The 72,089-nt window shown below is 38.3% G+C and overlaps 2 protein-coding genes and 1 pseudogene across 10 annotated transcripts in view; all 3 read left to right on the forward strand.

Annotated features, from left to right (window-relative positions):
- Nucleotides 1-773, forward strand: part of LOC122135326 — a 6,900-nt pseudogene extending 6,127 nt beyond the window's left edge.
- A 1,041-nt stretch (nucleotides 774-1,814) lies between these two features.
- On the forward strand, nucleotides 1,815-40,911 carry LOC109110986 (histone-lysine N-methyltransferase 2C-like). Its single transcript, XM_042769836.1, has 37 exons — nucleotides 1,815-1,935; nucleotides 2,783-2,896; nucleotides 3,250-3,392; nucleotides 7,024-7,201; nucleotides 7,564-7,662; nucleotides 8,575-8,622; nucleotides 9,998-10,135; nucleotides 10,224-10,256; nucleotides 10,337-10,486; nucleotides 11,558-11,702; nucleotides 11,887-12,119; nucleotides 12,368-12,441; nucleotides 12,957-13,160; nucleotides 13,629-15,494; nucleotides 15,617-15,933; nucleotides 16,033-17,711; nucleotides 18,295-18,406; nucleotides 18,518-18,584; nucleotides 18,897-18,960; nucleotides 19,169-19,401; nucleotides 22,029-23,573; nucleotides 23,664-23,855; nucleotides 25,928-26,095; nucleotides 26,252-26,393; nucleotides 26,482-26,623; nucleotides 29,853-30,031; nucleotides 30,135-30,271; nucleotides 30,698-30,890; nucleotides 32,185-32,324; nucleotides 33,200-33,301; nucleotides 33,430-34,585; nucleotides 36,201-36,337; nucleotides 36,445-36,575; nucleotides 38,458-38,629; nucleotides 39,502-39,618; nucleotides 39,716-39,789; nucleotides 40,431-40,911. The coding sequence occupies exons 2-37, from the start codon at nucleotides 2,797-2,799 to the stop codon at nucleotides 40,603-40,605; spliced, it is 10,785 nt and encodes a 3,594-aa protein (XP_042625770.1). The 5' UTR covers nucleotides 1,815-1,935; nucleotides 2,783-2,796; the 3' UTR covers nucleotides 40,606-40,911.
- A 7,647-nt stretch (nucleotides 40,912-48,558) lies between these two features.
- LOC109110981 (5'-AMP-activated protein kinase subunit gamma-2-like) overlaps nucleotides 48,559-72,089 on the forward strand; it is a 34,514-nt gene continuing 10,983 nt past the window's right edge. For 3 of the 9 annotated variants that reach the window (XR_006161611.1, XM_042769848.1, XM_042769854.1), the window contains exons 1-4: nucleotides 48,559-48,874; nucleotides 54,332-54,403; nucleotides 57,118-57,364; nucleotides 70,438-70,649. Coding sequence is in view for 8 of the 9 variants with exons in the window: in XM_042769848.1 (XP_042625782.1) it covers nucleotides 48,788-48,874; nucleotides 54,332-54,403; nucleotides 57,118-57,364; nucleotides 70,438-70,649 (618 nt within the window). In the remaining variant the exon portion in view is untranslated. The other 6 variants (XM_042769866.1, XM_042769876.1, XM_042769883.1 and 3 more) reach the window with 6 other exon arrangements.

Consider the following 72,089-nt stretch of genomic DNA (forward strand, 5'->3'; position numbering starts at 1 on the left):
AATAATTAAAACAAATAAATGTGGTCGCACAGTTAATCAAAATAAAACTGAAATCACCATATGGCTTAATGTGATTTTCAAATCAAAGGCTGCACTTTAATTAAACACATAGGGTAACACTTTAGATTGGGGAACACATATTCACTAGTAATTTAGCGTTTTCCCATAATAAACTCCTAATTACTGCTCTTTGATAGTAAATGAGAATGCAGTGTTCACTTTATTTACACATTTTTGCACCATTTCCAAATTTATAGCATTGTACCAATATATTACCAGAATAAAAGTTTGATGACTTGAACATTTGAAAGTGAAGAATTTGAGATATAAATATTAGAATTGTTACTTGCGATGTAAAAAAAAACCTAGTGCTGTCAAACGATTAAACGTTTTTTTTACGTTTACATAATATATGTGTGTGTGTGCTGTGTATATTTATTATGTCTATATAAGTACACACACGTATATGTATATATTTAAGAAAAATATGTTGTTTTTTTTTTATTTATTTTTTTTTTTTGTATTAAATAATATAAATATATACATTTAAATACATGTAAATATTTTCAATATATTTACATATAGGTGTGTTTATTTATATATACATAATAAATATACACAGTACACACACATATATTAAGTAAACAAAAACTTTTATTTTGGATGCGATTAATTGCGATTAATCGTTTGACAGCACTAAAAATAATATAATTATTAGGCTAACAATGATCAAATATTCCTTTTTTTTTTTTTAAGTTTACAGGGCAACTTGAATCGATATGCTCAGCTGCCAAATTTTCTTTATAAAATCATTATGATCACACTTGTAATAATCGCTTTAATGAGCTTCTGTCTGAAATTAATTTCATGTTAGCTAACTGTATAATTCTATTATCTTGAACTGTTTGTTTGTGAAATGGACATTACTTGGACACATTCACTTCTGATAACAGATCACTCTAAATTGTAATGTAGACATGTAGACATGCACATGCATTTTCTGTAAAGCTGCTATGAAACAATGTGCATTGCGAAAAGCGCTATACAAATACATTTCAATTGAACTGAATTAACCAGAGTAATATATTTATCTTAATTTTTATAATTACAATTAATAATAATAATTCTTAAATAATAATAAGCCTTATTTATGAATAATTATTAAAAAAATGAAACACAAAAAAATAGATTTTATAATATTTTATTGTTCACTTGCATGTCATGTGACTATTAACCAACATCAGAATACCACAAACATGAGAATGTGTTGTTAAATCATTGAAATATTAGCTTAAAATCTCAGACGGTACTTCAAGTAAATATTTTAAGATCTAATTGTTTCGGCTAACAGGAGCGTTTGGGAACCCCTAAAAAAAGGGTCCATGGACACATATGATTTCTAGTCAGTATGTCTTTCATGTCTGTCAACCATCTTGGCTGGGAAATTTTTGGTGAGCTCATGGCAAAGCATTATGGTAATTGTACCGCCGATTCTTTTGAGAATTAGGTATTGTAGAAGGCAGCATAATCTATACCTACAATTTAAAACAGCCGTCACTTTATGTGTGCCATAAAACTAGGTAGGCAGCTCATTATAGTGATTTGAAATGTTATTTTTAGCACAAATGGACTGACTCTATTGTGGACATAGACATCGAGTTTTAAAGTGTCTCATTTTGCAGTTCTCTTCCTGTAGTCTGTTTTTTTTAACCCGTTTGATCCCTGACAGCTGTGTGTGTGTGTGTGTGTGTGTGTGTGTGTGTGTGTGTGTGTGTGTGTGTGTGTGTGCGTGTGCATGTGTTTTGCAGAAGAAGTGGAGATGGTGGACGGTGAGGGAAAGTCAGACTCCAGCCCGGAGAGAGAGGCCGCAGCAGAAGACGACTCTAAAGACACAGATCCCTGCAAGAAGAGGAAGAGGAAGCCCTACCGGCCCGGGTGAGAGACATGATGCTTGGGTTGAGTCTAAGATGATTAAGTTTAGTTTTCATTTGTTACAGTATTTGTCTTTTTCAGGTCTGCTGGAAGTTCATGCATGATTTTACATTATTTTTCTGTGCCACTGTATCAGATGTTATGAATTGTAAATTGTCTATTCCAAAACATCCAAACATCTTGTAGATATTGTATGTTGTATGTTCATGAATGTTTTTACATTATATTATACAAAAAAATAGGCATCTTTTTGATATATTGGTATATTTATAGTTTTATGAATGTAAATTGTTATTTGATATTTGGTTTGTATTTATGTTTTTGCATGAAGAGCTTTCTTGTTTACATACACCCTCTGGGCCTCTTTGGTCACTTTTGACTGAATATTTTTAGATTTTGAAATTTTAAAAATCATAGCTTCATTGGAATGGTACAAAACCTGGTGACTTTTATGGCATTTGGTATGTGATGCTACAAAATTTTTTTTTTTTTAAAAATAATAATAAATGAGGGCATGATTAAGAAAAGGCTAAAAAAAAAAATCAGTCAAAATGACCACCATAGGAAATAAATGGGAAAATATGAAAAACATTTGCATATATAATCTACAAATCAGCCATAATGCAGAAAAAAGTGCACAGCTAGTCTCTTTTTTTTAATCTGAAATGCTGCATAAATTGAAAAAATAAATGTAAAAATTATTTTTGAAAAAATATATATATTAATTTTCTGTATTTTCAGTGGGGGGGAATGGATCATAATTATTGCATAAATATGAATTGGTGCCATAAAATTCTCTCAAAATGAAAAAGAAAAAATATTATTGGACAAAAATATTGCTTTTATTCAGGTATTGGAGGATTCATGGTCAGACAGAGGAACCGGATGGGTCCGGGCAGAACCAAACAGGCCTTGTTCAGGAAGGACTCCACTGGCTCTGAGACCCTGCAAGGCAAAGATGAGAGTGAGTATCATTCAACACTTTCACTACGATGACTTGCTGGTGGCTTACGTTAGATCCTAAATCAATATCTTCTGACGTTATCATTTTTTCATATCTGCTTGAGTGGATCAACTGCTGCCAAATGTCCACAACCACTTCAGAAGTGATCTCATCCTGATCACATGTGTTTGACACCCCAGTGTACACTGATCTATTGATTAATATCTACACTAGTGCATTTTGAAAAATACATTCAAAATGTATTAATAAAATGCATTTATTAATGTATGCATTTACTGATGTTATTTTTGGATTACATAAGATCTGAATGTAATGTAAAGAATGAAACGGGTTACTCTTTTCTGTCCTGACAGGCTGGGGTGACCAAGCGCCTGACACTCCAGTTGATGAAAAACCTCCTTTATCTGACTTTCCCGACAATCCTGAGGTTAAAATAAGGAAACGCTACAGGAAAAAGAAGACCAAACTGGAGGAGGCTTTCCCTACTTACCTACAGGTCAACTTTTAAAATATAATAGATTAACTCGATTTTAAAGACAATATGAGTGGTGTTTGTTTGTGCAAAATGTACCATCTCTTGGGGTGGTTGTCAGGCCATTGCTTAGTTTTTGCACGGTTTTTGGTGGTTGCTGGCTCAAATCATAAGATTCTCTGTGATATTTGGTGTCTAGATATGGCTTGGGGTCCTTCAGTGCAAGTTTGTGGAGTTTTTCATCTACCAGGCAAAAATCATGAGTCACGTTCTCTTGGAAAAGCTGTAGCAGATCTCTGCAAAACAAGCCACACAATATGAGATCATTTCTAAGCTGCAGTTCTCTGGAATCAGTATCAGCTTTTCAGCAGATGCTCCCTTTATCTCAAGGAAATTCTTGAGATTTCACTCGGCGACTGCTACAGATGCGCCAGGAGAGGCCACAGCTCTTAGCAGGGTTTGGATGAACTGGGAGCTCGTCTAGTCGAGCATGACGTGTAGACTCTTAGGGAGATGATGTCATTTTTCCAGCTCAACCTGCTGTTATTGTTGATCTCAAAGTCTTCAAAGTGCTTTTGCTTTCACTTGCATACTTACAAATGAATGTTAGATAGCATAACGTATGGCAAAAATGTGATATCATAATATGAGTAATTTTATGTCATGGTAAATTTATATATGAAAATACAGTTGGTGGTTTTTTTTTTTTTTTTTTTTTTTTTGGTTAAAAATAACAGAAAATGTGCGCATAAATTAAGTAATCCAGTGGAAAGCATATTTTGAGATAATCCTGCTGAATTACAATTTACTGTTCAAAAGATATGGATCAGTAAGAGATAGATAGATTATGTAGTTATGTTTCCAGAATAAACTCGTTAAATTTTGAGAAAAAAAAAGTTGTTAAATTGCAAGGAAAAAAAGTTTATAAAATATTGAGAATAAACTCATTAAATTACAAGAAAAAATCGTTAAATTTCGAGGAAAAAAGTCTAAATAAAATGTTGAGAATTGACTTTATTCACGACTTTTTTTCACAATGTAACGGCTTTTTTCTTGTGATTTAATGAGTTTATTCTCAACATTTTATTTAAACTTTTTTTCTTGAAATTTAACGAGTTTTTCTCGAAACATACTTAATTCTCAAAATTTAATGAGGTTAATCTCAACATTTTATCTCAAATTTTTCTTGAACTTTAACAAGTTTTTTCTCGAAATTTAGCAAAAAAATTTTATTATTGCTTGGCCCTAATCCTCTTGCGTAAAATTCAGCTTTGTCATCACAAAATAAATTACAATTTAAATTGTATTACAATAAAAAACAGTTATTTCAAATTGTAATAATATTTAAAAATATTACTGGTTTTACTGTATTTTTTATCAAATAAATGCCATTTTGGTTTATCTGGAAAATGATGAATGCAAACAAAAGGTTTTATGAATTGAATAAAAATTTAAATGGAATTTTCCATTGTTATATACTAAATAATAATAATTATAATAATAATAAAGATTCAAATCAGTAAACTACTATTATAAAACAAATGATTCAGATTCTAAATTCTAGCCGATATTCACACATCAGAATTCTCTATTAATGCAGTACAGCAAAAACAACAAATCTGGCGCTGTACTTATTAACAACCCTTAATCTTGACTTATTTAAGACTTATTCCACTTCCCACTGTATATAACGCTACATGATTCTGTATCACCCTCACGTGTAAATAGCATGTCCTGCACACTGATGTTGTGTTATACCGTCATATCACCCAGCCCTAGAAAGGAAGAGTGAATGGGATGGGAATGACATAATTGGCTTTTTTTGTTTGATGTATTGCTGTTCTGTTTAGGTTATGTGTTGAGTCTGAGATGATAGAATCTAAAGTTGATTTTTTTTTTAGTAGATTCAAATCAATTATTGAAAATGGAGGCTTTTAGTGTCTCAGCCAGGCAGGTTCCCAGAGCTGGACGCTGTCAGGTGAGCTGAGCTGAATTGACAGAGCAGCCGGTGTGCCGGGAAGTCGTATTACGGCTGCTACAGCACGTATGTTGCTTTCATGCTTGTTCCTGTGATTGCCGTGCACACGTGCAGCGGCGTGTGTCTCCGTGGATCGTGCGTCCTGTGGGCCGTCGATGGAGTGGTACAAGACGGGATGAAACATGAGCTCATTTGAGGGGCTCCCACAACGTGACAGTCAGTGCAGAGTAACGCCATCTGAGAGACAGAGCCTCGCTGCCAGACTGTCTGCTCAGACAATCACACAGCCATCTGGAAGGGCTCCACTGTACCCAAAGATACTCTATCAACAATACTTTCATTACGAGTGATAACAGCACAATGTGATTTGAATACGCCTCTTCAGAAGTTTTGCTTTGAATGTCATGATCATCCAGAGTGCACTACTGTTGTCTTTGAGTGCTGTGTGTGTGTTTTGCACAGACAATATTGTTTTTAACCCTGGAATTTGGGGGAAGAAAAAATAAAAATTCATGCAAATATTTATAATATTTATGGCTGGCATATACATGCATGTGTATTTATATATACATAATAAATATACACAGTACACAGTATGAATACTTTTATATATAATTTAAGGTATAATATATAATGTAATGTTATATATAACATAATAATTATATATATATATATATATATACACGCACTAAGTTGGTTATTTAGTTTCATATGTCAGTTTGATTTTTTTTATGTTTTAATGTCTCTTCTGCTCAAAAATACAGTAAAAACAGTCATATTGTGAACTATTATCACAATTGAGAATAGGTGTTATATATTTGAATATATTTTAAAATGTTATTTATTCCTGTGATGCAAAGCTGAATTTTCAGCATCGTTACTCCAGTCTTCAGTGTCACATGATCCTTCAGAAATCATTCTAATATACTGATTTGCTGCTCAAGAAACATTTATTATTATTAGCAATGTTGAAAACAGTTATACTACTTTATATATTTTTGTAGAAACCATGATTCATTAAGTGTTTTTTAATGAATAGAAAGTTTAAATGAACTGCACTCATTTGAAATATAAATCTTGTAACATGTTTTCTGTCACTTCAGTTCAATTCACCTTTGTGAGTAAACAAATTTCTTAAAAAATAATTAAAGAAATACATTTTGCCCCAAAATGTATATATATATATATATATTTGTATTTTTTAATAATCTAAATATTGCTTTTGTGTACAGTTAGATGCAATTTAACCCATAGTGATGTTTGATCTTGTCAAAGATCAAAGTCTTAAATAAATTGAGAAAAAATGTGAAAAATATGGAAACCCTGACCGATACTGTGTCCACTTGGTTGATTAACAGAAGTGGGTCTTGGGTAATGAACGTTTCATTTTCTAATATTCTGTAATATACATGTTTCTTTACATTCTACATGTTTTGCTATCATTAAATTGCATTACATGCAGTATCTGCATTTTATTTACAGTACCATATGCCTCCCTACTCTCTAAATATTTCCATCACCGTCAACCATGGAAAATCTTTTATTGTTTGATTAATGCTTGCTTTATGAAACCAGTCGTTTTCTAAAACCTACATCAGCTTTAACTAGATGGACAAATCAGTCACATATTTTATATTGAATTCCGAAGTACTCTGACTCCACAATCTTCTCTTGCAGGAGGCCTTTTTTGGGAAAGACCTGCTGGATAAGAGCAAACAGAGCAAACAGGAAACCACACGGCTACTAGAGGATGAGCGAGACAGGAAACAGCTCTCGGCCAATCAGATGAAGCCACTGTCGAACGCATCACTCAATGCATCAGCGGCACTGCTGCCCAGTAAAGCAGCAGCAGCACGTACGTTTCTCACAGCTAATGGTGCTCAGACACACACACACACACGGCCTGTCTCAGCCTTTTTGTTTATGTTTTTGTCTTTTTTTTTTTTTCATATGATATTCATACCCAGTCTGATTTATACATTTTGTTCACTTAAAGTCAACATGAAATTTAAATAGACCCTGTTTACTTACTTTACACACATTCCTGGTCTTATTATGGAGAGCGGGTGCCAGCAGAGTCACCCAAAAATGTCCACTTATGGAAAGAAAAATGGGTTGTGAATGCAATTTCAAGTTGTCTTTAAATCTGACCGCAATTTAGACCAGTGCAGTCATTAGGCTCTTATAATCACTTCCCTGCTTTATCCGCATCCACAGAGAATTCTGTGGAGCCTCTAGTGGACCTGTCCGAAGAGCTGAAATCAGACACAGAGCTGCTGGGAGTGTTTTCAGATAACAAGCAAACAGAGGAGTCCGGTAGGCTTTTATGAGTGTCTCTAAACATGAGAAATAACAGCACGTGTTTGCTGTTTCAATGGTCTCCAGCTCTCTAGGTCTACTGTTATCATTGTTGAAGAATCTGCTTTGAAACATGAACTTCATGAGACACAAACATAGTTAAACTGCAATAAAGTTTCCCTTTTTTTTTTTTTTTTTTAAAGTAGCTTTTTCTTAGTGTAGTTTTTAACTACGTTACCAGTCATAAATGTAAATACACTTGGCTGAATTATTTTCTAATAATCTTAAAATCTTTTGATATAAAGGCTTGTGCTTAGATGATGGATATAAAGTATTCCTATCAAAGAATTTTCAAATAAAGCCTAAAATTCAATCATTTCGATAGGGCTTTCAAATGTAACATAACTTGAAAGTAGCATGAAGTAGATTTTTTGCCTGGATCCACATGATTTAAAAATATCATAATCGATCATAATCAGGTATGCCACAGGGCCTCGTGATGTGCACATATTTATTCTGCTTTTGAGTGTCATTCAAGTCAAGTCACCTTTATTTATACAGCGCTTTATACAAAAGCAGCTTTAAAGTGATAAACAAGAAAATAGTGATTCAGTGATGCAAACAGAATTCAGTTCTCTTGTAAATTCATTATTCAGTTGAAATCACGCACAGACATTTCTACACCCAGTAATTACACATTTTCTTGAGCTTTCTTTACATAAGAAAATAGTGTAATTACACATTTTCTTGAAAATAGATACATAAGAAATAGTTACTTTATTGTCTTGTCATTATGTTAATTTTCTTGGCATTTCCATTTTTCATTCTTAAAATAATTTTATTTTACATTGTGTATGGATCATCTGCAGAATTTTTCTTTCTCTCTTCATTGTGCTGATCCCTCATTGTGTTTGGTTTGGGTCTTTGTAGGTCTTGATTTTTGCCCTTTCCAAGTTGAGTACTCTCCTTCACCATTTGGTAAGAGCTCATGGTCATATTTCAAATTATTTACTTTTACTTCTATTCTCTTGCACTCATTTGCTTGGGTTTTATGGGAACATTTGTTTTACTTTTTCAATTGTTGACATATCACCCACAATGTGCACTGCACCTGAATCTAACCATTATGCATCATGCAGTCCATTTAGTTTCACCAAATATACATCCCAGAACGCACAGCTATCAGAAGCATTTACATTACCTAACAGATTCAGAATGATGCAGCAGTCGAGTGCTGGACTAACAGGTGTGATCAAGGACGCTTCTCTTATACCAACACAGAACCTGAGATGCTCTAGAGACAGGCATTTTTTCAGAAAACAGAAGGCATTGATGAATGGCCTTCCTCCTGTGAGCGGCAGTCAGGGCCTCTACCTGAATGGATGAGTGAAGAATAAGGGCACTGTCCCACCGAGATCCACAGAGTCATTGGTTTGATGAAAAGGAACCAACATGCCTGTAGCAATTTGTGAAAAATGTCGAGCTCTCATCCCTGTTGTAAAAACAGCCTTGGAGGACGAGGCGGTCTGACCTCCCTCAGAGCCCAAAGTAGTATTTCTATGTGAATTATTTTTGCAGCACAAGTTGTTTATTCAGTTTTGTCTGTATCAGATATGACTCAGATAACAGGAATCACAACCTGCTCTGGTCTGGTTTTTCTTATTAGTTTTAGTTATGTTAAAGAGATTCTTCATCCTAAAATGAAGATTCAATTACCATTTACCCTTATGTTATTCCAAATCTGTATGACTTTCTTATATGGAACAGAAAATATTTTGTTTAGAGAATGTTTAAACACGTTAGTTTAAGGACCGATTCTCACTGATAACTAGTTGCTTATCAGCATACATATTACTGGCATATTGGATGTTTATGAGAACTTAAGAAAAGGCCTTTCACATGTCGGATCTCGTCTGTGCCAGTTTTCCTGATTCAACATGTTGAATCGGCGTCAGTAAGAGAGCTCTGATTGGATGTTGAGTTTAGCAAAGGAGTCAGTGCACTAGAATTAAAGCGGAAGTGGTGAAAACGAGCAAATTAAGACAGCACAGAGATGTATAAAACAGCACTCCAATACGTGACCCTGTTTTTGTCTGTAAAATTACTGTCTATTCTCAGTTGGGGACCCCATTGACTTTCGATGTATGAACAAAAAAAAAATCTTAGAAAATTATAAATTGCTTTTTTTGTGTGTGTTCCACAAAAGAAACAGTTATACAGATAAGAAACTTCACGAGGGTGAAACCATGACTGACCCAATGTCAGGACATCAGGGTCCAGTGGTTTGTAATTTTAGTTTGTTGAGATACACATGACATTATTTGTGTGCTTTTGTGTATATGTGTTTGTATAGGTCTGGACGTTGCTCCTTTAACAGAGGACGCATCCCTTTCATCTCAAACTCATCTAGGCAGAACTCACATTCGTCAGGTGCCTGAGGAGCCACTGGATGGCATCCTTAGCCCTGAACTGGACAAGATGGTCACAGAAGGTCTGTATAACAAATGTATGCACTGTTGAATAGTAACACTTTTTCCTGAAACATCTAAATGTAAACAGCGAATCTTTCTGCCTTACAGAATCCATACTCAGCAGACTTTACAAAATACCAGGTAGGTTATAAACTCAAAGCAGCAACTGCAAGTGAATGTGTTAATTTGGTATGTTGTAAGTATTGACCCATTTCTTGCAGAGCTTGGTGGGAAGGATGTGGAGGATCTCTTCACAGCTGTCCTGAGCCCCAGCACCAGCCAACCTCCTCAGATGCCTCAACAGATCCAGGGAGCTCAAACCCTGCAAGGTCCCACAGGCCCTGGTTTACATCCCTCCCAACCCAACTCAGGTTTGTTGCAGGAAAATAAGAAATATCAGGGCTCCAGACTGCAACCAAATGGTCCCCTCCCTCACCAAACTTTCTTCTGGCAACACCATCGGTAAATATAGTAGCACTGAAGCCACTGCTCTCTAATGTTAGTCTGGAGCCCTGAATGTTTCAGTAATATGGTTGAGACTCTAATTTAACAGTTGATGGTAACATCTGTCTATGTATGATGTGTTTCATATATTCCATGTTAAAATACTCCCATGCTGGTTTTAATGCACAGACAACTGTAAGTGTGGCATTTGTAGGTTGACTTTCAAAAGAGTGTGAACATTGTGGTGTTGTCAAAACAATTCTGTATTATTTCAGCATCTCCACCAGAGGTGGGTTTCCCAAAAGCATCGTTAGCCAACTGTGGTTGTAAGTGTTGTCATTACCAGCATAGTTCAGTGATTCCTCAATCCATAGTACCAACAAATATTCACATAAAGCATCGGAGAGTTAAAGGGTTAGTTCACCCAAAAATGAAAATTAGCCCATAAACTACTCACCCTCAAGTCATCCTAGGTGTATATGACTTTCTTCTTTCAGATGAATTCAGTCAGTGTTATATAAAAAATTGTCTTTGATCTTTCAAGCTGTTTAATGGCACTCAAAAGGTGTTGCAGTGCATCAGTCCAAAAGAAGTGAAATAAAAAGCACCCATCTATAAAAAAAAAAAAAGTGTCTCACACAGCTCCGGGGGGTGAACAAAGGCCTCCTGTAGGGAATTGATGCATTTTTGGAACATTATTATTATGTATTGACATTATTTTTGTAATTCGGTGTTGATGGCATTTGCACATTCTTCAAAAATCATAAATTTCACCTTTATCGGAATGTTCTGGGTTTTGTAAAAGCTCAATTGATGGTGTCTGTAGCATTTTGACTCATCCCTTAAGTGCATTACTGTAAACACATTTTTGTTTGTTTTTACAAACTGAGGTTGTTCATTCTCAGGTGAATCAAACTGAATTCACTGTGATAAGTCTTGAAGACCAGACATTGTTGTATACACCATTGCTCAGTTTGTATTGTTATGTTTTTGTACAGGAATGTCTTCACGAATGCCAGTGATGAACGGTTTGATGGAACCCAAACAGCAGTTTTCACAGTCCCAAATTGGTCCTGGAGCAGAGCCTGATATGTCTCGAAATATCCCATCAATGCAGCGCATGGCTTTCTCAGACAATCTTAGGTCAGCCATGTGTATATCTGCTTCAGACATACTGTATGCTCACCCACACATATCTAAATTGCAATACTGATAACAAAAATGAATAGACTACATTTGTCTTTTCTTGTTCAGTAGGTGAAAATACTGTGACCTAGTAAGATAAAATCAGTATTTCTAGATGGCATTTATTATATCTACTGCACAGGGACAGGAAGTTTAATCTGATAGCGCAGGAGACTGCTGGTCCGTGGTCCGCTACAGGGTCAACTTCTGCCTCTGCTCCAGCTGCTGCCTCTGAGGTGGAGGGAGACTCCTTGTCCACCGCACAGAAAAGCACTTTGAAGTGGGAGAAAGAGGAAACGCTTGGAGAACTTGCTACTGTTGCACCGGTCCTGTACACTAATGTCAATTTCCCAAACCTCAAGGAGGAATATCCAGGTCAGCCAAGGGACTTCAGAGTGATCTGTCATTAGCACCTTTGAAAATCAATAAAGTTATATATCTTACAATCAAAACAATTTGCTATTAGCAATCCGTTTTACTTTATTTAGTATGTAATCTAACATAATATATATTAATGCAATTAAGAAAGTCAGTATGGTATATTTAGATTTACATCTCTTCTTAATATCCCTCAATGTTATTCTTCTAATAGATACTTTTATTTTAATGTTATAACCTTACAGACTGGTCAACACGAGTGAAACAAATTGCAAAACTGTGGAGAAAAGCAAGTTCACAGGACCGGGCTCCATATGTGGTAAGTTAACACAGTATCTGCCACAGTACATTGAGTTTATCATCATCACCAACAGCATTGGAAGCTGGTTTTCTGGTGAACCAGCATATACAGTGTTTTAAATGCTGATGTGCTGGTGTGTCGAATGGCTTTACCTGCTAAGTTTTGCTGGTGAATAACATGGCTATGTTGTTCTACCCGCAAGACCAGGATCAGGCCGCCACTAAACAGAATAAACCAGCTTTTTTTATTTCAACAGGATAAAGGGACTCTTGAGTGTTGCTCAAAAGTCAAAAGAATAAATTTTACCCAAGGAGCTCAGTACGGTCTAAGAGATAAATACATTTAAAAAGATATGATTAAAGGGAACATTACCTTGACGTGAAGGAGTGCCACTTAAAGTATATATATTAAACAAAAAGCTCTTAGACAATTAGTCTCTAAAAACAATGTAATTTTAGCAAATTTATGCAACCTTTGAATTTCAGTGGTCTTTCTTTGATATCAACACTGCACAACCACTCTGCCATTCACAGCAAAAGGCCAGAGATAACAGGGCCGCCCTGCGCATTAACAAAGTTCAAATGTCCAACGAGACCATTAAGAGGCAGCCGCCCCAGCCACAGCAGCCTTTAGAAGTGTTTGATCCTGCTATTCCACCACTGGACCCAGAATTACTGTTCAAAGATCCACTGAAGCACAAGGAATCAGAGCATGAACAAGAATGGAAGTATAGACAAGTAAGTCTTCTATAGACATATGTTTGGAAAAGAGCTAAATTGTTGACTGCCAGAAATGTTTTTGTTTTGTCAACAGCAAATAAATGATAGGAATGGCATCTCTATGTCTTTGATTGTCTAATTTGTAGAACTGAGACACAAGTTTAATTTTTCATTGAGAGCATTACATTAAAAACAACAATCGTTTAACAAATGTGTCACAATAGCTTTTTTTGTTGGAAATGTGATATTTTGTCATGCATTAACTCAGACTTCTTAGGAACTTCTCAGAACTTCAAATGAGTTACATCTGTGTGTTCCCTTTTGCCAATAAGTAATTAAGCTTGTCAACAGACAATTTGGTTTGATTTATTACTATTGAATGAATTTTATTGTAATTGTAATACATTATGTATTTTAAATAAATCACATATGGTGCATTTTCTTATTATTTAATATTGAATATATATATTTTTTCACTTGTTGCAGCAAATGAGACAGAAAAGTAAGCAACAAGCTAAGATTGAAGCTACACAGAAACTTGAGCAGGTGAAGAATGAACAACTTCAACAGCAGCAGCAGCAACAGCTCCCATCAATCAGCCAATATGAGCATGACTCTTCCAGTAACCTAAAGAGTCCAGTGTCTGTGCATTCCAACGATGGGAACATGTCTCCCAAGCAACCCAGTTCAAAAAATGGGGTTTCAAATTTACAGATGCCTGGCACGCCCACATCGTGTTCCCCAGATGATGTCTTTTTGCGCCCTCATCCACCACCCCCATCTTCAGGATCTCAGCCACAGAGCCCTCAGATGTTCTCGCCAAGCTCCTCTGGCTCTAGACCATCCTCACCCTGGGATCCCTACACCAAAATGGTAGGCACACCCAGACCACCAACTATTGGGCAGGGAACTCCACGCCGTAACTCAGAATCAGGGAAATCTCCCAGAGGTCTTTCAGAGCCAATTGGCTCTCCAACAGCCATATGTAATGACCCCTATGCCAAGCCCCCAGACACCCCAAGACCAGCAGGAGCTACAGACCCTTTTCTCAAACCTATGTGCCCTCCCAGAGCTAGTCAGACTTTGGAAGGGAGGCATCTTATTGGCTCCCCAGGCCATGATCCATTCTCTAGGGTGTCTGTGAGAAAGGAAGCCTACCAGAGGATGCCTCAGGGCAGGATGATACTCTCAGACCCATATGCTCGTCCTTTACTCACACCTATCCCAGGCAGCAATGAATCAGGGTCCGTCCAGGTCTTTAAAACCCCTATGCCGCCCCCTCAGACTCAGGAACAATATGCAGGTATGCATGCCCGGAGAGCAAGTGGGGATCCCTTCGAAAGACCAATGATGCCCCCTCGTTCCTCTGAGGGATTCTCCCAGAATCAACAGAACGATCCTTATGCGCAGCCTCCGCTCACTCCTCGTCCTGCAGTTAGTGATGGCTATGCAAATCAAAGGGTTTCACGACAGCCCCAAACCCTCCCTTTTTCTCAGCCTGGGCCAATGGCACGCCAGCCTTCCTGTAATCCATATGCTCGAGCCCCCTCCACCTCTCGACTAGACTATTCCCAGTGTGATCCCTATGGACAACAACCTGCTACACCAAGACCTTCGAGTGACCCTTTTACTCAGTCTCCATTTTCTAACCCATACACCAGAATGCCAGGCACACCTAGACCACATGACCCTGAACCCTACTCTCAGCAGCCTGTATCTCGCCATCCGGTCATGATGAATCAGCCCTCTCAGCAGCAGACTCAAAACCACATAATGTCCCCTATGTCAATGGACCCTTATGCACAACCCCCTGGTACCCCACGCTCAGGAATGGCAGACCGGTTCCCCAAGTCTCCAAGTCACCAAAGGACTCCTGATCCTTTTAGTCAACCTCCTGGACTACCGCGCTTTGTTGGGCCCGATCCTCAAGCACAGTCAGTGAGAAGGTCCCAGTCATTACCTAATGATTCATGTGCACATCCCCCACGAACACCTCATCCTGGAGGCATCGGACAGGGCTTGGGACCTGGGCCCATGTCTAATCAAGATCCATTCTCTCCTGCTCAAGTCTTGATGCTAGACACATTTGCCAATCCAACAAAACTTGGACCTCAGCCTCTCAAACATCTGGCCATGACAGACGAAACCGGATCTCAGCTGCTATCCAGTCGACCCAATCAAACTCCCATCCATGACCCTTTTGAGCAGGCCCCCATGCTTTCACATCCTCAGTGTGGAGAAAACAAAGAGCAACAAGGTTTGGTACAGAGTATCAGTTCCCACACCATGGGCCAGCCCAGCTCTGAAGCTCAAACGGTACCTCTTGCAGAAGCTGAGGAAAGACTCAGACAGGTGTTGTTTTATTTTGTTACTACTCTATTTAAGATAGTTTATTTGTTTTATTAAGTGCACTGTATTAGTTACAATATATAATTTGTACAATACCATTTAACATAACTTTAATTTGTTCACAGCGTCAGCGTATTCGTGAGTTGATCCTCAAACAGCAACAGCAGAAAAGTGCCATACGTCAAGACAAGGGTGTACAGGATCATCCTCTGACCATGCCTCCAGGAACCCCTCAGCACTGGAGTCAGGAGTCTACAGGCCAACAGAGTGAAATTTTTAATCGCCCGCCACCACCATATCCTGGTCCAGGAGCTGTAAGAGCCCCTCAGAGATTCCATGGGCCATTCCCAGGAGATCAGCAGGGACATTTCCCTGAAGGCCAGTTTCCTAGACTACAGTTTCCTGGGGATGCTGACTCAAATATAAGGCAGCTTGGGCCAAGGTGGGTGATTTTTACATACTTCAAAACATCTGTATGAGATGAAGGGACTAAAGTTTTTCAAACACTGCAAAAATAATAATGTTCTCCTGTTGTTTTTAGGATGCCCATCACTCCTAATATCCAAGGTCCTCTGGGAGCTCCAAGGCCTCATCAGATGCAGGACCCAATAATTGAAGCTCATCCACAGATGAGAAGATCCATGTCTATGGATTTGGGAAAATCAATAGGAGGCAACCCTTTAGTAACCTCACATTTGCCTCCTCGTGGCATGCACGTACAACAGCACAACATCATGGGGCAGCCTTTTATAGAACTGAGACACAGAGCACCAGATAGCAGACTGCGGCTTCCCTTTGGATCTCTTACTATGCAGGGAAATCGAATGGAATTGCCCTCACAGCAACGACCCCCAGGTTTCATGGATGGCCAAGAAATGGGATTCCCCTTCAATCAGATTCCAAAACCAATGGACACAACAATGAATCAGTCTCAGGTAGCTAATACGCAGATGCAGGCATCTCTCAGCTTGGGGAATTTACAGCAGGCCAATATTCCGTTGAGAGCTGGACATCCACAAGTCCCCCTGACAAGGTCTATAAGCCAACCTGCTTCCAACGAGGCTCTCAGTGCTCCCTTACTCACAAGTATTGCTGCTACATCTGCCGTTCAAAATGATGAGGTCCCTTTATCCACAAATGAAGTACCTGAGGAGAAAATCGATACTGATGAATCTGCTGTGAAGGACCTTGAAGATGTTGAGGTAAAGGACTTTGTCGATGCTGACTTAGAGAACCTCAATCTCGATCCAGATGATGGAAAGGACTTGGATCTTGAAACCAATGACCTGCATCTAGATGACTTCTTAACGTCTGGGAAATTTGATATAATTGCTTATGCTGTTGCTGATTTAGATCTTAGCGAGGACCTGGATCTCAGTGACCCAATAGAAGACCACACTGAGACATCTGATTTCCAAAAGACAAAAGCAGAGAAAAAGACTGATAGTTTTGATGGATCATCGTGCTCTACATCGACAGCGAAGGAAGTGGTAGACAAGACCGCTCAGTCTCAAGGTCACATCGGTCTAGACGTTCCCCAGGATCAGGTGCTGGTTTCTTTGAAAACAGAGGAGGATAGCAAAAATGGAATTAAAGATTGCTTGTCCCAAGCCACCTCTTGTAAGAATCAGGTAAATGATGGTGCTGCAATTAATCAAGCTGGCTTTGAAAATGACATTGATGCCAGTTTACAGGATTCAAAGTCTGGAATTCACTCCGATGCTACTCCAGTGCTTTCAAGTATGCTGGTCAATGTACCACTAGAAGGTGAATCACAGAAGCAGGAACACTGTGGACAGTCAGGGGCACAAAGCAACCCTCCAAATCAGGAAGCTACCATGTCACTCAGTAGCACTATGCCAGGGCAAGGAAACTTCTCAGTACAGAGGAGGGATACTAACTTCAGTATTGACCAATCGTTGGTGTCTTCTCATGGTGAAAGTGCATTAGAAGTCCCAGGCTCCATTCAGGAAAACCAACAAAGCCATATTTTTGGTTTGGATCAAAAGGATGCTGTACTCTCAGGGGAACAACACAGTATTCTTACTCAACAGGCAATGCTGTCACAGCAAGACCTTCAGAACAGACCACTGCTTCTGGAAGAGCAGCCACTTCTTCTCCAAGACCTCCTGGATCAGGAGAGACAGGAGCAGCAGCAGCAGAAGCAAATGCAAGCTATGATAAGACACCATTCTAGCGAGTCTTTCTTCCCCAACATAGGTAAGGGGTAGCTAATATAATAAGTAATGTCATTTTGTTCTTCCTTGATTCAAGATTAGGCCTTTGACTATTTTGCATGTGGCAAACAGCTGGTCAAAGACTGAAAAGATAAGAAACTCACTGTGCAACATTTGACTATTTCATTGTGCACATGGAACTACTTTACTGCAACTTTTAAAATGTGGTTTTGCACAAACTGCTAAATTTTAACAGTTTTGAACAGTTTCAACCTGCTGTTCGACTGGCAATCCTGACTGTGAGTAATTTTGTTTGTAATTTTGAGTAAATGGCATATATATGAAATGCACTTCTGATGGAATTGGTGCATAAACTTTGATTTGATTGTAAAACTTCTTTTGTTTTTACAAACTGAGGTTTGAATTATTTTGTTGGTGGTAATAAGTACCATGCTGCAGATGCTGTGGATAGAGCTTTACTTTTATTTAACAGAATAATCCATTAAAACACATTTTTACTCTGTTTAACACAAGTTAAACAATTTAATATTTGTATTTTATATGTTTTAAGAAACTGTGTACTTTAATTTGCTTAAATTTGCATACTTTTCCATTGATTTATTCAGATTTTGATGCTATCACAGACCCTATAATGAAGGCAAAGATGGTTGCATTGAAAGGAATCAATAAAATGATGGTCCAGAACAACATGGGAATGTCTCCTATGGTCATGAACAAGTGAGTTAATGGGCTCGTTTATTTGACTGAAATATTATTAGATTTATTTCAGTGTGAGCTTTTGTACTAACGGCTCTTCCATTATTCTCCTCTTTACAAAATCTCAATTAGTGTCCAGACAGGGCAGGCGTTACCAGGCCCTGATGGAGGTATAACTCCTATGCAGTTGGCTGGACAGGTAAGACTAAAATCAGATTTCTTCTTATCAGCAGGCACACATGGAATCTGAGCCTGTACAGAAAATGTAGCAGATTTCAGACAAATTTGAACACCTACACCTCTTGTGTGTTTATGAAATTTGATTGTCCTTTACCTACCAATAAGTGTGTAGTAATCAGTAGCTGTAGTTCTACTCTATTTTATTTTTTTTTTTCAGAATTTGGCAGATTTTCTTCTTTAGTTAATGCAAAAAAAAAAAAAAAAAAAATTATTATTTTTGCAGTTCAAGTCCGTAATGATTGTCTCTTTGTTCTGTTAATTTCTCATTTAGGATGACAAACTTGCTCCTCACATGGCACGACCCAATCCCCCAAATTTTGGGACAGGATTTCCCCGTAAGTCTTTAATAATTATAGATCAGAAATAATTGTTTCTCACCCAATTACAAGACAATATAAATATCATTCTGAATATAAAGATTTTTTTGATAATGTGTAATGTAATTCAAAACGATATATTAAATAGCATATATAGAGCATATATTAAATTGTAATTTTACATTTATGTATGCTAGTAATTAATTCCAACCTTCTCCCCATCAAGATGACGCACAGAAGGTTCAGTATGAGGACTGGCTCAGGGAAACCCAACAGCTGCTTCAGATGCAGCAGAAGTTTTTGGAGGAGCAGATTGGGGCCCACAGAAAGTCAAAAAAGGCCTTGTCAGCCAAGCAGAGAACTGCCAAGAAAGCAGGACGAGAGTTTCCTGAGGAGGACGCAGAGCAGCTGAAACATGTGACAGAACAGCAGGGGGTGGTGCAGAAACAGCTGGAACAGGTAAAGCACACACATAATATCAGTCATTTGTGGTTTTAAATAGTTTCCAGTTTATTACAATCTCAAAAAGTATTATGATAGTGTTGAAAAGTAAATTACAACACATATCATTTCATCATTGAAAACAATGCACCTTGTTATTTAATTTAAGGCCAATTCACACCAATGGACGATAACCATCTATTTAATATAAGTGTGTGCTGCAGTTGTCGTCTGCAGCTTTAAATGATCAAGCTCTTTAAAGTCAGGTGATTCTGATTGGCTGTGAGTATTTTTATCGTTCATCAGGTGGAAAAAAAACACTCTGAAAGTGATTCAAATGATATTGTTCCTCTGTGTTGATGGCACTTAAGTTGTGGCGTGGACGTCACTATTCTCAGACAGTTGTTGTCCTTAGTGTGAACTTAATCATCTCACTATTTAGTAGTTTTTCAGAATTGTTAACAGTCGATACAGATTCCTTAAATACTTAAATATTTGGATGACTGTTTTTCTTTCTAATAGTCAAAGTTAGAAATGAACTGCAAAGTTTTTTGCAGTAATCAAGAACAGAACACATTCTGATAATGAAAATCTGTTAAATTTGTGGTTCAGCTATGGTTTGTACAAACTGAAATGGTAATATACCTAAGAATAATTGACAATAGGCCGTGGTATTATTAGAAAATAAAACACACTCAAGGTGGTGATGCTGCCATGACGCGAAGCATCAGCTATCTTTCCTCAAGCTCGGGTGTGCATTATTTTCTAATATTCAATTGTTCTGTTTATACTATGGTAACCACACCTCAAATATTGTTCAGATGTTGTATTTCAAGACATTTGTCAGGTTTTTGTCCTTAAAACACTCTTATTTGTAGGACTAATTTCTTACCTATGTCATCTAACGTCTCTGTTGCTAATTCCAAAATGTAATTTTAGACCTAGTAACGGAGGCTTGAGCCATTGATAGCAGACTAATGCAGTTATTAATGCAGTTGTGAGTGAGTGAGTGAGTGAGTGAGTGAGTGAGAGAGAGAGAGAGAGAGAGAGAGAGAGTGAATAAAGGGGTCTACGGATGCTACATGCACTTTTACAAGTTGTTTGAACTGAAATGTGTGTTTGCAGTGTGTGTACACAACCACCCTATAATGATGAAAATCCACTCAGTGTTTTTTTTTTTAATCTCGTTAAATCGTTTCCCTTTTCTCAAGTTGAGCCGATCTCAGTGTGATGTCACACAGACAGGCCCCTCCCACGATAGTTTGATTGACAGTAGCGTTTCAGCACAGACTGGACTGGCGTCTTACCTTAAACCCGCCCTGAGTGACTATTATCGGGCCGTAATTGTTTCACCGCCAGAGCAGATGTAGACAAGAATGTCTCCTAAGCGACTGAGGTGTTCTGTTTTTGGATATAATAATGAACATAGCAGTCGTCATTTACTTCTGACATCTGAGCCGCTAAAGACACAGTGGATTACGTTTGTTTTTGAAGGGAATGTGCCCCGGATCTACCTAAATACATCTGTGTTTGTACAAATCATTCGTGATACAGCTAAGGTTTTTTAATGAATCTTTGCAAATCACCTTTCCTAATAATGTGCTAATTAGCAAGTTTCACGATGGATGTGGCTAATGTAAACATTCCCTCAGAGAGTGGCTCCGAAGAGAGGGGCGGGGTCAGCAGAGCTCATTAACATTTAAAGGAAAATGCTACAAAACGGCTTGCTCTGAAAAGAGCTGTTTTTGACAGGGTAAAAACTGTGTTGTTTTACACTACCATTGAGAAATTTTAACCAAACTATGTTACAGACTTTTCATTAAGACCCTAAAGAATCATATCAACTTGTGGAAAATGGGCATCTGATGACTCCTTTAAGCTTGTGTGAATTACATGAGTCTGTGCGTCTCTCAACAGTGTTCGACAGCAGCGTCTCTACTAATAATAAAAATGTTCATGAAGTTCATCTGCTTCAACAACAGCACCGTTATTACCTCGCTAGTGAGATATGGCATGTAGCTTTTACTTTGCTAAAATCATCAGAGCAGCGCTAACAACACGTTTCTGTGCACACGTATGTTTCCGTGTGCGAGTGTGTCCGTGCTGTATTTGTGTGAGAGATTTTTGTACATAATAAAACGTAGCTTTGTGGCAAAAACAGGGAAATAATTTGTTGATTTTATCTTGGGGTTTACTATATTTGCTTGGCTTGGAAAACATTTGTCGAAGTGATATTGACATGTAATGTGTTCAAGACCTGTCTGGAACTACTTTCGCCATGCGTTTTCCTAAAAAAATTTGCAGACCTTAGAATATTCATCAGCCAATCAGATTCAAGCATTCAACAGCCCTATAGCATATAATGAAATAATATTTTCTGATGTAAGAAATACTGCCATATTTACAATGAATCCATGCTTAATGAAGAGTATTATTTCTAAAATACCATTGTTGGCTTAATTCATACATTGTTTCAAGGATTCACCACTATATATTATAGAGACAAGAACATATTCCCTCAAACACTGTAGCATTTTCTTAAAAAGTCAAAGACCTGTTGAAATGAATGGAAAAAGTACATGTAGTACTAAATGTTTCAGTCCACTTTAAGATTTTTAAATGTAAAATTTGTCTGTTTTTTCCAGATTCGCAAACAGCAGAAGGAGCATGCAGAGCTGATAGAGGAGTACAGGGTTAAACAGCAGCAGCAAGGTGGCATGCAGCCCGCAATGATGCATGGAATGCCGCCAATGCAACCTCATGCTGGCATGATGCCAGTTGGGCCCCCAATGAACCAACCTATGATGGGTCCCATGATGCCCATCCGTCTCCACCCTGGTCAACCAGATGCAGCTAATGTGACCAACACAGCAGGTTGGCACCCTGGCGCACCTGTTCCCAGTGGAGGACCTCAAATGCCAGGAGTAATGCCCGCTCAAGTAGTGCAGGCACAGCCTCCTCAGCCGGCAGTGGCTAGGCCCAGTCAGGGGCAGGCAGGGGGTGAGTCTTCTCATGTGAATTTCGATGATACCAACCCATTTAGTGAAGGTTTCCAGGAACGTGAGCGCAAGGAGCGACTACGGGAGCAGCAGGAGAGGCAAAGGGTGCAGCTCATGAAGGAGGTGGAAAGGCAGCGGGTGAAACACTGCATGGAGCAGCAGCAAGTCCCTAACTGCCAAGATGGCACCATGAGGGCCTTGTCCCAAATGCCTTTTTATAACCAGGAGCTACCGCAGGACTTCATGCAGCCACCCAGAATGCAGCAGCAGATGCAATGTCCACCATTTCCACAGCAGCAAGGCATGCAACCAGGGTTCGTTGGAGGACCATCCAGACCAATGATGGGTAACGGTCCATTCCCTCAGGAAATGGGACCGGGGTTTGTTCCTGAGAACCTAGCACCCCATGGGCCTAACTTTGTCCAAGCACAAACTAGACCCCAGAGATATCCTGGGCCAAACATGATGCCTCAGAATCCAACTCAAGGGCATCAGTTTCCAAACTTTCCAGGTCCCGGTCCATCACTTATCCAGCTGTACTCCAACATCATTCCAGAGGAGAAGGGCAAGAAGAAAAGGAACCGCAAGAAGAAGAAAGATGATGATTGTGAGTCTCTGAGAGCTCCTTCCACACCTCACTCGGACCTGACAGCCCCATTAACCCCCTGCGTGTCAGATACATCATCCACACCGACAAGGAACCCAATGGTCTTTGGCGACCATGAGTTCTGCGAGACGTCCCAGCCTGGATCGTCTACACCAGGCTCCATGAGCAGCCAGCCTCACTCTGAGCTGGAGCGCCAGCTTTCTGAAGGCAGCTGTGGTGGAGGGCCAGAGATGGCCATGGCCCAACAGGAAATGCATGACAGGATCCTGTCCAACATCAAATTGGAGAAGGTGGAGGCGAGTGATTGCCACGGGCATAAGGAAATGGAGATGGAAATGGGACTAGGCATGGTCAAGGTAGAGGGAGGGAGAGAAGGAATGTTGCCTCATCCTGCGAGCCAAAGTCCAGCCAACAGCTCCAAAGGAGAAGCTGGGAATGAACTCCTCAAACACCTCCTGAAGAATAAGAGGACTCCACCTCCTGCACTGCCCCACCAGAGGTCTGAAGACAGTTTGAGGCCAGAGGAAGAGGGATCGACGGACTACAAAGCATTTCTGCGACAGAGCTCCATGGATAGCACTGGGGTGAGTGAGTCAGGATGCATCATCTTCATTTTAATACATGGGTATTTATGAACTCTTTGTCTTAACGGTGTCATTTTTCCGTCCCCACAGACATTTTCAGATTTGAACCACCCTGATTTCCCCGGGCCATTACTTCCAGAGGACAAGAAGAAACAGAGGAACAAGAGGGCACCCAAGAGTGGAGACAGACCCGCTCCCCGCTGTAAAAAGCGAAAGAAAGAAGAGGACGGGAATCGAGCAGTGTATTCCTCTACTGAGCCAGTAATGACCCAGTTAAAACAGGTACGATGAAAAATCGTTTTATTTTCAGTCTGTCACAGCCCTGTCAGTAGGGATCCCTTCATAAACACCAAACAAGAAATGTGTTCTTTTTGACTCACACTGCTTATCATTTAGCATTATGAGCAATATTAATAAAGTGTTAATTTTTTAAGTCTCTCATGAATTTATTTTAAAGTGTTATTGATTCCATGGCAAAGATGAATTTTATTCCAGTCTTCAAAGTCACATGATCTTTTATAAATCATTCTAATATGCTTATTTGCTGCTCAATAAACATTTTTATTATTAATGTTGAAAAGTTATACTGCTTCATATATTTGTGAAAACCATTCTACATTTTTTTTTTTGTCAGGATTTTTTGCTGAATAGAAAGTTCAAAAGTACAGCATTTATTTGCAATAGATTTTTTTTTCCATTTTAAATGTCTTTACTGTCAGTTTTGCCCAATTAAATGCATCTTCGCTGAATAAAAGTATTCAAATAAATAGCTATTTTTTATTGAGTAAACTTTTGAAAAAAGTTAACAATTACAACAAAGTTCCATTTGTTAACTATATTTAATGCATTAACTAACAATAAACAATACATTATAAGAGTATTTATTAATCATTGTTAATGTTAGTTAATAAAAATACTACTATTGATTGTTAGTTCATGCTACTGTAGCTCTGGTCCATTAAATAAGATTAATAGATACAACTTTTGATTTTAATAATGTATTAGAAATTGTGGGAATCAACATTTACTAAAATTAATAAAGTTTGTTGTAGTTTGTTGACTAATGCAGTAAACGTAATGGAACCTTTTTGTAAAGTGTTACGGAAAAACCTTTCTAAATGTATGTTCTTTTGAGGACATTTATGTATTTTTACTGAGAAATAAAGACTAAATGCTAATTAAGAAAATGAATTTTGCAGTAGCAAATCCACTCAATGTTAGATATCATACTCTTGTTGCATTGCTATAACAATTTCTTGAGTTGTGCCCAGTGGTTTGGTCTATATGTGCTTGTCGAAGCCACTTTGTCATGCACTATGAGAATGAGTCTAGCATGTTCTGCTTTTAATCTCAGACATGATTACAGACAGGAGAGGCTGTGCCATTTCAACTCATGTCTTGCGTATAATCACAATAGAAATCACAGTCCAAAGAAGGATGGTGCTGTGAGGCATTATGAACGCTCGTCACATGAAAGAAAGTCACAGGTGTATATAATGAGCTCTGTGATTGAGGAATCTGGAATCGACCCCACAGTTTTAAAATCTCCTGACTGAAGTTTTCTCTATCCAAAAAGATGCTCATTATTTATGTCTGATTTGTTAGCAATTTAACAATTCTTGTTTTTATTTTGTCAGCATATTAGAATGATTTCTGAAGGATCACGTGACACTGAAGACTAATGATGCTGAAAATTCAGCTGCGCATTGCAGGGATAAAATATACTTAAATAGAAAACCTTTAAAAATGTCATTTCATAGTACAGTTTTACTGCAGCCTTGGTGTTCATAAGAGACTTTTAAAAACATTTAAAAATCGTTTTGGCGCCAAACATTTCAACGATAAAGTTATTTTTCTGTATTTTTGAGAGCGCACCCATATTTGGTTCAATCTAAATATATATTAAATCAATTTTAATAACATATTTTAATATGTTTTTTCATTTTCGTCTTTTAATATAATAGTAAATATTGTCACTGTGAAATTAAATTGTTTTTATTACATTTACATTTATGCATTTAGCAGACGCTTTTATCCAAAGCAACTTACAGTGCATTCAGGCTAACATTTTTTACCTAACATGTGTTCCCTGGGAATCTAAACCACAACCTTTTGCGCTGCTAACACAATGCTCTACCACAGAGCCACAGGAACACTTATATCTCACGTTTCCTATGTGTTTTAAATAATTTTAAAGAGTCTTAGCATAAGATGTAATCTCATACCTAACGCTCATCACATGAGAAGTTTTCTTAATTACACTCATATGGACCTCATGAGGGCAGGTCTCTCGATTCTAATGCTTTTCTAACCATGACCTTTATCTCACTTTGTGTCTCCTTGATTCACTGCAGCAGCAGCTTTCTCTCTTGCCCCTAATGGAGCCTCTGGTGGGGGTGAACTTTGCCCATTTCGTGCCCTATGGGGGCGGACAGCTGGACGGTGAGAGCCGTCTCTCGGGCACATTTGGGAGCGCCTCATTGGACGGTGTCTCTGACTATTACTCCCAGCTGATTTACAAGGTAATTAAGAGCAGCTAATAAAACACTCCATGACTGTACATTTGCCGCTGACGCTTTTTAATGACCTACTTCAAGTCGCGTGACATCAGCCATAAACTCCATAGATTTCATGTATGAGATGTGCAGATGGTCACTTGTATTTTTCTCTCTCTACAGCAGAATAATTTGAGTAACCCTCCCACGCCTCCCGCCTCTCTTCCCCCGACTCCTCCTCCAGTGGCGCGCCAGAAATTGCTCAATGGCTTTGCCACAACAGAGGAGCTTGCCAGCAAAGGTGCCGTAATTGTTGGCCATGATGGTGAACAATTTATAGCAACAACGCAAAACATAGATAAAAATCAATGTATTATAATATTCACAATGACACCAATGTTTTGTTTGAACAGTCACCAAAGGGCTGCTTTCTCGACCGCTGCAGTTTAAGGCTGAAGAGGAGCTGCTGGCTCGAGCTCTGGCTCAGGGGCCCAAAACTGTGAATGTGCCGGCCTCTCTTCCCACCCCGCCTCATAACAACCAGGAAGAGCTCAGGTCAGTAGACAGATAACAAGAACTGGGATTACACTTCCCACTGTTTTTAACATATTCTGTTGAAGTCTGACCTTCAAATGTGGATTTTCAGTAACAGAATAGTTATAATTGCAATTTTGCTAAGTTCTAGATGTATTTGCAGGGACCTAGGACACTGGAGTAATGGCTAATGAAAATTCAGCTTTGCCTTCACAGTAATAAACATTTTAGAATATATTAAAATAGAAAACAGTTATTTTAAACTGCATTAATACTTTAGAGTATTACTTAATATTTCACAATATTACTAAATATTTCTGGCTTTTTGATTAATCCAGTCTTTGGTGAGCATTAGAGACTCCATACTTTTTAATTTTGAATGATAGTGTACATCATTTTTTTCCTGTCATTTTGAGAAAGCACTTATATTTGATCCTAACTAAACAATAACACCATATTTTTGAGAGCATATTTTCTTTTAATCTTTTTTAAGAATAAAAGCATATTTTATTATGCTAATAAATATTATCATCACTTTGTTTTGAATATTATAGTTTTAGCATTAGTTGTGAAATGAGAGTGCAGTAGCATCACATGATTCAGTAAAATAAAGGGTTGATTCCTCATTTAGGGTAAGTTTCCTGTCCTCTAGGATGAATTTTATCGTGTTTAATTACTTTTTACTATGTCTTTATTTTTCCTAAGTTTTGAGACTGTTGAAAGTTAAAATTTCTCTGTTTTTGGCTTATCTCCTACATAGATTTTTAACTCTCCTCTATAATAAATGTATAGTGTTAAAACCAGAAGTTGTAATTGTGCTGCCATACTTCAGAGTGAAGATCAAAATTTGTTTACATCATGATCTTAAAAGTTGAATCAATAACACACACACATTCATCCGACCAATAAAAGAAAAGTGTTTTTAATACAAAAAAAGTCAACCTTCAAATAATTATGTTCAGTTATGCACTCAATACTTGGTCGGGAATCCTTTTGCAGAAATGACTGCTTCAATGCGGCGTCTGCCTGTGGCACTGCTAAGGTGTTATGGAGGCCCAGGATGCTTCGATAGTTAAGCTCATCCAGAGTGTTGTCTTGCGTCTCTCAACTTTCTCTTCACAATCCCACAGATTCTCTATGGGGTTCAGGTCAGGAGAGTTGCAGGCCAATTGAGCACAGTAATACCATGGTCAGTAAACCATTTTACCAGTGGTTTTTGGCACTGTGAGCAGGTGCCAGGTCGTGCTGAAAAATGAAATCTTCATCTCCATAAAGCTTTTCAGCAGATGGAAGCATGAAGTGCTCCAAAATCTCCTGATAGCTAGCTGCATTGACCCTGCCCTTGATAAAACACAGTGGACCAACACCAGCATCTGACATGGCACCCCAGACCATCACTGACTGTGGGTACTTGACACTGGACTTCAGGCATTTTGGCATTTCCTTTTCCCCAGTCTTCCTCCAGACTCTGGCACCTTGATTTCCGAATGACATGCAAATTTGCTTTCATCTGAAAAAAGTACTTTGGACCACTGATCAACAGTTCAGTGCTGCTTCTCTGTAGCCCAGGTCAGGCGCTTCTGCCGCTGTTTCTGGTTCAAAAGCACACGCCTGTGCACGGTGGCTCTGGATGTTTCTACTCCAGACTCAGTCCTGCTTCCGCAGGTCCCCCAAGGTCTGGAATCGGTCCTTCTCCACATCTTCCTCAGGGTCCGGTCACCTCTTTGTGCCACACTTTTTTCCTTCCCACAGACTTCCCACTGAGGTGCCTTGATACAGCACTCTGGGAAAGCCTATTCGTTCAGAAATTTCTTTCTGTGTCTTGCCCTCTCGCTTGAGGGTGTCAATGATGGCCTTCTGGACAGCAGTCAGGTCGGCAGTCTTACCCATGATTGCGGTTTTGAGTAATGAACCAGGCTGGGAGTTTTAAAAGCCTCAGGAATCTTTTGCTGGTGTTTAGAGTTAAATAGTTGATTCAGATGATTAGGTTAATAGCTCGTTTAGAGAACCTTTTCATGATATGCTAATTTTTTGAGATAGGAATTTTGGGTTTTCATGAGCTGTATGCCAAAATCATCAGTATTAAAACAATAAAAGACCTGAAATATTTCAGTTGGTGTGCAATGAATCTAAAATATATGAAAGTTTAATTTTTATCATTACATTATGGAAAATAATGAACTTTTTTCACAATATGCTAATTTTTTTAGAAGGACCTGTATATATATTATATATATATATATATATATTCAAACTGAATGGACTGCTAGCTAACCTTCGTCCAAGGCCAAATCCAAGCCCAACTCTTTCTCCAAAAACTGAAAATGTCATTATAATCACACACAGTTCAAAAAAAAAAAATCTACCATTACACCAAAATCCACTTGAAGGTTGATCAAGGCCTTGTTCAGCCTTTTATTCCAGAGCAAATGCTTTAACACAGATGAAACCCTTTTGAACAAGTTTCATTATTTTGAAACTTTCAAAAGCGCCCCAATTAAAGAATCCCCACGGTATATGCATAAAGGTAATGGAAACAAAATAGCAGGTTGACAGAACTTTGAATGTGATTGTGTTTTAAGTCTATTTTTCAGCATCGTTAAAGTGTCCTATTATGGGTTATGAAGGCTTCATATTTTGGTTTTGGGGGTCCCCAACAACAGGTTGACATGCATGCAAGGTCAAAAAACACTTTCATTGTCTTATAATATGCATTTATTTTTACCTTACTTGCTCAATGACTCCCAAACGATTGGCTCAACATAAATTTTTTCAAACCCCTCCTTTGCGTGACGCTAATCTGCGGTGATTGGTCTGATTGGTCTCATTTCCATTTCATCATGCCTGTAATGGCTGATAAAGCAGCTTTTGTGCTACTTTGTTTACAGCGTTACCGGGGAAACCACTAATTTTACGGCTTCAAAAGCAGCACCTAGTGGCAAAGAATGAATTTGCATTTTCATTCAGACCAATTCAAAAAGACCAACAAGGGCGCAGGCAACATGCTAATGTTTCATGTTGACGTCAACATGAAACGGCTTGGGATCTGTTTTCAAAACGATTTGTTTCAATGATTCAGAGTCAACTCTTTCTTTTGAGATACAATAACTTTATACACGGTGCACTTTCAGATTTAAAACTATGCAGGGTGTTTTCATTCACTTAGAGCTGTGTTACACACTGCATGAAAGGTCATTTTCAAAAAAGGAAAACTTTAAAAAGTATCAATGTATTTTTCTTGTACACACAGGGGACAGGAGCACTGTGAAGACAGAGACACCCCAGACAGCTTTGTCCCGTCGTCTTCCCCAGAGAGTGTTGTTGGCATGGAGATCAGTCGCTATCCTGATCTCTCATTGGTCAAGGAGGAGCCTCCTTCTCCAGCCCTGTCTCCAGTAATTCCAATGTTTCCTGTCTTTAGGGGCAAAGGTAATAAACTCCTTACATTTTGTGCGTACACTTACATTATAAATGTTTTGGGCTCTGCTGGGTGACCACAGTGGATTTTTTTTTTTTCCCTCTCATTTTGTAGGCTCAGAGGTCAGGTTGCGAGAGGTCAAGACCGAGCCTTCATCGGTGTTCTTCGGCTCTCCATTTGGATCAGTGCAAAATGGCTCCAACACTGGACTGGTGTCCATCGCCATCACGCTGAAGCCAGCAGCTGCTGAGGTGAGAAACCAGAGAATGTTTACCAGAGAAATCCATTTCTATCCAAATCACTCAATGCACCACTGCAGAATGTGTCTTGAATGACAGTACAAGAACATGAAGTACAGAAAATAAAACACAATCAAATACAACAAACCATGGAAGAACAAGTACAGCCGTTTCCCTGCTACAGAATGGGCAGACACACAAAATTTGACAGATAATTTAAATTCATATTACAAGCAGTCAGTTGAAATGAGCAGAAGTAGTATAAATAACTAGATTATTACATTGTCTGAAGAAAATGTGAGTTGTTTCTGCCAAAATGAAAGAGTGCTGCCTGAAACCCTAAGTATAAGCACTAAGAATAGTGATGCTTGCCTCAACGAACAAATAATGTATGATATAATATCTAAACCCATCTTATTCTTCACTGTGGTCTTTCAGAACATCACTGACGTTGTTGCAGCCATTGCTGACCTGATCCGTGTGAAGATCCCCAGCAGCTATGAGGTCAGCAGCGGCCCGGGGGGAACTATGGGGGCCATCAAGACCTCGGTGGATCCACAGCGTCTGACCTCTGCACATCACGAGCCGAATGGACTGAGGGCCACACAGCTTCTGCACAACCATAACAAAAGTGAGGAACACCTGCTTTGTCACAGTTAACTCTTTCTAACAGTGGTTTCAGGCCAAATATATGTCTCAGTCTCCTTATCCTTGACATTAGATATGTAAAATGCAACATAAAGGTGATTTAAATGTATTTTGGTTTTAGTATTTAAAAAAAAAAAAGGTTGGGTTTGTAAGTTAAATGTTTTTTTGTTTTTGTTTATTAAGTCTCTTATGCTCACCAAGGCTGCATTTAAATACTGTAAAAACAGTAATATTGTGAAATATTATTAATATTTGAAATATTTGTTTTCTATTTAAATACATATTTTAAAATGTAATTTATTCCTGTGATGCAAAGCTCAACATCATTACTCCAGTCTCACATGATCTTCTGAAATCATTTTTATATGAGCTGCTGCTCAAGAAACACTCCTTATTATTATCAGTGTTGAAGACAGTTGTTCTGCTTAACATTTTTGTGGAAACCATGATTTTTTTAGCTGAATTTTAGCAGGACTCTTTGATGAATAGACTGTTTAAAGAACATCATTTAATTGGAGTAGAAACCTTTTTAACATAATGAATGAGTTTACTGTCACTTTTGATCAAGTTAATGCATTCTTGATGAATATATTATTAATATATTATAATATATTATAATTTCTTTTAAATATGTGTGTGTGTATATATATATATATATATATATATACATACACACACACACTGAATAAAACCAAATGCTAATTTTATCTTATTCTTATCTTAATATACAAAATTATTCTTATCTTAATATATAAAACACTTTTGTTACATTATGTCTGACAATGATGGAACAATGGGTAAATGAATAACTGAATAAATAAATAAATCACTTTTATGGTGCATAATACATACATGGATACAGAATGTAGCGGTAGAATTAACCTGATTGGTATACAGTTACATTCAGCATGTTTACACAAATACAATTATAGGATAGCAATCAGGAATTGTTTATGCATCACTTGTTAACTGTGCAGTATTGTGTCTGTGTCTGGCTGATGGAAAATCACTATTGATTTTGTGAACGATTGGAGAAGCTACTTAAACACAGTAGTGATCTTGGCCTGAACTCCATCCTGTTGAAGTCTGCTCATCTGTGTCATACTCACTTAATGAATGTACTGAATCAGATTAAAAACCTCAATACAAGATTACACCGCATTCATTGCAGGGAAATGACACGGCTCTATTATTGTTGTGTAATTGCCATTTTTACGCTAATCAGAGCTGGTAGGAAGAACCTTTTCTGTTTATTGACAACTGTGGATGTCTTTCAGGTCTTGTTGGCGGTAGAGCGCAGAATAAGAAGATACAGGAAAGCCCAGGACCGAAGCAACAGTGGTGTCAACACTGTAAAGTGGTTGTCCTGGGAAATGGCGTGAGGAAAATTACCAAAGATGAGCAGGGCAAAGCACAGGTGTGAATATGTTATTTTAGTTTACCTTTAGTGAATTCAAAAGAGCATTTGAAACCCATTTTAGTTCTGAAATGTGACATATTTCCAAGTGAAATGCAGAGTGGGACTTTATTTTACTGAGTGGAAACTGATTGGATCATTGTATTGTGAGCAGAATGCGAACATGATAAGTATATTTTGGGTTTCGAGTGTGCGCCTAAATGGTTAAATAGACAAAAAATATCCTACCCTAATATGGGAGAACATAGGATATTAGATCAGTGCATTAGGTCTTAAAGTGACAGTGGCCTAAAAAACTTGCCGCTGTCTGTCGTTATTATTAATCAGACTACAAAAGAAAAAGAGAAAAGCTTTTTTTTTTTTTTTTTTTTTTGGTAATTTTAATTTAAAAAATCATTGTATACTACATTTAATTTGTACAATTTTGTATTTTACATTTGATTACTTTAAAGAATACTTTCAGATTACATTCAGTTTCAGTAGTATTTCTTACTTGAATACAACTGAATACTTGCTTGAAAATTTTAAAGTATTGTTTATTTCATTTCTGTCTCTGTACTGTTGTATTTATTTAGTTCTGCTGCTTGTCATTTCTGTGTTATGTTCTGTGTTTCTTTAGTTGTAGGGCCTGCTCATTTTAACTGCTCAGTAACTTGCAAATTAGTCTTAAAAACCAACATTAAAAATACTCATCGTGTGATAATGGATCGTAATCCTTCCTGAAAATATTACAATATGATCTTTTTGCCATATTGGCCACCCCTAGGATGCATAATTACATCACCAGTAAAGTCATTTTTTAGAAGCGAAACAACTTGCAAAGAAAGACAAGACGAGCATTTTTAAACCCGATGTCCTCCTCTGATTTCTCCCAGGAGTCTCCGTTATGTTCGGATGCTGGTTTGGTGTTCTGCAGTCATAGCTGTCTCATTCTGCACTCATCCTCCTCTCAGTCCAATGGGAACGCTGACACCAAGGTTTGTTTTCTCTGTCATAATCCATATTCAACCAGCATGGCTGATTTTATTTGACTGATGAATAAATTGCTCTTGATTACTCATGATGAATGTTGCACACATTTCATGTTTCTGTGTTGCGTTTCCAGGCATCTGTTGCTCTACTTCCTGAAAGTGCTTTGAAACAGAGTCCCTCTAAAGTGCAGCACCAGTACAGCAACAACATGTCCTCGCTGGATGTCCACTGCCTGGCCCAACTCCAGCCCAAACCGTCCCCTTCCTCTATGAACCTTCACACGGCTTTTGCCCCAGCTGAGGCGGCTCGAGCGATCAAGATAGAATCCAAACCTGAAAGCATATCGGAGAGCCATCTTAAAATGACGGTAAAGCTTAAACCATGTTCCCAGAGCCACATGGAAGACAAACCATGGCATCACGGCAAAAGGTGGAAAGGCCTGCGCTGGCGTAAGTGGACGGTACACATCACAATACCAAAAGTTGCCACCCAAACATCTGAGTCAGAAGTTGAGGAGCTTTTGCAGCAGCTCAACTCATCTCTGCGGCCGTGCTCAACCACCCTCGATCGGCGCCGCTGCTGTTTCTGCCAACAGATAGGCGATGGGATGACGGATGGCCCAGCCAGGCTGCTCAACCTGGACTTGGATACCTGGGTGCACCTCAACTGCGCCCTCTGGTCCTCTGAGGTCTATGAGACGCAAGCAGGGGCCCTGATCAATGTGGAATTGGCGCGCCAACGAGGACAAATGGTGGTTTGTGCATTCTGTCAGCGCTTGGGTGCCACCAGTGGCTGCCATCGACTGCGTTGCCTCAACATCTACCATTTCACCTGCGCCCTGCAGGCTGGCTGTACGTTTTTCAAGGATAAGACAATGCTGTGCCACCAGCACCGGCCGCGAGGATCTGGCGCCGCCGCCGGGTTGCACTTAGAACAGCAGCTGCGCTGCTTCTCCGTGTTCCGCCGCGTCTTCGTGCAGCGAGACGAGCTACGACAGTTAGCGGCGGCCGTACAGCAGCCTGAACGTGGCCATACTTTCCGAGTGGGCAGTTTGCTTTTCCATGCAATGGGTCAGCTGCCACCTGCCCTGCTGCCCACGTTTCATTCGTCCATAGCCATCTTTCCACCTGGATACGAGGTGAGCCGTCTCTACTGGAGCATGCGGCACGGCCAGAAGCGCTGCCGGTACGTCTGCTCTGTGGAAGAGCATGAGGGGCGTCCTGAATTCAGCATCCGTGTCATTGAGCAGGGCTACGAGGATCTGGTGCTGACCGACACCACTGCTAAAGGTACAGCTGCCACAGTCTCCATTCGATTAATTATGTCACATATACTGATAAAAGCTGACAGAGTTCCCACGGGTCAGTACAAAAGTCTTAAATGGTGCTTTTCCGCTGCATGGTACGGCACAGCTGGGCTCGGCTCAGATGGGTTTGATTATAGACATGTCGTTATAGTTGCGCCGACTCTACTGCCGTGCTGAACGACCTCCTGAAAAACATTTTCATTACGCATCATCCCATCAAGCTCTCGCTGGATCCGCTCCTCAGCTATCAATGAGAGGAACGTATGTCCTTCCTCAACAGACCATCAAACAGCCATTATTTTTTTGTTTTAAAAAAGTTGTGCTCATTCGAAACTGTTGCGTTCATTCAAAAAAGTTCCTTGCTGACTGTCAGAGCTGATCCTCCCTATACGCAAAATACGCAAGCTGCGTAGGGCCCCCGAAACACCAGGGGGCCCCCTTGCTCTCAAAGATTATTTAATTTTAGTTTCGTTTTTGTGACGTGAATGACGTGAATGTCTTACTCGAGACTAAAAAGTGAAACACGGACAAATGCGTTTCAATCATTTGTTCATAACTACTACACCAGCTAGACAAGTCTAGGATCGTCACTGCTGACTGTGCTGTGCTGCGTATCATTTTCAAAGGTCTTAAATTTGGGAACAAAAAACAGTAATTGCAATACGGACTAGTCAGATTATTAAACTTCAAATGGCTAGGATTTAAGCACCGTTTCAGAGCAGTTTGCGGTCAGTGAATCTTGTGCATTGCCAATGGCAGTAGATTGCTGTTGATGAATTATGACAATGTTTACTTTGTGGTGTTTATATGTTGTAAGTGGTTGTAAGAGTGCATATTCTATCTTTATCACCTTCTCTATGAGCAGCTGGAAATAGTTTAACATAGACATTTCAAAATAAACGTCAGGGTGTATATCAGGCTTGTGTATAATTACAAGTCCTGCTTTATGCTTGAAGTCTATTTTTCTGGTTATTATTACTATTTTGGTTACTTAAACTGTGTCTGGCATTTAATTCAACACATATTAACTTTTCTCTGGTTTACCCCGTCTCAAGAAAAGACTATAAACATTAAACACATTCAATATAGAGATTTTACTAGTACAGGCTTACAGGCAAAACACATTATTGTATCAGCCAAATCTAATATTGTTTGGCCTCTGATGCATATGTATTGATATACAGGTGTCTCTAAACTAAGTGATGTTTTGGCCACAATCTAGAGTTACTCTAAAGTCCACTTTAAAAGAACAGAATCAAAGCACTTTCAAATCTGAAATGATTGTAAAAGTGTGCATTCACTTTGTAACTCAACATTAAAGTGGACTCTGATGCCTTTTTGTTGTGCACATATTTAAAATCACCCTTAGACCACAAAAAAACTTTAATGAGCCCCATATACACTCTGAAAATACCCACATTCATCCCATAAAATTATATCCTATATAAAACTGTATAATAGTTTTTTAAGGTTCAGTAATCACACTATGCCATATCACAATTTAAATTTCAGTGTGATTTAAAGCCAGTTAAAGATAATCTCATCAGTCCTACCTGCGACAGCGACATGATGGTTTTTTATTCGTTTGTGTGCTCTAGGAGTCTGGGACAAGGTTCTTGGGCCCGTGGCTGAGAGGAGGGCTGAGACGGGCATGCTGAGACTCTTCCCCGTCTACCTGAAGGGAGAGGACCTGTTTGGGCTCACCGTCTCAGCAGTTACCCGCATTGCTGAATCGGTAAGTACGCTCACCCTTACCACTCACTGCATATTGTAAAGTGAGATGTCCAGTTACGTGCAGTTTGTTCCGATGAGCTCATTTTGTGATTTGTCACTGTATTGCAGCTGCCAGGTGTGGAGGCGTGCTCCAGATATCGATTCCGTTATGGACGTAATCCCATGTTGGTGCTTCCACTGTCCATCAATCCATCTGGTTGCGCTCGTTCTGAGTTGCAGACATTCCCCCATCATGAGAGGTCAGTAGCTGCTTATTGTAAAAAGAGTGTTTGTGTATTGTTAAAAAATTAGTTTCTGTGGGTCTTAATTCTTAATTTGCCCTTCTGTAGATTAAAAGTTCTTGAACTGTAGCAGAAAGTCATAAAGTCATGGCATTATTGCATGCACTGCAAAGAATAAACATCTTGATCAGTATTTTTGTCTTGTTTTTTTTAAAAGTCTAATCATCCTCAAATCAAATTACATTTAGTTGTGATGCAAAGTGAAGATTGTTGAAGTTTTGTTTTATGAGAAATTGAACAAAATGGAGTTCATAAACAGGTATCTGTCAAAAGAGTTTTCTCTTTGAATTAAGTTAAGACCCCTTTGACAGATATGTTTGTTTTAAAGCTCCAATATGTAGGAATTTTGTAATAAAATTTCCGAAAATAACTTGCACAGTGTGATATATTTCCTCCAGTTGTGTACTTACAATATCGCAAAAGTCTCCAAAGATTTTTTTATTTCAGAGAAATTCCGATTTTAAAGAAAACTGGGCCGTCCCGGAAAAAATGTCGCCTCTCAGTGACGCAATGTCCGCTCTATACTTTTTTTCCGTTGTAGACCATGTGATGTTTCCACCACACCGGAATATCACATGGTCAAATGTGGAAGTGGTTGGTTATGTTTTATAGCCGCGCGTATGGCTTCATTTTTTTTTTTTTGTGTTGTCGTTGTTATGGTTTTTCACGATAACTCTTTGGCGAGTATTGAAGTGCCAGTAAAACGTAAGTTTATAATTGCTCTTTGTACTAAGGTAAGGATTTTTTATTTTCACGTGGTGGACCGAGATAGTATGGCAGTACAATTAGTCTTGAATACAAATCGTTAATATATTGTTGCTTTAACTAATATATTTAGTCATTACTTGCAAATAGTTGTCGTTCGTTCAAATTACGACTTTTAGAACAGATTGGTTTGAGGCACGTTAAAACAACACGGCATTACCCATAAACACGTAACACTGCACAACATTAACCCAACAAATCATTTAACAAATAGCTGTAAGTTGTAACGGGATAATATTATAAGTAAATTTCACGTTCCTTGCAGTTCATTAATTATGATGACATAAAATAATACGATCATATATACAGGTAGTACAAAAACGAATAAATTACCTCATCCGTGATCATGATTCGTTTATCCAATTTAGATACATTGCTATGGTGGATGGAAAAACCCATTAAAAACGACATCTCCCATCGTCACCTGCTTCATAGCGTCATCAAGCTTCGCCTTTGTTATTGTTGGAAATGCGCCCTCTTGTGGTCAATTACAAAAGTCACATACTGGAGCTTTAATCTTAGACTCACTTCATTCTGATCAGTTTCTTAGAACACGAGACTTCTTGTATCTTAAATGCATCTTAATTTAAGAAACTTGCAAAATAAGACAAAAATATAGAGGAAGAACATGTTTTAGCAATATGATCAGAAAGTACACTGAAAGGTATATTTCCAAATTCTAGTTTAGCTATTTTTGTTGGCAAAATTTATTAAAAATGAATGGAGATCTGTTGGAAGTTGTTTTTTTCAAAATGTTACACACAATTCATTTTGTGCTCCCTGGACATTAACATTCAGAGAACATACTGATAACTTGTTTTTACTTTAATTTAATCCTTATATTGTCTTTATTTAGTCTTAAAAAGTCTTAAACTTACCTTCATAAAACCTGCAGGTCCGTTGTTGTTGTCAGTCGAGATGTTGGTCAATTTGCATGACCAGCTTGAATACAAGCAAAATCTGTGTGAGGAACTTGTGAAAAATTCAGTCATATTTAATGGGTGACCTTTACTTTTTGAGTCGAGGAACAGAAATAATGTTTTCTTTCTGTGTTTCTACCATCGCCTCCTTACAGGCTGAAGACCCTCTCCGTGTGGTCCAGAGCATCTCAATGCATCCAGAACTCAACAGTGGTGGAAAGAGGATCTTCTCACAGCAAGCACTTTGTGCACTCTAAGTCATCTCAGTACCGCCGACTGACCAGCGACTGGAAGACAAACGTGTATCTGGCTCACTCTCGCATCCAGGTGAGTCCATCCACACGAGCCGCTTCGTGAAGAACGTTTGATCATCTCACCCCTCTGAAAAGAGACTGACTGAAAAGGAAAAGGCCTCGAAATACTCAGTGTGCCTTGAGTAGTGACTACAGTTCCTGTCATTTCTCTAAGAGCTTTTTGAAAAGTCTCTTTTAAGCCTGTATTATTGGCATTCCTCCCTCTGGCACGGTTGTGCAGTCATCTAAAAGAGCCACAGCTGATCCAGTGTCACTTCCAGTTCCCTGCCGAGCTTTTTGCATAAGAATTTTTGGGACAAATTTGCATCCAGAAGTGAGCTAAACCTGGCAAAACCTCTTTATCATTTGTAAAAATTTGTATAAAATTATGTTTTATTAAAGTTTCTGAAAGTTTTGTGTTTTTTTTTTTATTGTTTGTTTATAATTAGTTTTGTACTAGATATATATAGAATAAATAGAATCTATGAAATGTGCTAAGTAAATGTGAAATAGGCGAGTAAATGTGTGTGTACACCTACTTATTCATATTTTGGGGACAAATTTGTACCCAGAAGTGGGCTAAACCTGGCAAAACTTCATTTTGGGGATGTCCTCGTTTGCATAAACAGTATAAAAATAAAGTTTTTCAAGAAACAAAAATGCAAAAAAAAAAAAAAAAAAAAAGTTACGGTTAGCTTATAGTATTTATATGTAGCTGTATATAAAACAATGCAAGTCTATGAAATGTGCACATTGTGACTAAACATGAGTGTGTGTGTGTGTGTGTGTGTGTGTGTGTGTGTGTGTGTGTGTGTGTGTGTGTGTGTGTGTGTGTGTGTGTGTGTGTGTGTGTGTGAGCTCTAGCCTTGGGTGTGGAAGCATGTCTAATGTGTCTGGTGTCTGCAGGGTCTTGGGCTGTTTGCAGCGCGTGACATTGAGAAGCAGACCATGGTGATTGAATACATGGGGGATATTCTGCGCGCTGAGGTGGCCATGAGGAAAGAGCTGCTGTACAAGGCTAAGGTAAAGCTCGCTCAACCACTGAGGGGATAGCGCTGGGAATAAAGTTACCTTGACTTCAAAATGCATTTGTATAAATCTGTGTGGATTTCTCCCACAGAACCGCCCAGCGTACATGTTCCGCATCAGCAGCGAGCGAGTTATCGATGCAACCCGGTCTGGAAGCCCTGCAAGGTAAGCCTTCCCATATCAGCTTTCATATGTGTGCATTACTTAATAATGCATTGTGAGCAACGTCAAATCTGATGTATTATGGTCTCTCCTGTATTTTGTACAATTCTGTTCACAACATCTGTGAACTTTTTCAGGATTATTATTTGAGATTTTGATCCTGCCATTCAAAAGTTTAGGGGTTTTGAAAGAAGTCTCTTTCACTCACCAAGGCTACATTTATTTCATAAAAAATCCAGTAAAAACAGTAATATTATGAAATATTATTACAAATTAAAATAACTGTTTTCTACATTAATACATATTTAAAATGTAATTTATTCCTGTGATGTAAAGCTGAATTTTCTGCAGCTATTATTCCAGTGTTCAGTGTCACATGATCCTTCAGAAATGCTTAGTTATCAATGTTGAAAACAGTTGGGCTGCTTGTTAAATTTTTTTGTGGAAACCGTTATTCATATTTTTCAGGATTTTTTTGAAGAACAGAATTCTTTTTTAAAACTTGCATAACTGTTATGTTTGATCAATTTAATGCATCCTTGCTGAATAAAAGTATTAATTTCTTTAAAAATATATATATACATACTGCCCCCAAACTTAGGACAAAACCCCCAAGTTCAATTTGAGTTCAATTTATCCCGTAGGTACATCAATCATTCATGCTCACCGAACTGCGTGGCTGAGGTTGTGACGTTCGAGCGGGGCCACAAGATCATCATCAGTGCCGCCCGCAGGATTGAGAGGGGAGAAGAGGTAAGGAAGAGGGAATTCACTAAAAACTGCACCCCTGAATGTCTCATTTATTTTTATGCACCTTAAATGAAATATGCACATCAAGTAATAGTGCAAACATGCCCCATAAATTAGCATTGCGATGCACAGCACAATATTGCAGAGTGGCTCTGCTAGATTGTGAAGGATGCAGCAGACCTTTGCAATCGGGCATACCTTTAGGGGTATAAAATCAGTTATTATCACCAAATTGGACTGAACCATCCGAAACAGTCTGCGGCTCAAGCCAGCACTGGTCTAAAGAGGCTCTGGATTACACAGGTAATAATGCTATAAATAATGTTTCTTGCACAAACTGATTGTTTCGCTTCATAAGACCTCAATATATCATCAGGGGCAATATTTTAATTACACTGTTAAATGTCAATACCGGCCTTCCTACATACTATACTGTGACCGTTCAGCATCATTCCTTTCAAAACACTTACTCTCGACTACATCGCATATGTTAAATGTCAATACCGGCCTTCCTACATACTATACTGTGACCGTTCAGCATCATCGCATAATGCTCTTCTTGATCATGTGATGAAATGCTGAATAAGGGCAGAGTTTTTTTTAAATCTGCTCTCATAAGAACTATCCACATTGCTTCTTGTTTGGGTTTTGATCTTACTTTTTTTGTTGATCAGAGCAAGATCCCATGTCACTGTGGAGCTGCCAACTGCCGCAAGTGGATAAACTAAACAGGAGTGACAACAACAACAACTCTGAGGTGCCAATTTACCAGAGGAGACGTGCAAAGAAGAAACAGCCAATCCTGGACGTTGTTGATCTTTTTTTTTTTTTTTTTTTTTTGATGTGCAAGACTAAGAGGAAAACACAACGCGAGAATACAGCATTGTGTGAGAGCCATTCGTATCATTTCTTGACTTGAAAGGAAAAGGTTCCGTTATGTGCATGTGCCACGAGTCTGTGTGTGTGTGTGTGTGTGTGTGTGTGTGTGTGTGTGTGTGTGTGTGTGTGTGTGTGTGTGTGTGTGTGTGTGTGTGTGTGTGTGTGTGTGTGTGTGGCACACGGGGCAGATTTTACCAGCGAATGAGGACGGAGAATGAGCGCGAGCACTGTGCCGGGTATTGCCTTATAGGTTGTTGGAGGGGCAGGCCCACCTGTATGACGAGATCTGTAGAGACTGAACCGTAGAAATCAATGTAGAACATCACTGAATGGAGAATGTACGGAATTGACTTCCGCAAAGGGACAAACATGTTGCACTAAAAAAAAAGAAAAGGAAAACAAAAAAAGAAACTGAAAAGAAAATGAACTCAAAAAAAAAAAAAACCCACTCAAAATACTTGATTCCATGAGTCAGTTTTATCCTAGATATCTCTCATTGTTTAGTGTAAGAAAATAAAGGTGTTTTGTATTTATTACTGTGTGAGTGAATGAATGGGCCTATTTTTAAAAGCGGTTTTAATGCCGATCAAAAGAAAGCCCGACTGCGATTCTTGCACGCAGTTTGAGATTCTGTTACATCTGTAAATACCGTGTAAATATAGAGAAATATCGGAATGATTGACCAAATACTACCTTATTCACTACCTTATTCATATTGATGTTCAGATATTTTAGATGTGCCTTTTTGTTTTGCTTTTTTCTCCTTTCTTTTCCTCTTCGGAATTATTTAACAAAGACACATCATGATACCACGTGTACACGTGTAATTATGAAACTGTACAGAATTACAAAGGTGATTTCACAAGAAAAGTATTTTCTCTGTGCTTTGGATGTGGTATTTGTAGTGACTTAGTGGTTTATACATTATTGCTGACCGTTTTGTTGGTTTTCGTTTCATTTTATTTTACGGATAGCAGCGACACGGAATTCAAAAGTGACATTCTAGTAAATCAGGTCGGATTGTAGGTGTATAACTGTGAAATGAACTTTAAACCTCACAAACCGATTATGAGATCACAAGCGTAAACTGAACAGGCACAAGTAGATCACACTAACTTTTTTAAAAAGGCTGTCATATGGATTTAATAAAAATGCAGGTTCGCTGTGCAAGAACGAGAAGTCGTTCGATTGAGAAGCTCGCTTTAGACGGTATGAGCGGGAATCGGTGAGAAAGAAGGGTCAGCGTAACTCTGAAAATGATGTACATATGAAAAACATATGCTTGTATTAGTTTTATCGACTGAAGTGAAGCATCTATAAAGAGAGCGCTATTCATTTTGTAGCCAAAAAACTCTTTTTCCCATTTCACATGCCTTGTTATTTCAATTTGGGAGTTTCTGTGTGCACAATTTCACGTTGAAAATGGACAGTTTAGACTTTGTATTGTACTGGGCATGAATTTTTTCAAAAGAGTCAGTTGTATATATTTTTTCTCAATGAACAGCTGTAACAAAATTGTTTCATGGATATTTTCCTCGTCTTGTAAAATACATCAATTTCCTAGTGTTTTTTTTTTCTTCTTTTCTTTTGCTCTGTATAGTAGTCTAAATTGTTTTGGAAACTGATGCTTTTTTGAAGTACACAGAGCGATATAGGGTTTGGTATTTGAGGAATTGAATTTACATTTACAAAAAAAACAATAAAATATTTTACATCATTAACTGATGCACAACTTATTTTTCTTCTGGGAATGTGTTGCTATTTTTTAAGTTATATTTGAAGAAACTATTTAATAACTTTACAAATGTTGCACTGTTGTTTCAGAATATTTTGAAAAATGCTTTAAATTTCATATTCCATCAAGTTATTATGTTCTCTAAAGACATTTTCACACCTAAATGGCAAATCAAAAACATTTGGAAACTACTATTTTACATTTGAAATAGTTCACCCTGGGTTATTCTAAACCTGGGTAAACAGAATCCTGGGTTATCTTGCGTCACGTTTCACACTTCTCATAATTTACCCGGGGTTAACAAATAATTCTGGATATTCATTAAATGACGTTTAATGCTTTACATTCCCCACGTTAACCTTGTGCTAATGTTCTTATTTGCATATTTTTGCGGCATCAGTGTGTCATTGTTTGTGGCCTGTATACATAATGGCTGTGGCATTGCGCATCCTTGTATTCCAGAATGTACGATCAACAAATTCCTGAAGGGACTATAAAGGTAAGAATGAAATGTCTCTTCTTCATTCAAACTGACATGGCTTCTGTCACCATTTGACATTTTCTCCCTCAAAAGACGTTTATATTGTCAGTCCATGACTGTAGCTGTGTCTCATTTCGAAGGCTGGGCCCTCTGGAGGTCGCATTAGAAGGCTGCATACGTCATCGAAGCTGTCTCATTTTAGAAACGCAAGTAGGACACTCCGAATGCGACCTTCGGAAGATGCATGCGGTGTATCCTTCGCTGCTACAGATATCCCTTTGCGTCGCCATAAACAACCGTCGTTAATTTGAAAAAAATGACGGCGCCAGCAAATGTAACGTTACACACAAGCGAATATGTGTTTAAATGTAAGTATTTTCAAGTTCTTCTTTTTTTTACATTGTATTACCTTAGTTAGTAGATGTGGTAAACAGGATTACAAGTGTTTAGTAATTTTTAAATGTTGATAACAGTTCTTTGCTAGTAAGGCGAGAAATTGTTAATTTGTTTAACCCTCTAGTATTGTAGCTACATTAACGCTATAAATGTGTTGGGATAGCAACGTGATACTTCCTGTTTTCTTTTTCTGCCTGTCTTACGTATGCTGTCTCATTTAATTCTGGGTTTAGGACACTCTGTATACGCCTCCTTCAGAGGATGCAACCACCAGAGGATGCAGACTTCGAAATGAGAGACAGCTTGTAACACCACATCGTTTCACACTGTATAAGTTTGACACCACAAAAGCAGTGCTTCCACTTCTAAATTACATGAGTGAATCATTTCTTTACCCGGGCTTAAAAGTGGGGTTTAGAATGATGATAACCTGGTGTTGTTTCCCAATTTCAAGGCCCTACCAAATTATTAACCCCTCGTTGAAGCCGCTACCTAATTGTCTAATCATAACCCCTCCCCCACATCTACTCCTAAACCTACCGATATTAAGTCCCTTTCACACTGCACGTAGGACCCGGAAAATTGCCGGAACATTGCCGGGTCACCTTCTGTGTGAATGCAAACACGTCCCGGGATTGATTCCGGGATTGATCCCGGGTTGGGGACCTAGTAACTTTGTGTGAAAGGGCCAAAATCTAGCGACCCGGAAACAATTGCCGGGACACATTACCCGTGTATTTTCCGGAATCACAGTGTGAAAGGGGCTCTAGAAGGGTAATAATCTTGCAGGGGGTCAGAATTAGGCACAACAATGGGTTGAGAAAGCCCTGTTGTATTCTTAAGGAGCTTTTCACAGCAATGACAATCACTTGTCTAACAACTGTTTATAATTGTTTATCTTCAGTGAGGAGGTTGTATGTATATGTTGGTCTAAGATTCCTCTCAGCTTCCTTGGACCAAGCAAAAAACTACAACACATGCTGAGGCCTCTGGTAAAATGGAAGTTGTGCTATAGTGACTAGCACAGAATTTTGCTCCTGCCACTGAGAAAGAGCCAGCAATGTTCTGCCCCAGAGCCTGAGCCCAAGCAGTTGCATGAGTCGGCAACAATGCGGTTCCTCCTAACTCCTGCTCTCCAGTGTAGCCCACCCAGCCTCCCTCTTCATCACCAGCATCACCTTGGCATAAGGATCCCCTGTCTCCACCTCCAGCCACAGAGCCCCAGACTCCGCCTCAGTCCTCCGACTCATCGACTCCACCTTGGCTCAATGCTCCCTCAGCTTCACTGTGGCCCATCATCCATCAGGCTCTGCCTTGGTCAATTGTCGACCTGCCTCCGCCTCAGGACCTCACTCCTCTGGCTTTGCCTTGTCCCTCTGGCTCCGTCTGGCTCCTCCTTCCCATCTGGCTCCACTTTGGTCACCTGTCGCTCCGGCTACAGCACGGCCATCTGGATCCCTGTTTCCACCTCGAGCCATCTACTCCGCCTTGGCCCTTCAGACCTTCGGTGTCACCATGGCTCTGTGCCTCCTCAGCTCCGTATGGGTCTCGGGTGTCACCCTGCGTCTCCATCTCCAGTGGCTCTGTCTCCATCGGCTGTCCCCAGGATGACGTCTGTCAAGTTTCCACCATGGCTCCTCCCTCCCTCAACTCCACCCCGGGCCTCGTCCTGTCTGGTCTCTGGACCAGCATCTGGCTCCTCCTGCTCCTAGCTTACCCTTGGCTCCTCCCACCCTCCTCTCCCTTATTTATTGGTCTTGGTTTTGTTTTGTCTCTCTCCTGCTCCTCGCCCCCCTCCAGAACACACACCCTCCCCCCTCAGATGGATTATTTACGGCACCTCCTGGGAGGGGGAGCTACTGTAACATGTATCCATTGTTTTCTGTGTGTTTTTGGTTCTGCCCTGTCTGAACTAGTTTTCCCCAGTCTGTTTCAATAGTCATTATTTTCACCTGTTGTCTGATTATCTCCTCAGTTCCCCTTTGTTTGGTTATTGCTTATAAACCCTCAGTTCTCTTTTAGTCTTTGTCCGTTCTCGTCTATAATTTGTGTTTTTGTGATTTTTTTTTGTTTGTTTGTTTGTTTGTTTGGAATAATGGTTTTATTATTATTACATTTGTTGTAAACAAACAAATAAATTAAAACTAAAATAAATTTAATCAAGTGAACTGAACATCTATAGATATCCCCTGATGAGTGAGTAAGGAGCAGTAAACATTGAGGACCCTGTGAATCAGAATGCAGCTTGTGTTTCTGGGACTGAGAGAGAATGAAAGACTTGAAACTTGAACTTGTGGACAGATGGTCAATTTTACATGACTGAGCTACAGAAAATCAAATAAACTACGCATCAACACAGCCACAATGCTCTGAAGAGCAATTATACATAATAATGAACTAGAAGAAATCATCACTGTAGGACATGAAACATAAGAGACACTGTCTGAGTGCACTATATTCAGTCGCCACTATATTTGGATCCATATTGATGATCTAATTGTCTGATAAATCCAGTATATCATCAGTCACATGAAAACAATGCAGAAATTTAACAATTGTCCAACTATTTGTGTACATTAATTTCTAAATTTGTCACATATTGACATAAGATGACACTTTACATAGATTTTTTTTATGTAACTCATAACTCACAATACTGTATCTGCTTCCAGGTATAAAGCATGGCAGAGAATCCATAATGACACAGCAGTCATTAGGTCTGATGATTGCTCTACAGGGTCGTATTACAGCCAAGCAATATGAGGCTATTTTACAGGGCCAGCTGCTCCCGATTATTCAAACACTATTCCATTATGATGATCCCGTATTCCAGGATGATAATGTCTCCACACACACTGCTACACAAATGCAAGAGCGGCTTCTCAAACAGCAGGATGAAGTCAAATACATTCAAGGGCCTCCTGAATCACCACATCTAACATTACTGAATCTGAGAAAGTGCTGAGCAGATATCCAGCTGTTAGATTGTAGATGGTAAAATATCAGATATACTGATTCATATATATATATATTTTTTTTGCAAATGCCACTTACTTTGATATTTTATTTGAAAGTCTGCCACACGTCCAAATTAGACATTTTGAGTGTCTTTGAAAGAATACTTATTAAACAGCTTTTTCAGATAGCTTTTACATATACCACTATAACTAAGAAAGCGAAAGTAAGTGGTATGAAGTTTGCACACATATGAAACTGGAAGAAAGGTGATTAAGGGTGCAGTACAGTAGCACCCCCTATAGACTGTAGTAAATATGCAACTCCACTAATGACTGTTTTGCTAGAATTAAACATCTTTATATTGAACTACAGATACTTTTTTTAATATATATTTGAAGACCAGATTTGGTATCTACATGTCAACTCTGCGAACAACTTACTTACACAATATAAATCAGATATATTTATTAATAAACTGAGTGAAGTTTCTGTTAGTATCTTTGCTTTAACATTAGAGTGAGATGGGTTTTTGGATGTGGGTCTTTGCACGAGGTTTATTTGGTTTCATTTGTACTGAAACCTAGTTCTAAACAACCACAACTGCAATTTCAATTACAGAGGTAGATGTGAGATGAGTACACTAAGGTAGAAAGGTATCAAAGCAAATCTGAATCCAATGTTTGCCAATATCGAGTCTACACAGCCATTACATGAAGATCACGATGACTTAAAGAGATTACAGGTAATAATGCTGTAAATGATGTTCAGGTTCTTGCACAGATGTCAATATATTGTCAGCAGTCACCAGTATTAATTTTGTCTTGCCTGATATGCTTTTTTTTTTATTAATAATTATTTTTTTTATTTTTTTTTGATTCTCAAAGTGCCGGTAGGCATTGGCTTGAATTTGATGAATAAGGAACACTGTTTCAGCTAAGATTCTTCTGTACTGTTCTACTGAAGAACAAACATCATAGATGGCCTGAGGGTGAGGAAATTAGCAGCAAATTTTCATTTTTAGATGAACTATACCTTTAAGAGCTAAACAGTTTTGGTTACCATTGACTTTAATGAAAACACACACACACACACACACACATACACACAGTTTGAAATTTAAAACTCTGAGAAAAAAAAACAAAAAAAAACAGAGACATTTCTCAAATTATATTTTACGCTCCACAAAACAACAGAAGTTATACAGGTTTGGTTGGAATGACATGAGGGTGAGTAAATTGTTTTGAATTTTCAGGTGAACTAGCTTTAAGAACAGTTGCATTTTTTTTTTTTTTTTTTTTTTTTTTTTTACAAACATGGTAATATAATTAATATAATAACAATGTAATGTAAAAAATACACACAGATAAGATCAAATTAATATGTCTTTGGACAGAAAAAATAATAATTTTGTCATGTTGATGACTTCCCTTGTTGCTATAATGAATGGATAGAAAGTGACACTGTCATTGGAAAGCTTCACACTCAGGGTGATGTTGCAGAAGTCAGATATCCAAGATAATTAAAACTCTTCGCTGTGCACGAGAAGGGCGTGCGCAGTCTCCGCGCCAACCGCCTGCTCAGTGCGGGACTCGAACCCATGACAGAAGTGGAGTTGAATGCGGATGTCCACGGCGCAGTGACAGTGATAAGGAACTGCAGTCTCGGGATGTGCTCGTTTTGAGTCCGACGAGATTCTGCAAAATTCAGTCGCGGAGGACGATCGTTAAACTGGCGTGAATAATTTCGCGAGTGGAGAACGTCTTCCTCCTAAATACTAAGAGAAGAATTCTGACTGCAGGAAAATGGGAAGCACAGTGATGGACTCCAAGAAAAAGGACTGTGCAAAGAAATCCTCAAAGAAAAAGCGAGCTCTGCGACTAAACATGCCAGTGAGTTGATTTTCGCTCTTTTGTAACTTTGCTGCTTCGTGTTTACAATTCCGCGTGAGTGTTGCGTGGGCGTGAGTTACGCGTTCGATACGACCCTGTCTTTAAAGTACAGCATGGCTTCTCATTGTCTCCAGTAAGTTACATTTCAAACGTTCTGATGCATTTTTGGAAATATGTACGATATTACATTTTTAGAACATCTTTATGTTACATTGTAACTTATAAAGCTAACATTTCAGACGATGCGTTTTGAGTTGTTTAATGACTCCCGCGCGATTTTTCTTACTACAGTCGTGCGAAGTACAAAAGCATAACTTTTAATATGAAATCAGTTCTGCTTGAGAGCTGTCAAAACATGAGTTGTAAACCCTCCCCCGCCCAGCGCGAGCGCGTGTGTAAGCTGTGGTCCAGCAGGCCTATGTTTGCTCGCGTTCGATAACAGAACAGAACGTACGCGCGTGTGTATTTGTAACGTTTTCGAGAGAACTGCCCGAAAAGTACGCTTGTAGGCTTGAATTCTAAATGGTTTGGCACGTCATGCTATTGCTTGAGCCTGTCTGTTTAGAAAGCTGAAAGAGGAAGTGAGGGAAACAGCTGTAAGAGAGCGCGCTCTGCTCAGCCGTGACTCATCATAGCGTTACATGCTGAAATGCAAACTCTTTCTGCCTTTCTAATTAACATCAAGGCCAGGTCTGTATATTATTGCTTTATGGAATGCCATTCAAGGGCATCTGCTCAAAACAAAGATAAGTTTAAGCTATGACACTGATATTCTGTCTTTCTTGGAGATAATAAGCAAGCCATCCATGCAGTCTTTATTTAGCCAGGTATTTTATTTTAGTATGCACTGTTCGTCGAGTTTAATGGTTTATTGATGGGGAAATAATGTAGGACGGGGACTTACTTGGTTCAATGCATTGGTTTTCAAGTGGATGATGTGGGCTTTGCTTTCGAAAGTGGAGGCAGATGAACGTGAGCTTGCAGGTGAGGATTTTGTAAATGATTGGAAAATTCACAAGTCTTTCATTTTTACAAAAAAGTTCAGTTATGATGCTTTGATTAAGAATTATGAGCACAAACAATAAATAAATAAAACATAGGGAAAATTTCCATTTCATGCTGAAATGTGTTTCACAGAATAAATAACAGCATAAAGGTTTGGTACAGCATGAGTGTGGGTAAATATTGAAGTGAGCTGTGAATTAATTGTTTCTTTAAAACAGAGTCCAAACCTGTTCCTGGAAGGCCATTGTCCTACAGAGTTTAGCTCTAATTAAACACACCTGAATCAGCTAATCAAGGTCTTCAGGATTACTTCCAAAGTCCTTAGGATGCAGCCAAAATTGCATACTTCCCTACTATATAGTAGTTGAAAAACAGTATGTGACTTAATAAGTATGTCCTAATTAACAGTACTCATAAAAGAGTAGTCAATGACTTCCGGCGTGATTCTGAAGTGTGCATAGAATGGACACTTTATTATCCCATGAGGCCACAGCAGAGGATTTTTGAATGGCAGTGACATGACACAACTGACACTGGTAGGTCACGTAACATTCATAGCCTACTACACACATTGATTCTACAGAACATACTCTCTTTAGCCTTAGTCTTCTGGGCAAGTAGCTGGTTGGAGTTAAAATGTGCAGGACGCTGGCCCTCCAGGAGACACTCCTGCTTTAACGTGTCCTACTCTGTAAACATGTTTTTCCTGTCATAGCTAATAACATCATGTTTATGGATCAGTAAAGTACTGGTACATCCTATTGTAATTAATTGCACAATAATTAGTTCACAGTTATCCAGGCTTACTTAGATCCCTGATTTAAGATATATCTGAACCTGTTGCCTTATTTTTTATTTATTTTTTGACCTCCTGCTGACAATTTTCTGAGAGTGAAAGGGGTTTTGTTCGAAAGATCCTCTCTCTTCCCCACCCTCTGCCTCATCCTCGAGCTTAGTCATTGCTCTCTGCCTGTAGCCATAAACTTAATGTGAATCATAAACATAACCGTTTGTAAACATAACACTTGACCTGTGCATCCAAACATTCTGCAAAAAGCTGCAAACACTTAAAAATCACTTTTTCCCTTTCCAGTGCTGCAGAATGACTAAAGTACTCTGTTTCTCATTAGCAAAACACCCATTATGATTGACTACAGCCTCTTTCTTGTAAATAACATATCATGTAGGCCTTAAATGTTTGTTTGTGGTCTTTAGAGCAAAGGTCTTCTTTTGACGCCTTCCAAAGATAAGAGATATCAGATGTCAGCCTAATTTAACAGTAACATAAAAACAATGAACTGCCTGCCTTACTTTATATTTTTATTTACAGTTTCCTGTTTAGGAAAAATAGTATTTATTAACTCACTTTCGTATCCTAATAGATTTTTTCTTAAATGATCTACCTAAAGATTAGAGATCCTATAGCCCATAGATCATTTCACGTTTGAATATCATGAAAGCTGGGTAAAATGGGTAAAACAAACTATACTGTAGTTCTTTTACAGGGTTACAATCTCTTGAATCTTGAGGCTTCCTGCTCATTTAAAATACAAGAGGAACAAAACAAATCATACTGAACAGTGATTGTCTTTATTTCATCATATTTTTCTATACAAGGCTCTATCTCGTGACAAACTAGAATATTTTTTTCCTACATTTAATTCATCATTTAATGCCCACTGCTTTAACATCTCTGTCTGTATGAGAGGTGTGTCCTGGTTCCACTCATAAAGCACTTTCTGTTCAATTGCTACAGTTTGCGAGGGGGTTGTAAGTGAAGAAATCTAAAATCTTGGCCTCAGTACAAAACCATAAAATCACTGGCACCACAATAAATACACCTACAGTATATATAACTGAGCTCATTAATGAACGTCTGTGAGTAGGATTCTTCAAAAATAGTCTGAAATGTAATATTTTGGTATTGTCAGTGGGTTATTTTGACTATGATGACTACAGTGGTGTATAGGAGAGAGAGAGGAGAGGAGTAGCTAGCAGTAGCAATGCAATAACATTACAATAGTCAATATGCATTAAAGGGATACTTCACCTTAATATGAAAATTTGCTGTTAATTCATTTGATCTCAAGCCATCCGAGATATAGGTGACATTTTTTCTTCAGTATAACAATAAAGTTTTTTTTTTTAGTTGAAACTGTGGTCCTTGTTGATTCATAAAATGCAAGTGAATGGCTACCGTCACTTTGAGAGTCAAAAAAAGCATATGCAGGCAAGACAAAATGAATACCCGTGGCTCCTGATAATATATTGAGATCAGGTCTATCACGATTCCTACTCGATTATAAAAAAATTTATTGATCGCATTTTGCTCAGCAAAATACCAAAATCATTCTTTTGATCTGTTGAACCAGTTCATCAAATCGGACTGAACCATCAGAATCAGTTTGTGGCTCGAGCAGCACGGATCTACAAGTTACTCAATCAAAACTCACTTTTGGACATGCCTGACAGTCACTCCGACTTGAAATGAACCAAAATACCAGTGTTTCTGATCCTATAATACTGTTTTTTGTTTTTTTGCCAACTCGATTAGCACTCCGGTTCTTTCAGCAGTCACTGAATGAGCACTTGAATTAAGGGGTGAAATGGTTTTAATGGTTTGAGTAAAAAAAAGTGAGTTAAGACTGGTTTATTCACTTTATATTCACTTTAGACATGTAAAACATCCACATTTCACATAATTATTGGGTTCTGTAATAATACAATTGCATATATGTTACGCCATTGCATAATTAATTGCATAAACAAACTGGTGAATTTATTATTTTAACCATTATTTGAACCATTTCATTGAAACGACCTGTCCAAAAGAACCAGTTCACAGAAAGGAATTGGACTTCCCCATTTTCCTGAGGCTCTGGATTACAGGTAATAATGTAGTAAATAATGCTCAGTTTCTTGCACAGACCAATTGTTTCGCTTCATAAGACCTCAATATACAGTCAGGAGCCATGAGTATTAATTTTGTGTTGCCTGTATGTGATTTTATTGACCCTCAAAGTGACAGTAGCCATTGATTTGCATTTTATGAATTGCCCAGGGCCACGGTTTCAGCTAAAAATCTTCTTTATTGTTCTACTGAAGAAAGTCAACTACATTTTGGATGGCCTGAGGATGAGTAAATTAAAAGTAAATTTTCATTTACTTTCATGTTGAGTGAACTATCCCTTTAAAATTTTTGGTCTGGACCTTATTAGTCCTGTACATCAGCTGCGTTAAACTAGTTGGACAGGAGTAGTATGTATTGTAAACTGATAATGAATCGAAAACTTGAGCAGGTAAATAAGTCAGTGTGCGCTTTCACATAAAGTAGCTTTGCCATCTCGCGCCACTTGGCAAGCTATTTGCGTGTAGTTTGAAAACTAATTCACTGCTTAGTCAAGGTTCTTACAGCCCAAATACTTAGTGCATACCTACGTTTTCTCATGTGTCCAAGTTACCTAACTTTTCCTCAAATGAAACTGAACGCAAGGTTATAAAACCAAACTAAGCATATATTTATGTCATCGCAGATCTTTGTGCACAACATTTTTTTTTCATTAAATTGGATCATTCTTTTTGTGAAAGTGGAATGTCTAAAAACAAATGTTTTGAGCTACTCTAATCTAGTCAGTTAAATGACTGTTGAACAGTTTGCTTAAAACATGGCTAAACTTTGACATCACCCCCCACAGTGATGTTTTTTCAGGCCCAACAGAGAGCATCCGCCGACAAAACCAACCAGTGTTTGATCCTGTTCCCAGTCAGCCTCCATTGAATAAGAGATTAGAGAGTCCATTTTGTCTTTCTTTATGTGGATAAGGAATGTCTGGCAGAGTAAAATCTAACCCACCCAGTCATAAATGACATCCTAAATGGCTGTTTACTCCTAATTTTGCACATTATTTAACAGCACCTGCTTAAAGAATAATTGCTTAATCACCTTGGTTCAGCATTGTTGATTCTGTTTTCATCCATTCAATATTTTCTGTGTTCAATATAGAAGAGAATGTGGCCTAAAATTCTACACCAATTTATCAAAATATGGTTCAAAATAAAATGCTAAAAACTAAATCAACAGTTATAAAATAATTATAAATGCATCAAAACACTATGAAAAATTGATATTCATTTTAAGATTGGCTAATGATTACATTTAACAGTGTTATTTAATTATTAGTGTTTTTAAATGTTAACTTTAAATGAGCCTTTAAGTGTTAAAATAGAAAAAATGAGCATGTACAATTAAATATCCAACATCACACAATAGCAATAAAAAAAATTAGTAAAATCTGCTGATAACCTACATTGCAACAATAAATCTCATTCAGGTCTACACTGTAGTTTACAGTGGACTGCTCTGAGAATTTGCCTGAAGTTGTTTCTTTAAAAGACTGTTTAGATTCATATAGTTTGGCTTTAATCATTAACTTTAGCTTTGTCTTTTAACAGGATTTGAGCACATTCACATCCTCCCTTAAGGACGGGGAGACTCACGGAGCAGATAAAGATGAAATGCACAAGGTAAAATACACGAAATCACAATCATCAATTTTCACAATTTGTGCTCAGTTAGACTGAGTTGAGTTTTTGTCAATACTACATTTCCATATATTAAATTAAATATATTGCCATATGAAGTAAAAACATATACGAAACCTATTAGAACAATTCCATAGAGATAGAGAGCTCATCTATGTGTAATACATTTTGGACATATATGTCATATATACAGTATGTATATCTTTTCTAAATCCTGTCAATACATGTTGATATTATATAAGTAAATATATACATATATGTTGTGCACATATATAACTAAAAGTTATATTGTTGACTTGTATGATTGCTACATATAATACTCTCATATAACATATTAATACTCTCACATAACATATTAGAATGTATGTATGTCAGTTAACTGTGTATGTAATTTTATGTAATTTAATTAACTGTGAAAAATATCTATTGCCTTGTAGGTAAGATATATGGCTATATAAAGTGACATATGTCATTATAGTCACTTCACTTATAAAGCCTCTATTGTATGTATAGAGCAAGACTAGGACAAAGGGTTTTGGAGCAGAGGCTTTGCATGTGCGGTTTGAAGGACTGATGTGTGTATTGTTACACCATGGGTTATATTACACAGAAATAGAGCTGACTTGACTAAACATGCACTTGAGCAATGAAGACAAGGTTTGTAGGTAAAGAGAAGAGCGGGAGTGTGCTGCCTATGCTAGTTGTGGGGTTGGCTTGGCTTATAAACGTTGCTCATGAATAAAAGGCGAGGCAAACTTTCTTTACACATGCTGTTCTGTTGTTTCAGATTCAACCATTTAAATGCTTTCTTTATGGCTACGGATGATGATTTTGCACAGAAAGGGAAAAAACGATGCCTGTAATTAAATGGAAGGAAACTTCTGCATGTGCCAAGATTTCTAACTGAATTGTATAAATGGCAGTATTTGTTAAATGAAGGTCAGAGTGAAATGGTCAACCCATGCATAAGTAGTTCTGCATTATTTATTGCCGTATTACAGCTTACTCTAATGACTTTTATATTTATTTGCCTTGTTGATGTGATAGGTGTCTAATATTAAACTTGAATTAACTGTGCCAAGCATACAGTGCCTATAAAAAGGATTCATGATCTGGGATGTTTTCACATTTTATTATTTTACAACATGTAATATTATATATATATATATCTCACCCACTCAGAGCTAAGCTGGAAGGTGACGCCTACCCTTCTTCTTGTAATCAAAACCAAACAAAGCTGTGCCAGTGAAAACAGCCTGTGAAGCAATGGCAGCCTAGTGAATGGGCACATTAACAAATAAACAATCTAAGTGTTTGCCAAAGAGTTGAAGGTCAACGCTTTGAAATACTAACATTTAGGGCACTAGGCTCACTGCCGGCTTCACTTAAAACTGATTGTCCATTGTGGAATGAAGTATGAGAAAACATTAGCTTGCTTTCAGGTGTGGCTTTGTGTATTAAGTTCAGCCACAAAAAGCAGTTAAACTTTTCAATAGTTAATATGCTGACATTTTCATCAACATTTACTAGTTTTAGAGTATATATTTTCACAAAATTGTTCATTTACATTTCAGTTTTTATGCAAATTTGCAACCTGGTAAAGGTATTGACTGTCAAACAGTCTAATTGAAAGATTTGTGAAATAAACTATAGTTAATAATTTAATGTATAGTTAATAATGAGTCATTTCATTACAGGTCACTGTTTATAAGCCTTGATTTGACTTGTAATTTCACAGTTGATAAGTTCATCTCTTCTTAAAGCTTGTTGAAAATATTTCTCCATCAGCATGTGTTGTGCAATGCTTTGGCTTCATCTTGCTTTTTTCAAGTAGTATGCTGATGTACTGTAGTAACATTCTCATCCTGTTCTACCCTGTTATCACATCAATACTTTGAAGTACTTCATTCTTGCTTCTTTTTTTCTGACATTGCAAGGCTGATTCTGCCTGATTCAAAAGTCAAAAACTTCAAAGGAATGGCCAGATAATGCTGAAGGAGATTCTTTGGCCGTTATTGAGCTTGAGATATCATGCTGAGTGTTATAGAATCAGTTGACTGTGCTAATGTAATTTCCTGTATATTTTATGCTCTGTTAAGCTCCGCCCACTTTGTTACTGTTCCTCAGTCAAACACGTTTTTTTATAACGTCCCATAGAGCGCAAAATGAAACGTTTGTAATGTTGTGATTCACCTCATAGCTGGTTGGTTTGGTTTATGGCTTATAATGCTTTAACAAAGACTTTTTGAAAAAAAAAAAATACATATCTACTTACTGAACTATTGTGGGGAAGCACTAATGCACTCTATTATTCTTACATGGGCTACAATGAAGTGTGACGTTGCAAAAAATCTTTTATCTGCCATATTTTGGAATAACAAAATTCTGTGTAAAATATCCAAAAACACATAATATAGAAAATACTTGGATCGGAAAATAGCAAAAACTTAATTTGGCAGACAGCAACAGTTGCTTAGCCAGGATTGGTCAGTGATTTAAGGCGAAAGGTCAGTTGCATATATTAAATTACAAATGGCTCAGAAACTGGTTCCTTTTACTTCATTATGACACAGTTAGAATTTGGCAAGAGAAAATGATCTTACATCAACAGAAATGGAAGTAGACAGGATCTACATACTGTAATTTCAACAGCTCCTAGAGTTCATTGTATAAATATCTGTACTTTTTCCCCTCAGGGTGACAGAAGTGACTCGGCTAGCCCACGTTTGAAGCCTCCTTCCAGCCAACCCTTTACCCCAGCTTCAGCTCCCATATTAGCCAGGACCAGTCCAGGCACTCCTAAAACCATCTTCCCATATCCACTATCATCTCACCAGAACTCACCTCCCAAATCTCCCCGCCGTCTCAGTTTCAGTGGTATCTTCCGCTCCTCGTCCAGCTCAGCCCCTGCCAGCATCAAGCTCTTCTCCAAATCTAGAAAAGGTAAGACCCAAGTCTGTTGATATACATTAGCATGTTCTGTGTCTTAGCTGTTTTTTATTTTGAAATAAAAAATTTGACAAGTATGGTAACCCATAATCGGAATTGGTGCTCTGCATTTAAATATTCGGAGTTGGTGCTCTGAATTCAGTGAGAAGTGAACACACACCCAGAGCAGTGGGCAGCTATATATCCAGCGCCGAGGGAGCAACTGGGGGTTCAGTGCCTTGCTCAAGGGCACTTCAGCCATGGGTATTGAGGGTGGAAGAGAATGCTGTTCATTCACTCCCTCCCACCTACAACTCCTGCCAGCACCGAGACTCGAACCTGCAACCTTCGGGTTACAAGTCCAAATCTCTAACCATTAGGCCACAGCTGCCCACTATTTTGTGTTATGTATTGTTAACATAGCAAGATGCTGTATGTTCTTTCTACCCCCATGAAACATATCACATTATGGCCTGTTTATGAGGACTTGAAGTACTATATGAAGTATTTTGGTCCCAGTTTCATCAAAGCATGCTGCATCTTCACTCATGTTTTAATGGTTATGGGGAAGCTGATCAGTGATGAAAAGGGAACTTTTAACACAGAGTTTGAGTTCCTGTTGACTCATGTTGAAAACATCAGAACAGGAAGTGGTTAGATCATGATTTGGGTTTTCTAGCCTTTGATTTTCTAATGACTAGAGCATGCTTTTAGGCCAAATTGTGCAGATGTAATGTGCACATTAAGCAGTTTGATAGATAATGAGGCACAGATATGAGCCCTCATCACTGTTTCTCTAGTCAGAGTCTAGTGGTGGCCTGGAAATGACTTGAGTGAGGGCTTGTTACAGGATTTACAGGTCAGCCTCAGACTTGCTGACTTTATGCGACAGTAATGCTAGGAGAATAAAATTTTTAATAGAGAATCAATATCTTTATAAAACAAATACAACTCCTAAATCATTCTTATGTAAAGCAGTTTCTTTCGGCTTGCTGCTCTGATTAAACTGCATGTCAGTATCAAGAGGAATCAAGTATTAATGTCAGGGCTCCAAACTGCGACTAAAACAGTCGCATTTGCGACCATAAATATTAATTTGCGAGTGACGTTTTTGCTGAGGTCGCCACTGGCGACTACCCGCCGAAAGCTCCTCAGGATTTAACCGCTAAAAAAGTTTTCTTCGGAAGTTTTCTCAGGCGGAAGCAGCGCCCCATCTGTGGTAAAACGAACTCGGGCCGAAGGTTAATACACACAACTACACCGAGTGTGGACCTGCCGCGTGTACAACAGCTTTCAGCCGAGATCGGCCCAAGGAGAAAAAGCCGTCTGTCAGCCAGAAGTGTTTTGTAGAGTCGGCGTGGCTCTGGCCCATTATCTTCTCACGGATGCCGAGACTGAACCGACAGAGACGCATTTCAGCCAGAATCAGCCCGAGTGTTATTGCTATATGGGTATATATTTACATGTTATAACTTAAAAATTTGAATGTAATGCCTTTTTTCCTAATAGTTTTGCGATCAAATATTTTGTTATGTTCACGTATTAAACTGAGACGATGCGCATTAAAGTTTTAGTGGAAACAGAGAGTTTCAGACAGTCCTCTTCTCTGACGCACACAGTCTGATAAACGCAACTCCGCTGTGCAGCGAGAGAGAAATGACGGAGACGTAAGAAGGGAAAGTGCAGAAAATACAGCGTCTATTTCGTGCACAGCTTGAACAAACTAGAACAGGTAAAGCTGTCAGCTGTGTGAATATTGGCAATTGAGAATCGTTAACAATTCTCGTTTATAATAATTACTAATATGGCTTCTTCTAAACAAGATCTTGGTCTGTGTTCTTTTAATGCGTGAACTTCATTATTTGAAGTGCAACTGCCGTCCAGTAATCACAAAAAGCTCTGTGCTTTGTCACTTTTTAATAAAAAGTACCAGCTTTAAAATTATTCCGAATTCATAACGAAATTCAAACAATACAGTGTTGGCGCTCCTTAATGCGGCAGGCGCGGTCGCTTTAGCGCCTCAGTTCAAGGGCAAGTGAACCCATTAATCTTTCTCTTTACTAATATAGTACATAATGAACAAGAAATTAACATCAAAAGGTAGGCTATTTTATAAGAGATCCTACAGTACAGCTTACTGAAATGTCTCATGTAGGAGGAGCCCAAGCTACACTCAGTGGCCAAGTGATGCTTATGCTCCATGAAACTGCTACAGATTCTGTGTAATGAACGATTCTTTGTGACTGTAGATTTCAAGCTGGAAAAGACATTTAGTTCCCACTTAGTTCCCAGGTCATCTACAAGATGGATTAAAATGCTGATAAAGTCAAGAAAAGATGAGACATAAACACATGACAGTATGATTGAAATGTTAAAATGTAAATAAATAAATAATAATAATCGTAAAATAAATAAAACACGTTTATTCTGTGGCACCTAAAAAAATTATTTGGCTCCTAAGTTTTTTTCTTATAGGAGCCAATGGCTCCTTACTCAATTTTTTTTGTTTGGAGCCCTGAATGTACCATAATATTTCAAACCAAGGTAGATTTTTGGATAATTACAGATTTATTGTGTTTCTTTTTTGTAAAATAAAGTAAAAATAGCATTCTACAAAATTGTACATTTTGCTTTTAGCATAATTGCATCTATTATCATTCTTCATAAGCTTATCACCTACAGAAGTTATATTTCTTGATGATGTCAGGTTGTCAGTGAGAGGATTTAAAGGGTGAACTATAGCCAAAACAAATCCTGTCATTATTTACAGACCCTCATGTCTTCCCAAATCTGACTTTTTTTGTTTGTGGAACATAAAAGAAGATATTCTGAAAAGGGTCTTTTTTGTCCATACAATGGAAAACAATGGGGTCCAATGTTCTTCAAGATATCTTTTGTGTTCAGCAGAATAAAGTAAGTTATTCCTTTAAGAGGCCTACTTCTTTCTGGCATTCATAATATCTTGCAGCTTTATGTAAAATTTTTCAAATTAAAGTAACTAGTTTAAAATGAGATGTTCTTGTACTTTTATGCACTTATTTTGTACTTGCACAGAGAATTGCGGGTTCGGTATGTCAGAGTCAACAAATCAAAAACATGACGTAAAAAACACAGCACCTTCTGAGTCTGGTTTCAAGTGTTAGTTGTTTCGTTCCAGAGATTGTGCCCATGTGGCTGATTAACAGAAGTGCTCAGTTTTCCTTGTGTTAGTTCCAAAATCTGCTGCGTATTTCATGTATTCCTGAGCCAAAGACTAACAAATCTTCCTTCCTGTTTTTGATGGTTTTAGTTTGCGAATCCCCCACGAGCTCTAATAATGGGGGGGGGGGGGGGCAGTGGATTGCTTATTTAATGATAGCTTTGTCTTTCAGTAGCAGGATTTAAAAGCTTTGATATTACTTTACAATATCAGATCTTATAATTTTCAATTTATTAATGATAACGCTGTCAAGAAATATGTAAACAAAATGTCATGCTGTATACTGTAACTCTGAGTATGGGTAAGAATAGTGTTCATACTAAATTTTATTATATTTTAAATAATTAAAAACTAGTGGTTTGAAGGAGAGTGGTAAAGATTTAAAATGACAATGAATTAGTTTTGTGTGCTGCACTGTGATAGGGTGTTTTAATGCCATATATGGATTCTTGTTCAAAATACTCCTGACAATATATCTATAAATTACAACTTTAATTTCTAAATGAAAAGTATTCAAGACATGAAAATCTTTGGATTTTCTTAAGAAATGTGGTGGTTAAAGAGTCTACTCCCTCAAAAAAGAGCAGTGAGTCATTCTGTCCTAATAGTATGAGGAGGCTTGTTTGTCTCAGTGAGAAGAATATTCCAGAAATCCATCCAATGTTAGAGACGAGAGTCAGTGGGAAGACTGAGTGCCTTTTGCTGTGTGCCATACTGAACCAAATCAATTGTATCTAAAAATTTCTGGCCAGGTTTCCAGATTGTTCTCCAATAAGGTGCTCTTCCGAAGTTGGTTTCCTTTGCCTTGTTTTGCCAAAAGGCCACAGGAAGAGACCTCCTTCATTGCCAAAATCTTTAGAGCCATTTTAAATTACCAAGAGCTCTTTTCATGGACTTATGCTAATCACTGTGGTGGCATATTGAGGCTTTATAAAAACATGTCTTTGTGCAGTTTATTTGAATAATATGAAACATGAGCTGCTGCATGCACTGAGATAACCTAATCCTACTTCATATCATCTGTTTAACCTGCTCCATTCTGTTTAATCATACATGATATACTTATATATGATATTGTGGAGAAATTTATTCTGGCCTACACTCACATTAGAGTTTGACCCTCAAACGTATTTCAGCGATCTCCTTTACTTCCCACCAGGAGGCACTGTGAGTCAAACAATCATCTTATATCATATATCCTAGTTTGAAGGGTTGGATTATAAACACAGTTGTGTTGTATATTGTAGTAAGACAGACATTGATCCATGGAATAAATATGGCCTGTTTTTTTTTTTTTTTTTTTTTTTTCATTGAATCTTGAGTTATGTTTCATGTTCTCTGAACATGTATAGACAGCTTTATTCTCTTTGGACTGGATTGATGCAGTCTGAGGCGGGGTCTAAACAACAGGAATCAGACACCACAGGGACACAAAGCTCTCGGCATCAGCACTGCTGTAAAGTTTCTGTATTATTGTCTTGAATAGAAGACAGTTCTGAACAATCGGGTGGAGGTGGGATTTCAAACTTTAGAAGTGACACTATAGGATTGACAAATCCAGATTCTAAGGGCGTGTTCACACCTATAGTTTGTTCTCTTAGTTCTTTTGGTTGGGACCCAAAAAAGAAAATAATGCATTTAGTGTTGTATTGCTTAGCGCTCCTTGTATGCGTGTATATGAGTGGCGAGCAGTGACTTCTTTAACCGGGTAGCCTTTAATTTAAGAGAGATGACATAAGAAACACCATGGCAGGAGTCTAATTAAAAGTAGGGCTGTTGCCAGGAATAGCAATTTATGGCAGTGCTTTCCCACATGCTTACACAAACACATCATACACACATATAAAAAAATCCTCAGATATTTTCACTTTGATTAGTTTGATCAAGCATGTTGCCACATAAACTGTAACTTCAGCAGTAAGAAAAAAAAAGAAAAAAAGCAAGATATGTTTTTAGTGGACTTTCAAAATTTGCTTTGCTTGAGAAAACATGAAAATATGCAGTTAATTATTTATTTTTTTAAGTTGATTTAGTCGAGTGTGCAAATGCAATGAGATTTTCAGTAACAGAGATCTGGCAGAAACGGCATATTTTTCCACTTGGGCGAGCGATTTGTCGACAGCTTTTTTGCACATTAAATCACCCACATGCCAACAAAACAATACGAATGTGCAACCGTAATGACGATTAATAGCAATAAAGTGTAGACACCAAATCTGCTGTGGATCAGCTCACACAAATCCCTCCATAACTGTCACATTGCATAGTTCGGCAAATAAATAATTTACAGATAGTTACATATGTATTCCCAACATTTTATTATGTAAGGGAATTTTTAGTAATGAAAATATTTAGCCAGTCCCCAAACATATTATTCTCAAATGGCTTGGGTATACAATGCAGAGCATTCACAGCTTAAATGGAATAAGCACCACTGATGTAGATATGGTGGTATTTTTACCAGGTGAGAACTCCCAAAGAGCTTATAAAATACAAACCCAATTCCAAAAAAGTTGGGACACTGTACAAATTGTGAGTATTAAGTAAAAAAGAAATGGAATAATTTACAAATCTAATAAACTCATATTTTATTCACAATAGAATATAGATAGCATATCAAATGTTGAAAGTGAGACATTTTGAATTGTCATGCCAAATATTGGCTCATTTTGGATTTCATGAGAGCTACACATTCCAAAAAAGTTGGGACAGGTAGCAATAAGAGGCTGGAAAAGTTAAATGTACATATAACAGCTGGAGGACCAATTTGCAACTTATTAGGTCAATTGGCAACATGATTGTGTATAAAAAGAGCCTCTCAAGAGTGGCAGTGTCTCTCAGAAGTCAAGATGGGCAGAGGATCACCAATTCCCCCAATGCTGCGGCCAAAAATAGTGGAGCAATATCAGAAAGGAGTTTCTCAGAGAAAAATTGCAAAGAGTTTGAAGTTATCATCATCTACAGTGCATAATATCATTCAAAGATTCACAGAATCTGGAACAATCTCTGTGCGTAAGGGTCAAGATCGGAAAACCATACTGGATGCCCGTGATCTTCGGGCCCTTAGACAGTACTGCATCACATAAAGGAATGATACTGTAATGGAAATCACAACATGGGCTCAGGAATACTTCCAGAAAACATTGTCGGTGAACACAATCCACCGTGCCATTTGACGTTGCCAGCTAAAACTCTATAGGTCAAAAAAGAAGCCATATCGATAAACATGATCCAGAAGCACAGGCGTTTTCTCTGGGCCAAGGCTCATTTAAAATGGACTGTGGCAAAGTAGAAAACTGTTCTGTGGTCAGATGAATCATAATTTGAAGTTCTTTTTGGAAAACTGGGATGCCATGTTATCCGGACTAAAGAGGACAAGGACAACCCAAGCTGTTATCAGCACTCCATTCAGAAGCCTGCATCTCTGATGGTATGGGGTTGGATGAGTGCGTGTCGCATGGGCAGCTTACACATCTGGAAAGGCACCATCAATGCTGAAAGGTATATCCAAGTTCTAGAACAACATATGCTCCCATCCAGACGTCGTCTCTTTCAGGGAAGACCTTGCATTTTCCAACATCACAATGCCAGACCACATACTGCATTAATTACAACATCATGGCTGCGTAGAAGAAGGACCCGGGCACTGAAATGGCCAGCCTGCAGTCCAGATCTTTCACCCATAGAAAACATTTGGCGCATCATTATGAGGAAGATGCAACAAAGAACACCTAAGACAGTTGAGCAACTAGAAGCCTGTATTAGACAAGAATGGGACAACATTCATATTCCTAAACTTGAGCAACTTGTCTCCTTAGTCCCCAGACGTTTGCAGACTGTTATAAAAAGAAAAGGGGATGCCACACCGTGGTAAACTTGGCCTTGTCCCAACTTTTTTGAGATGTGTTGATGCCATGAAATTTAGAATCAACTTATTTTTCCCTTAAAATGATACATTTTCTCAATTTAAACATTTGATATGTCATCTATGTTGTATTCTGAATAAAATATTGAAATTTGAAACTTCCACATCATTGCATTCTGTTTTTATTCACAATTTGTACAGTGTCCCAACTTTTTTGGAATCGGGTTTGTATATAAGAATCAAAATAGGCTCCAGCATCTCTGCGACCTTACAGGACATGCAGTTTGGATGATGGAAGGATGTATGTATAAAAAAGGCCAGGAATATTGGATGAAAGACTGAATGGGTAAATTAAGAGTAGCAGAGTAAAAGAAAATCACTGTCTATATGTAAGTTCAGAGGTCGAGCAAAAAGAGCAAACCGTGTGGAGAACTGAACCAAAAGCATTGCTGGCTTGTGTTGCCTGGTCTCCTTTTACAGCTTCCTGCCATGTATGCTATTTTAAAGAGACACACAGCTGAACCTGACAGTTTCCTGCAGATAGGGCAGGGCTGCACGCTGGTGAGAGGGAGAGAGAGAAAGGGAGGAGAAGAGAAAAGGCGAGAAGAGAGACAGAGTGCAGATAGAAAAGTGAAGAGAGGCATCACTTCTGAGACAATCCGCAGCACTGGGGGCCATAAGCAAGTCTGCCTTTCATCAGCAGGGTCTGCTCAACTGACACAGTATAAGCAAAGTGACAGACTGCATTGTGTGTTTCATGGAGACAGGAAATCAGGGGATCAGTAGCACTGGAATACATTCAATGCCAGGATTTCATTTCTACAAAGGGTACTGGAGGAATTCAAGTGGACTGCTGGGACAGGTGGCATCTGTGTAGAACAAAGAGACTGTCAGAAATATCTATAGGAGACACTTCTGAAGGTACAGCTATCCATCATCTGGCTTCACTGAGAACGAGAACCTCTTCTGGAATCCTGGACATTTGCTTTGGCTTCACTTGGTGTTGAGTTCTCTGTTATCCGAACAGGATCTCTGTTTCGTGTGTCATTGCTTTAGTCAGGAGGGTATGGTTGATCTTCAGGCCAGACGTGAGGCCTGCTGGTTCCCATGAAGAGGTTTGGTAGTTTGCGTCGGACCGAGAGGCGCCATGACGAGGAGCTGCTCACCGGGAGACGGCAGTCAGAATCGGCATGTTTGTCTGGTAAGATACTAATCAGGATATGTCTCTGTATAGAGCCATCAGCTAGACATAACAGTATTGATATCTGTCTGGCGGTGGAATGTTCCAGTCTGCCTTGTGCTGTTATGAGACAGGCATTGACTGTTGTTCATCAAATAGTCTCAGTACATCAGATATGTACAGTATATGTATGTGTTAAGGGGTCATGACACAAATTGTTGTTTGAACTGGATCGATCATTCATGGTCTGTTGACTTGGCTACTGTATTTGTATGTCAAGATCATTAAAATAAACGGCCTAAAATAGACGTTCCAGTGTAGAGGTAAAGGAAGGCTGGAATGGTCTATGTTGATCTGCGTATTATGTAAGTCTTTATTAACCACTTGGCTGGGAAGGTCATTTCAAGACCTACTTTGGTTCAGGGTTGACTCCGAAGCCTTCAGCTGATGCCTTTGTCACAGTCACGCAAACAAAAAATGTGGCAGTGGGTTCCATTAAGGATGTCATGTATCCATTAGTCAGTATGTTTCCTGACTGACTGACTGACATGGATTATTTGCTGAATAAGAGCCATGGAAGCCCCCGTCTCTCAAGTTCCAGCTGTTGGAAGCATGTTACTCAATAGTCTTCTTGCTCAATCTGGTTAATATGGTAAAGTTATAAGGATGTGCTGTGTGGAATAACATGCAGGAAGGTGTTGATATGAACATTCTCATTTGTAGCATGTCAGTTACTCAAATAGCTTACAAGGATAAAAATATAATGTAAACCAGCAAGCACACAATTAGATGGCATTTATTTCTTCAAATGGGTCAAAGGATTTGTGGACACCTTTCAAACTAGCCTATATCATTGCATCATTAAACCTGAACTGAATTAACAAAAGCATTCATCCTTTAGGTCTCACGGTAAACGGTGTCATCAAATAGTACAAAACCAGAATCCCTCACAGTTTGAAACGGAGTCAAACTGATCGGAGTCCTAGCATACACTCTGGAGGCCTGTGAGTGAGTGTTATCTGCCCTTGTGGAATGTGTAGCAGTGGCAAGGCTAAAATAAGAAGCTAACTCAACAACACACCAAAACAGGTCTAAGCCAGCTGGTTAAATCTGGCTGAATGTCATAAGATAGTTAGGATCCCAAAGTCATGTTCTCGTGCACGCATATTGGCCTTTACTGATAACTACCCACATATACTTTATTTGAGAAGTGTATTTTTGGTCCAAGTGTAATAGAAAGCGATATTGGGGAGTTACTGTACTGTACCTTCATCCAACAAGCATCCTTCAGGTAGCACAGCATCTGTGATATGGTAAATGTACTTATGAGCTCCTCGCATCTACTGACGTAAATCAAGACAGAGAAATCTTGTAGTGAATTCATGAATCCACCCAGCCAGTATCATAGAGGGAGGGACAGGCCATGTTATGAAGGAGACCCTAAGGTGTTGGACACATTCGGCAGGTAAAAAGGTCCATTGTCAGTATGTAGCGATGTATAAAGAACTGCTCACACAGAAGTCAAACAGTTCAAACTAAGCAGCTTTCTGTTGGTCAACCACCAACGTGATGAATTAATCCCAAAGTATACTGTAATAGAAAGGGATTGAACCATTGCTATGCCAATATTCCATAAAATATAAGAACTGTCCATTTTGATTTCATGCTGATTTTAACCCCAGCTAAAGGAATGTTTAATACTGGTAATTGAGCATCTTTTTACCCTATGAAACCCTGGAGCAGGGTTAGCACCTGCTTTTGCAGCGTTGACGCCACATTGCGATGCCAAACTTGTACAATGTGAAACAAAGCAGTGTTTAAATGTTACAGCTAGATGCATAGCAACAGTCACTCAGTCGTATGCCTCATATTCACATGCATTTGGACATTCACGTAAACAGTGCTTGTCTTAACTTTCACTTTTTTTTCACTTTCACTTAAAAAAAAAAGAAAAAAAAAAGAAAAAGAAAAAAGGGGAAGTTGTGGCCTAGTGGTTAGAGAGTTTGACTCCTAACCCTAAGGTTGTGGGTTCGAGTCTCGGGCCGGCAATACCACGACTGAGGTGCCCTTGAGTAAGGCACCGAACCCCCAACTGCTCCCTGGGCGCCGCAGCATAAATGGCTGCCCACTGCTCCGGGTGTGTGTGTGTGTGTGTGTGTGTGTGTGTGTGTGTGTGTGTGTGTGTCTGTGTGTGTGTGTGTGTGTGTGTGTGTGTGTGTGTGTGTGTGTGTGTGTGTGTGTGTGTGTGTGTGTGTGTGTGTGTGTGTGTGTATTTTGGATGGGTTAAATGCAGAGCACGAATTCTGAGTATGGGTCACCATACTTGGCTGTATGTCACGTCACTTTCACTTAACTTTGTAGTCTGAAAAGTCCAGGGAAAATTTGATAGTACTGGGTGATATATAATGTGAGGATGTGCAGAGCTAGAGTTAACTATTTCAAGTTCGAAATACCCTTGAGACATTTTCTGAAGTACAGTATCTTCTGCTGTGTTCCACAGAAGGTTTGGAATGACACAAGGGTACATAAATGATAATAAACTGTATATTATTGGGTGAACTACCCCTTTATAATTCAATTTTAGTGTCAAACCTCCTACAGAAAAGGGCACAATTTCAGACAAAAATAGTCAATATGTGCATCACACTCAATAATTAAGCCTGGGAGAGGAGTAACTAATTACATGACTTACTCTGACCTCTATCCACTTATTGGTCACTGCCAAGACCACGAGTCTGTCCCACTGACTGAACGATAATATCAAGGCAAGTTGGATGTTTTTGGTGTGTCTACAGGGCCATCAATACCCAGCTGGGGCTGTTAATGCCCACCCACTGAGAGGTCAATCTGATTCTTGAACGACTATGTAAATGAAGTTCATGAATGATGAACAGCTGAAAATTAGCTACTTGGAGACCAGCATTAATTGATACCAGCCTGACCCCAGCCTCAATCTTCCCTTCCTACACAGCGAGAAGGCTTGCCAGGGCTAATCGTGTCTATAGTAAACTAATTGATTACAACAGTGCATTTTATAAATGAAACTATATTGTCTTATAGTCTAATGATGGATAACCATAGGGCCCTGAGCCCAGTTGCTTCAACTCTCAGCTAAATGAATGTACTGATATTCAAATCATGCTTCAGATTTAAAGATTCCTCAGAGTATATGTACTTTTGATGGTGCTACGGCAGTATTAGTAGAGGCTGGTGCAGTAATATATCAGTGCATGTGTTGTGTCATGCAGTACACAAGGGGTTATGTGAGGGCAGTCATATGAGACACACCTGTTTGCTGATGCATCTCTGATGAATCAAGCTCTAAACAGGAGTGATTAACTCTAGTAACACTGAATCAAAAGAATGTTCTGCATTGCATATGAATCAACTTGTATCAACCACATTTGTGGCATAATTTTGATTATCACAGAAAATAATTTAGAATTGCACTTACATTAAGACTTTTACATGATACGTGCAAAGTTAAGAACAGGACTGTTGACATGCAGCAAATTCCACTCATGAGAATGACATCGGTAGATGTTGGTCACAAAACCAGAAGTTCATTGAAATGGAACGGTATTCCTACTTCAAAAAGAACAACTTGGATAACTTTAAAGCCCAGATAGTAAATGGGTTTGTACTGAATATTTTTTTTTTTAGTTTTAAAAGAATGTACTTTAAAAAATTAGATAAGCTTTGCTCTTCTGCTTTAAAGTGCTGTATCCAAAATTTTGACTTTTTAAATATATATATATATATATATATATATATGCTTTGCTCTTTTGCTTTAAAGTTTTTTTTTTTTTTTTTACACTAACATTCAAACATTTTGGGTCAGTAAGATTTTTTTAACAATTTCATACTTTTATTCATGCATTAAATTGATCAAGAGTGATAGTAAAAGCTTATATAATGTTACACAAAAAAATCTCTTTTTTTACTACAGTATTACTATATTATTTTACTTGCTGTTCATCAATAATAAATGTTTCTTGAGCAGCAAATCAGCATATTAAATTGATTTCTGAAGGATCGTATGACAGTAAAGACTGGAGTAATGATGCTGAAAATTTTGCTTTGTCTTCAGAAGCAAAAATGACATTATAAAATAGAAAACATTTTAAATTGTAATAATATTTCACAATTTAACTCTTTTACCGTAATATTACTGTTTTTACTTTTTGATCAAATAAATGCAGTCTTGGTGAGCATAAGAGACTTATTTCATGAACATAATACATAATAATGTAAGTATTTTTTTTTCAACATTATATCAACAATTGTTTACATGTCAATATTGTTTACAAAGCAGAAACAATTGCTCAAATACTTATGAGATAGGATACTATCATTTACGCTTGGCATTTGAAGAAGAAAAATACTCTTTTAAATGTGAAGAATTATAACCTCTTATTCAGTGTCAAAGTCAGGGTCATGTGATTTTTTTTGTGTGTGTGATGTTGTTGTGGGAACAGATCAGAGGAACATGTTTCCCTGCTAACTGATTCAGTACACTATACTCTTCTTATGAATCTTGATCTTGATTGACGGTCAGATATTGGTCAGTGCAGCTGTCTATTCTTTGCTGTGTCATGATTATTTGACCAGTCCTGCCAGAATGTAGCATCTGTTACTAAGACCAGTTTCACAACATAACCTAGAAACCAATCTGAGGTAGGAAAGCTAGCAGATAGATCAGATATCAGAATAGATATCATCTCTCTGCTATTCATCCCTTTTATGCTACAAATTTAGATTTTCACAGAATTATGATTCTTTTGAACAAAATCCACTTTGCAAATTCAGTACTTCATTGTCTTCTGTACTGATGTGTCTCACAGGCTCTGGGCTTTCCACCCCCCCCACCACTCCGACCCAGAGTCCCGTTCCACCGGTCTTCCCTATGGAGACCCCCAGTCCTGCGGAGCACGTGGAGGAACGACGCTCCCGCTCTCTCTCGTCTCCCCCTGACACAGGCCAGCGCTTCAGCCTGAGCACCTCCACCACCAAACCCCCTATCGCCTCCTACACCTTTAACTCTACCTCACGCCAGGTGAGTGAACAACTGGGATATACTATAGTTTACACTTGACCCGTAGAGAAGCAAACTCATGTTTACACCTCTGGTGGCACCTTCAATCAACCAATTGCATATTTTTTAAAAAGACAAAACTGCCCGCTCATTCTCTTCACCTAACATACAGTTTGATGTTTTTCTATCAGAACAAATTAAGTTAAGCAATTGCTTTTTCTTGTTATATTTTTACATTTATATATTTTTAGGCAGTTACCTCAAAGTGATTGGTATTTGCATCAGTAATATATCTGATGCAGCAACTGAGGTCAAGTACAGGCATTCTGGACAATATGATGCTCGCTTGTAATTGACCTTTTTGTTATTGTGACTTTATATTTTGCACAGGTGACTTGTCGCCTGTTACCCATTAATATAAAATTAACAAAGGTCAACAACTGCACATAGTCTGTTTTACTTGCATATCTGTAAAGACAATCTGTGAAAAATGTGGAAATGTTTGAAAAATTACTTGTACGGTTGAAACTGCAGGATATAGAGCCCTGATAACTATTTAAGACTATGACATTATTACTACAAAGTTGCAAATTCGCAAGTATAAGAAAGTTTCTTGTTGTTGGGTGTTTCTTGAACTTGCGTCCCACAGGATGATATTATTATAACAAAAAGGTGTAAACGAAGATCACATTAAAACTATATTGGATTTTTGTTTTTTACTTATGATACTTTTCAGGTTTTAATTTACAATTATAAAACTATTAATTAATGATAACCCACAGTTAACAAGCTGTGAATAAACATAAACTATTTCCATTATTTATTTTAAATAATTCATACACAATGTTTTCATTTTTAAACCAATTATTATGTCTCCCATTTGTGGTGTCATTTGCTAAATATTTCCCCCAATAAAGCTTTATCAACAGCACTACAGTGTCAGTGAAGAACTTGAGATGAAATATGAAACGTGCGATAAAGATAAGTCAGTGTAGCCTAAATACCAATCGAACAGTATATATTCATTTCCAATCAAATTTTGTCAAAATATGCAGTTGAGAACACTATTTAACTGATATAAAGTGCTAGCTATGTATGGAATTACCCTTAGCAAGACGCTAACAACAAGCTAACGTTATTTTATTCCAAAAATGTTTACAATTTCCACCACAGAATGTTGGACTTTACTTATAGACAAATAAATACAGCCGAGTGTAAAAGTTGTCGTAAGAGATTTTTCACAGGACCAGAAGTAACTTAGTGCCCGTTCTTGATGAAACACCCTACTTTCAGTAAGCTACGCTGTTTATTTATTCGTTTTTGTGGCGGGAACAGCCAGGATTGCATAGGAATTTTGGAAGATTCGCCGGTTTGTTGAAAAACCTTAAAATAGAAAGTACCTTATTTCCTGCAGCTTAGACTGTGATCATTGTCTCACGCGCTCGTGTTGTTTAAAAATGC

This window comes from Cyprinus carpio, chromosome A2, assembly GCF_018340385.1.
Source record: "Cyprinus carpio isolate SPL01 chromosome A2, ASM1834038v1, whole genome shotgun sequence".
In the NCBI taxonomy this organism is placed as follows: Eukaryota; Metazoa; Chordata; class Actinopteri; order Cypriniformes; family Cyprinidae; genus Cyprinus; species Cyprinus carpio.

Bases quoted from the DNA above. Each gene is read 5' to 3' on its own strand.
- LOC109110986 (XM_042769836.1), top strand. From the start codon at position 2,797: ATGGTCAGACAGAGGAACCGGATGGGTCCGGGCAGAACCAAACAGGCC. The intron at 7,663-8,574 runs GTAGGCTTTTAT...GGGTCTTTGTAG, and splicing joins CAAGCAAACAGAGGAGTCCG to GTCTTGATTTTTGCCCTTTC. The intron at 38,630-39,501 runs GTGAGTCCATCC...TGGTGTCTGCAG, and splicing joins TGGCTCACTCTCGCATCCAG to GGTCTTGGGCTGTTTGCAGC.